This window comes from Arvicola amphibius, chromosome 6 (genome assembly GCF_903992535.2).
Source record: "Arvicola amphibius chromosome 6, mArvAmp1.2, whole genome shotgun sequence".
In the NCBI taxonomy this organism is placed as follows: Eukaryota; Metazoa; Chordata; class Mammalia; order Rodentia; family Cricetidae; genus Arvicola; species Arvicola amphibius.
The window spans coordinates 8,275,887-8,344,451 of NC_052052.2; the positions used below are offsets into that span (position 1 = coordinate 8,275,887).

A 68,565-nucleotide genomic window follows, 5' to 3' on the forward strand; every position below is an offset into this window, starting at 1 on the left:
GTCCAGAGCTGATGACACAGGGTCAGCCCCGGTGCAGAGTGATACATGACCAGTGTCCTTTAGGTCCTGGTCAACATCCCAGCCTTCCCATGGCCTTGGCAGGAGGCCTGATTTGATCCATTGTGTCCCCCAGCAGGTATCGGGCACTGGGAGGTGGCTGTGGGGCACTGAGACAGTGGCCAAGCCGAAAGCTGCTGGGGCCACTTTCTCCCAGCTGCCTTTACAGGGATAGGCGGCGCCAGGGTTCTGAGCTCAGGCTGACTGGTGGCTGTGGGAAAGAGAGGCTGGGGTCATCAGGGGCCAGCTTCTAGGCGAAGCTGTCAGGGAGAATAAGCCAGCCTTTACAGAGCTAAGAATTCCGTTTTAGCAGGGCGGTGATAACACACTCTTAATCCCAGCACTTGGGAGGCAAAGGCAGATGGATCTCTGTGAGTTCGAGGCCAGCCTGGTCTACAGAGTGAGTTCTATGATGATCAGGGCTACAAAGAGAAACCTTATCTCAAAAAACAAAACAAATGGAAGAAAGGAGGGAAGGGAGGGAGGGAGGGAGGGAAGAAGGAAGGAAGAAAGGAAGGAAGGAAGGAAGGAAGGAAGGAAGGAAGGAAGGAAGAGAATTCCGTTCTAGCAAGCATGATGGCACATATTTCAGGATGACTACAAACTATTGACAATCCTCCTGCCTCAGCTTCCTGAGTGGTGGGGTTATAATGGTGAACAACCATGCCTGGCTTGTGTTTAATTGTTTCTGTTTTGTTTTGTTTTACTTTGCTTTGTTTTTAGGAAAAAAAGTGTTTGTGTTTTTTGTTTTGTTTTGAATTGAGTTCCCCACTAGAGGGCCGTGGGCTGGGCCGTCACTTGAGTGCTTGTTTGTGTTGGTGGGGCCGGGCATCAGATCCCCAGGCTCATCCATACTGAGTAAGGGCTCCACCGCTGCTCTGAGTGATCCATCAGTTTCAGCTGGCCAAGGCCTTCCCACTGGGCCCTCTCACAGCAACCCTGTCCCAGTCATGGGTGCTGAGAGTCCCGGAGACTCACCTGCTCCTCTCCCTTAGCTCCTTTTTGCAGGGCATGAAGAAGCGGGTTCTGCAGTACCTCCTGAGGCAGTGGTGCTTGAGGGTCTGGGGTCCGGACCCTCCCTCATGCAGCCTGGAGACCATGTTAGCACTGGAGCCATGGGACAACAGCCTGGGAGGGGAGGCCTGGGCCAGCTGCAGAACATCAAGAGGGTCACTGGAGAAGGTGAGGGACTGGAGTGGGGTGGAGATGGGGGGACCCAGAACTCATCCCTTATCCCCAGCTTCCCAGGGCCCCCACCCTCCTGGAGGCTTCCTGGTGGGTGTCCTGTGGGACAGAAGAGGGACTGTGCCCTCTTCCCTGGCAGGTGCAGGTCCAGCAGACTCAGGGAGCAGTGAGGTGGTACAGGCGTACCCTCCAGAGGCGGTAGGAACCCCTCCCCAGAAAGGGAGAGCCCTGTTGGCCACTGTGCCGTGATGCCATTGCTTCCTGACTGCTCCCCCGCCCCCCCCCCCCCCCCCCACCCTGCCTTGGCCTTCCCAGCAGCAGCCTGTGGAGTCTGCATCTCAGGAGGGGTCCCTGCCCGCATCCCCGTCAGCATGGTCCCCAGAATCAGGGCCATTTCACTTCTCCCGTCCTTCTGCCCTATCCTGCTGTGAGGGCTGGAGCTGGAATGAGACACTGTCATATATTTCTCTCCAGATGCACTCACGGGGCAGGGCTCGAGAAGGGACTGCCTATGTCCCAACACTTGCTTTGTGCCTCTGGCTGTGGGATTTGGGGCAAGTTACTTCTCTGTGTCTCTGCTTCCCTGTCTGTTAAATGAGGACAGTTGCAGCGCTGACTCCAATGGCTGAGCCCTGGACTTGGCACTGGAGGTTGAGGATCCTTTTCTAGCCCTGTCACCTGTCATTGTGTCCTTTGGAAGGGCCCTAGACCCCTCTAATCCCCAGCAACCCATCCTCTCTTTGATTAGAACTTGGAAAAGGACTGCCCGGGATATTCCTGTTGCTGAGGGGAGGATGGAGATGGGAAGAGGGTGAGGCTAGCCCAACAGCTGTGCTTAACGTGAACATTCCCCTTCCTTCCCAGTATTCCAGTATCCTCAGCTGGAGCCACTGGGCCGCAGATCAAGGGCCCCGGAGAGAGCTAGCTGCTCACTGGGCCTGGGATCAGAGCCGCAGGCCTGTGATGGGGCTGTGGCCGCAGCCACCCATGCAGTGATGGGCAAGTGCAGAAGAGGATCCAGGATTGGGGCCAGGGGCTGGCACGAGTGGCCCTGAGCCAAGGAATGGGTGGGGATATCCTGGAAGAGGAAAAGGCCAGTGTCCCTTAGTGACACTCAGAATTCCAGAGCCATCTCAGAGCCCAGGGGTTAGATTGCAGAGGATGCTTAAGGACTGGGTGGTCCTGCGGGAGGGAGACCTGAGACTTGGCTCTTCTGTCTTCTGCTGTGTGGATCTTGTTTGTTTGTTCATTATGTATACAGTGTTCTGCCTGCATGCCTCTTCTGGGCACCAGACCTCCTTACAGATGGTTGTGAGCTATCATGTGGTTGCTGGGAATTGAACTCAGGTCCTCTGGAAGAGCAGCCAGTGCTCTTAATCACTGAGCCATCTCTCCAGCCCCTATAAAGATTTGTTTGTTTATTATGTAAACAGTGTTCTGCCAGCATGTATGTCTGCAGGCCAGAAGAGGGCGCCAGACCTCATTACAGATGGTTGTGAGCCACCATGTTGTTGCTGTGCTGTGTGGATCTTAAGTCTCCTAAGTGCTCTGAGTGTCTGTTCCGCTATCTGTAAAACAGGGATAGTACTGTACATGCTACAGGGGTGACTGGGATCCCATGAGATAGTCCATGGCAAACTCCAGGCTGGAACACCAGCACCCCCCCTTCGTCCCTGTCACCTTTGCTTTGCCTGGCCTCCAGGAGTTGCTGGTGCTCTCAGGGCCATGATGCTAGAAGAAACGGGCTTGCGGCAAGCAGCCTGGGAGAGGAGCCTGCCTGGGAAAGGAAAGGGGATGGCTGGCTTCCCAGGATTCTGGCTCAGCATAAAGGAGGACCTTTCTCTTTGTATTGAGTTTGACCCCAGCCAAGTTATAGTCACATCCCCAGGAGGCCCCTACCCCTTGCTGAGCAACAAATAGCCCCAACACTTGAACATTTTATGTAACTAATTAACTTTAATTCTGGGGATAGAATCCAAGGTCTTGGCATGCTGGGCTAAGGCTCCATCCAGTCCACCCCTGAGCCACGCTCAGAGTCACACTCGCAGCCCCCACATACGGTTTTGTTTTAATTAATGAACTAGTTAATTGGTTGTGCATGTGCCACAGCTCTTGTGTGGACGTCAGAAGACAACTTACAAGAGTCGATTTTCTCCTTCATGTGTGTGATTCCAGGGGATTTACCGCAGGTTTTCGGGTCGGCAGCAAATGCCCTTACCCACTGAGACAGTTTGCTGGCCCCCTGCTTATAGTTTGTTTGTTTGGGGGGTTTTGTAGGGAGTGTTGTTTTCTGTTTTTTTGTTTGTTTGTTTTGGTTTTGGTTTTGTTTCGAGACAGAGTTTCTCTGTACCTTTGAAGCCTGTTCTGGATGAAACTAGCTCTAAACTCACAGAGATCTGCCTGCCTCTGCCTCCTGAGTGCTGGGACTAAAGGCGTGCGCCACCATGCCCAGCTAGCCCTGTTCCTACTTATAATTTTAAGTCACAGACTTAGTATCTCATGGTGTCAGCGTGTCAGCGGGGAGTCCGATGGCTTAAGGGGCCCCTCTGTTTCCTTTTCTCCCACGAGGCTGCAATGAGGGCTCACCCAGGGCTGGAACTACATATGAAAGCTCTGTGGAGGCCAGACACCCACTTCTAAGTTCCCTTGCAGGGGTACCTGGTATCTCCACAGGGCATCTCTGCAGAGCCCTCTCATGCAAGGTGAGTGATCCAAGAGGCAGTGATGTGTGCCCAGCTAGAAACTCCTTTCTCTTTACAATCTAATCCCAGGAATGACTCTCTCTCTTTCGCCATCCCGAATCCATGTGTGTGTGTGTGTGTGTGTGTGTGTGAGTGTGTGTGTGTGTGTGTGTGTGTGTGTGTGTACACATACATACATAGGCCTAGGGCAACCATGTGGAAAGGGAGTTGGTTCTCTCTATTCACCATATGGATCCTGGGAACTGAACTTAGGAATTCAACCTTGGCAGCAGGTAATTTTCCTTACTGAATCAGCTTGCTGGCTCACTGGCAGCCATTTTCAGTGTCCTGTATGGCCCACCAGTTGCAGTAATGAACTGCTAGGTGGGATTTGAGTGTCTTAGAAAGCTGGGGTCCTGACCACTGGGGACAGCTGCTCCTCCAGCTCAATACTTGTCCATCAGGAATTAACGTTAAATTTTATTGTTTTTATAGCAAAACCAGAAATCTACATTTTAAAAAAAGATTTATTTTATTTTAATCATGTATGTACATGCGTGTTTGTGTGAACGTATGCCACGTGCATGCTGGTGTCCTCAGAGACTAGAGGCACTGGATCCCCTGAAGCTGGAATTAGAGGTGGCTGTGAGCCACCTGATGTGGGTGCTGGGAATGGAGCTCTGGTCCTCTGGAAAAGTAATACATGCTCTTTCTGCTGAGACATCTCTCTAGCCCCTGGAAGTCTAGATTTTAAAGTTGTTTATATTATTACTATTATTATTATTTTTGGAGGCAGGGTCTCTTGTGACCAAGATTCATCTTCAGTTTGCTGCGTAGCTGACTGTGAATAACTTTGACCTCTCTGATCCTCCTACATCCACCTTTCAAGAGCTAGGATTACAGTCCTGAAACACCATGCCTGGATTGTGCAATACTGGGGCCAAACCCAGGCTTTCGTACATACAAGACAAAGTGTTCTTCCAATTGGCCTAAACTCCCAACCCTAGATTTTTAAAACTCTGAATTCTTCTAATGCCTAAACATTATCAAAATCTTCAACGAAAAGAAAATGTGAGGCTGGGAATGGCATCCACTGGGGAGTATGTGTTTAGCATGGGTGACATTCTGGGTTCAGTTCCCAGCACCAAGAAAAATGAAACAAAAATCCAAAACAAACAGAAAAAGTGCTTCAACTACCTGAACGTCAAGCCTAGTGACCAAAAGCGGTTTAGCTAGCAGACATGTAGGGCAGAGGGCTGGTTGAGCGGGGTACAGCAGAGAGGCGTGCAGGGTGGGGGTGGGGTCCCTCGTGACTCTTGGTCTGTCTGGCCCCAGGACAGCAGGTTCGCAATGAACTGTATCAGAGGTTGGGGCAAGTCCACCTCCAGGTTCTATAGAAGGCTGTGTTTGGGGCTGACAGCAGGCAGTAGCTTGGACTGGGATGGAGGTGTCTTAGGACATGGGGGCTTTGGGGGCACGGGGAAGGCTCTGTCCTCACCACCTGTGAAAGACAGGGAGGATTCTGACTGGAGGCCTGGGGCTTAGGTGAGGTGGGGACCTGAAGAGAGAGTTGGGCTAAGCCAGAGGTGATGGCCTCTCGTTAATTTGGGGTTGGTGAAAAAACCTCACAGCCTACCTCCTGACCAGACCAGTCTTGTGACTTCACAGGCCAGTAAAGGTGACAGGTGTCTTCCAGCTGTGAAGAGGTCCGGGTCCTCAGTCCTCTTCCAGTGGCCAAACAGGGTAAAATCACATAGCCCAGGCTGCCTCCACTGTGTAGCCAAGGGTAACTTTGAATCTTGATCCTCTTGACTCTGTATCAGAGGTGCTGGGCTTTTGGGCATATGCCACCATGCCTACTTTATTTGGCGCTAGAGATTGAACCCGAGGCTTTGTACATGTTAGGAAAACACTTTGCCAATTGAGTTAGAGCCCCAGCCCTTGGTTTTTCAAGCCCAAGCTAGCCCAGGCTAGCCCCAGAGATTCCCCCTGCTTCAGCACTGAGATAACAGGCATGTCTGCAGGTGTTGCTTTGAATAAACACAACACACAAACAAGAACTGACCTGTGCCCTCCTCCTGCCCCCTTTGCAGCTATTTCCAGGCCTGGTGTGAACGCATGAGGGACGTAGAAGCGTCCCAGGGCCAGCATCAAGGACAAGCCTTCCAGGACGACCTGAGAAGAGGCCTGGGGGCCACACTTGCTAGCTCACAGGAGGCTTGCAGAGCGGGGCCCCTGGCACAGGATGGGTGCGTGGCCCAGGCCTCTGTCCTAGGCTGGAGAAGCTTTCTTCAGCAGTGTGGAACTGACAGACAGCTGAGGAGGGCCCAGGCCCAGCAGTCTTTTGTGGTATGGAGAGTCACCCTGGGGCAGTGCTGTGAGGTCTGGCAACAGGGAGGAAAGAGAGTTCAAGTCCTGACCGCTGTCCAGGTAGCCCTGTGCTGGGTCCTGTGGGTGCACGAGTCCTACTTAGGCCAGATCCACCAAGCTCATGCTGCCCAGCAACTGACAACCAGGTTAGTGCCCAAGGCCCTAGGGCAGCCTCACACTGTTGCTTCCAGGTCAGGTTTTTGTAAGGGTGGGGCATAGTGGGTGGCTGAGTGGTACTTGCTGAGTGTCTGGGTGGCAGGAAGGGTAGAGACATCTTGATCTTTGGCATGGGTCCCAATTGTGTCACTTTCTAGTATGGCCCATCCTTGGAAAAAGCTTCTGACATTAACCGCCTTGCCTTGCAGCCCTGCCAAGTGTGCCCATGTACTCAAGACAGCAAATGGGCAATGCACTGGCAGGGGAGGGGAACAGAATATAAGGTGTTAGTTAGGACTGCCCTCCCTGTCCCTTTAAACAAGATGCTTGCCCCTGATGTGTGTGATAGTCTACCTACTTCTAATACCGTACATGCGTATTTCATGAGTTACCCAGAATAGGGATGGGAAGGGGCCCAGACCTGGGCATTTGCCTTTTGCAGAGCCTTAGAACTCTGGCTTTAATGAACACCTCCTTCTTCTCCAGGGTCCTAGAGGTCTGGATGCAGCTAGCAGTCTGGGGTCATGCCCAGCACACTGATGTCACCCACTGCTGGCAGAGGCTTCTGTGTCTTCTTAGGACATACTGGGTTCAGTGGCGGTCAACTCACTGGAGACAGACCCAGGCACAGGGCATGAGCTTCAGCAGAGGGCATCTCATGCAACTGATGGACACCCCAAACTTTTTGATACAGGTGAGGTGGGCCCAGGAGTGTGTGCACTGTGTGGGGAGTCACTTCCCCAGTCTTAAAATCAGCTGGTTTCTGCCCATGATGGGATTGTGCTTCCAGGGACAAACAGACTTACAGACGCCGCCTGACCAGCTCTGAGTGGCTGACATGGTGGAGGCAGGGCCCATCAGTAAACCTCCTAGTGACTGCCCTGTGCAAATCTGGTTACAAGGGGTCTTTGTCTATTAAGGAAACAGACACTTTTTTTTTTTTTTTTTAGTGTTTGTGGCTGGGCATAGTGGTATGTGACTTCAATCCCAGCATCTAGACAGCAGAGGCAGACAGATCTCTGAGTTGGAAGCCAGCCAGGGATGCAGAGTAAAACTCTATATCTCAAAAAGACAAATAAAAAACCAAATAAAACGGTGTTTGTGGGTCATTGGGGTGGCTAGGCAGGTAAAGGTGCTTGCCATGCCAGTCCAGTGACTTGATTTGATCCTCAGACCTGATGTAAAGGGGGAAGGAGATAATAAAGTCCACTAGTTGTCTTCTGGCCTCCACCATGTGTACCAAGGCACTGCTGTCCCCTCCCACACTCAGTACACACATTAATCTTTGAGAGAACTTGGGGCTTGCGCATGCTCGGCAAGCACATCACCACCAAGCTATATCACCAGACCTTAAATGCAGTCACAGCAGTCTGGGGCTGGAGAGATGGTTCCATGGTAGAGAGCACTAGCTGCTCCTCCAGAGTACCTGAGTTCAGTTCCCAGCACCCACGTCAGGATCTTTTTTTTTTAAGTTTTATTTATTTATTATGTATACAATATTCTGTCTGTGTGTATGCCTGCAGGCCAGAAGAGGGCACCAGACCTCATTACAGATGGTTGTGAGCCACCATGTGGTTGCTGGGAATTGAACTCAGGACCTTAGGAAGAGCAGGCAATGCTCTTAACCGCTGAGCCATCTCTCCAGCCCCCCACGTCAGGATCTTACAACCCTGTGAAGCTCCAGGGCATGTGATGACTCAGTCCCTGCTCTGGTTTGCACTGGCACGTTCACACTTTAAAAAGATGGATATGTGGAGAGAGCAGCAATTTGACTTTATTGGAAGAAATGAAATGTAGCCATTACAGAAATACAGGAGAAAGTAGGGTTTTGTTCTAGTCCTTAGCCCTGACACGATAATGAGAGGCTGTGGCCTAGCAGGAGTGAAGAGGGCATCACAAGTGCCAGGGGCAAGAAACAGCATTGCCCAGCAGACTGGATATATAGCTGAGAGATCCAGCCCACCATCCTGACAGGCCAGACAGTGAGTGATCCTAATGACAACTTGGCATCACCAAGAGTCCTGCTTCAGATTGCTAGAAAGAACTGAATTGACTTTAGAAAGAGTCTAAGGAAATCACTAAAGTGACTTTTGCCTTTTAAACAGAATTGCAATAGTGATGCGGGGTTTCAGAACTCCCAGGTATGGGCCTAAGGCAACAGCAGATCACAGGGTCTCACGCTTCTTTCCTTCTAGATGTTACAGGGCTTTGTAGACCCAGCTTGTATAGTCCGGGCTGCTTCAACTCAGCCTCTTAAGTAGGAATTTCAGGGGAACACTGCCACCCTTTAAAATTATACATACTTTTCTCTCTTCTTGCTGGGTGGTGGTGGTGCATGCCTTTAATACCAGCACTCAGGAGGCAGAGGGAAAGGGGATAGCTATGAGTTTGAGGCCAGCCAGGTCTACAGAGTTTCAGGACAGTCCCATAGAGAAACCTTCTCTCAAAAAACCAAACCAAACCTTCATTCTCCCTTACACTGTCCTCTCATACACTGGGGCGTCTAGAAACAAAGCAGACACTGAGAATGGTAGCCAAGGTCTTGCTCTTTATTGTAGTCGCCCCCCCCACGGCCAGGTAGCCCTTATCTGGCACCGTGTGCAGGTGGTGCGCCATCCTGTGGTGGCAGGCCACATCTCAGAGGCAAGGCTTCAGCTGTATCCTAAGTCAGAAGAGTAACTTAGCTCTCAGGGGTGGCCTGAGCTCTACCACAGGACAGCTACAGCTACTACTGGACCAGCCTTGGCTTAGATGTCTTCAGCAGATGGGAGACAGGCCAGAGGGGGCAGTGCCATCTAAGTACTAGCCAGTTTGCCTCCTCTGGTGGGTCTTGGGACTCCTAGGTGAGAGGGGAGACACCCCACTATGCACACAGATGGGAGTCTGTTCTGGCAGGGGTCAGGCAGGAATCCCTCCTGGTCAGCAGGCTCAAGGCATCTGATCCTTGCTCCCCCGCTGTTCCTCAGACCCACAGCCGCTGGACACCCATTAGACCGAGTGTGCTGCCCAGCCTGGCATGGCAGCCTGGAAGAGGCATACAAAAGACCACATCCTGTGCTCACAGTAAGAAGCTGAGTCCCGGGGTCTCAGACCTCGGCCCTCCCCTGTTCACAGATGTTGGGTGATTCTCTTCTACCCCCATAGCTCCTTGGGCCATCCAACAACCTGGGTACCAACCAAGGCTTATCCTCTCGATGCAATTCTCCTCCCCAGGTGACACAGAGAGGCTTCTCTGCCTAATCTTCCAGTTCTGGCTGCCACTGCCTGCGTGGGCACAGCCTCCTACAGGACTAGGCAAATGCTGCAGCTCTGAGACCAGGGCCCTCCAGGGCCAAGGCGAGGCTCCTCAAAGGTGGCTAGGGCAGAAGCAACTGTGCATGTGACATCATGGAGGAGGGGTGGTCATCTCCGGCCAGTAACTGGGTGACCCCAGAAGGATGGCCCTGGGGACTTGCTTGTAGAGGTTGTGTTGTCCTTGGCCTGCAGGAACAGGCACCTACAGTGTCAGCGGATCCGGGCTTTGCAGCAGGCCAGGTGCCTGGCAAGGGCATGGCAGCGCTGGGTAGATGTTCACTGGGCGGAGCAGCTGTCTCGGACCCTGGTAGGTGGGCTTAGTTCCTCTCCATCCTGCAGAGGCCCTGCAAGCAGCTTCTCTCATTCATCTCATCCCTTGGCCAACTCTAGACAAACCTGTATCTCGCTGTGGTCTCTGGACTAAAGTCAGGAGTCCTTGTCTGCTAACATTGTCAGAGGACGGCCCTCTTGTCACTTCCCTTTCTCCCTGGGGCGGCAGAAGTAGAAGGGCTACAGCTGCCAGGATGGCAAAGAGTCTTTTCTGTCAACTCTCTCTGTAGCTCAGACAGTGGCACCTGGACCAGGCCTGGAGGACATGGCGGAAAAGGGTCCTTCAGCTGCAGGTGGCTCAGCGGCTACTCCAGCAGGAAGAGAGCTGGGTCCTTTCCCAGGTGGCTCTACCTCACCTCGCCTAGCCAGCCTTCCAAACAGTGTTACCTTTGGGCTGAGCCAGGGAGAGGGGAGGGGCTGTCCCTGCTCAGCACCCCAAGGTTTCCTCATTCACTAAGCTGATCCATGGTTACAGTGCACAGTGGTTATTAGAGCCCTTGATTGGTGGCCATAAGCCCAGCCCAGTGTCAGTCACTCAACCTGAGACCAGACTGTTGGTGGCACTGGCTACCCATGCTGGTCCCTGCAGGGCCTGGGTCATTTGCAGGTCACTGGGCACAGCTTCCCAGGCCACAAGTCCAGTCTATCCAGAGCCTGTATGTTTGGGCTGAGATACAGCGACCTCGCTGTGAGGCAGAGGAAAAAGCCTCCGGTTGAGATACACAGAGCATGGCTCAGGAGTCAGTCTGATAGGCCTAGTCAGGCCCTGGAGGGAGCCGAAACACATGTCCTTTCTTGTCCCTCCCTGCTTCCAGGCCTTTGGAAAGTGGTACCGGCGCCTGGTAGCCAGGAGCCCACGAGAAGAACCAGACATAGCAGGTGTGGAGCAGAGCAGGGCCCAGCAGCAGCTGTGCTGTGAGCTACACCCGAGAAACAAACAGAACCAGGCCAGGCCCGCAGCTGGAGGCTCAGCTCCCAGAGCTCTGGGGGCACAATAAAAGAATGTCCCTTGTCCAGGCTGCTCTCACCTGTTGTCATCTGGGTCTAGGGGACAAAGGAAGAGGGAATCCCCTGCTCTAGCTAAGTTGCTCTACGGACAGACTCCTCCCCCTTCCTGACTCAAACAGGACCAGCAGGCCGGGAGCCAGGCCTCAGGGGCAGCTATCTGTGCCTGCCAGTCACTATCCCAGGCAGCGAGGCCTGAGAGCTGACTGGAGAAGAGGGCCAGGGACAGCTTCTAGGCTAGGCCGAACAGAGAAGACGGCAGCTGGCGCGGGTGCCCACTCAGAAGGAGCACAGCTGGGCCCTGCTCAATGAATCGCATCTTATGGGCTTGAGCAGAGAGCACAAGCCTCCTAAATGGGACATCTTAGATCCCGTCAGAGCCTGGCTACTTCCGGCCAGTTTAGCTGTCACTGTCATGTGTGGAAAGATGAGGGGGCTCCAGGAGGCTTAGGGCGCCTGCGCGTCTCTCTCTGTGGAGTGCCTGTTGAGCAGCTCAAATGTGTCTTCCACCACCTGCCATAGGCAGTTGTCCAGCAGGAACTCGTTGTCCACCAGGTTGACCAGGAAATAATTGTCATGGATGTACTGGATGATCATGCGGGATGGGGACTCCTCCTCATACAGTTTGCCCCACTGCTCAATCCACAGGGCAAAGGCCTCATCCTACATGAGGACACAGACACATGTGTGCAGGGTCAACAGGGCTACCACACCCAGGTCCTGGCTCCCGCTGTCTCCCTGAGGGCCACCCAGGGAAGAGCAAGGCAGTACTGCTCCAGCTGGCCCAGAAATAAGTGCTAACTTGTGGCCTCCCAGGCCAAGTTTATAGGTCCTAGGGTATGTGTTTCAGACTACTGTCTGCCCAGGGCTCTCAAGGTAGCCAGGGCACACACCCTCCCACCCACTCACCTTCCAGAACATGAAGCTGATGGGATCCACCACAGTAGGCTGGATGATCTCTCGACCAGGGAAGATGCCCCACGTAACGGCATTGGGCTGCAGCTCGGGGGCATTAGTGATGTTCTTCCCCTGGGAACAGAGGCAGGGCGACTGCAGCCCCACTGCTGGCGACCTCACCCAGCCCGTACTGCCCTCCTGGTCTGTTGCCCTCTACTTAAACCAGAGACCTAGAGGCATCCCGGGCCACTCTTCTCACCCTGATCCCCTCCTGTGCTTATAATCCAGGCTGGCCTTGAACTCAAGATCCTCCAGCGATTAGCTTCCCAGATGCTGGGGTTACAGACATAGCTTCCCAGCTGTGTGCTGCCACAGCTGGCTTTGCTGCTGCTTCTCACCTAGGCCTACAATAGCAGTCCTGCTTCCTCCCTGGGTCACAAGGGCCTCTGACGATGTTCCCTGGTCCTTGCCACCCTCATAGTTGTGTACTATGATCTTTGTAAAAAGAAATGGAGGCAAGCCACTCTGCCACCGGGGAAAAGGCTCCCTTGCTTTTAGGTAGTCTCCAGGCCTCAGGCAGGACATCAGAGCTCCTGGTCCTGGTGCAACACTGCCATGTCCTACTTGCGCTTTCTCCAAGGGCAGTGCAGCCAGAGCCTTGCCTTCTGTCCTTTCCCCAGCATGCCCTTTGCCCTTTGTTTACTCTTTGCCTTAAAAAGATTCAGGCAAGGGTCTGGGGACGTGGCTCAATGAGTAAGAGCACTTGTTGCACAAGCTTAGACACGGTATCATGTGAGCAGCCGGGCATGGCTCTGCGTGTGCCTGCATGGGGTAGAGCGAGGACTGCAGAGGCCGCAGCTGTCAACACAGCTCTAGCTTCAGTGAGAGATGCTGTTTAAAGGGAATAAAGCAATGGTGATAGAGGAAGACACGGGACGTCTTCCTTTGGCCCCCAGGTGAGTGTATGTGCATATGTGTGCGCACACACATACACAATTGCACACAGACTCAGCCCATACAGGATCCCTTCTAGAAACCCTGGGCCTCTCAGGTGTGACAACCCTCCTCAGGATCCTGTAGCATCCCATGTTGAACCTGCCTTTCCTGCCTACACGGACTTGTCATTGCATATATTCATCTACCTCCCAGCCTGGGAGCTCTCTCAGGAGGCCTGCCTCTATCTGGTCCCCTTGGACAGTAAGCCTGGCCTGAGCATCTGGGGACTGTCAGGATAAACGTGGGTCTTCTCAAGCCCTGCCGCCATCTAAGCTGGGTGCTGGCTTACCTGCACGTCAACAATGTGGTAGTTGACCCGGAGCTCATACTTCTTCAGCACCTGCAGAAGGGCCTCCACGGTCTCAGGGGAGGTGAAGAACTCTAAGTAGGCCTGAGGGAGAAGACACCCATCACGTCAAGCCAGGCTCCTTGCCAGCATCTCTGCCTTCTCTCCTCACCCTGCTGCAGGCGACCTCGGCATCTGACTAGATCTGCCTACTCCATCAGCCAGATGCTATCCTCCTCCAAGTGTAGGACCCCATTCATACGAGTGTAGGTCACTGAGGCTCTGGGACTAGAGGTGTCACTGTGGACCAGGATGAACTGTGGAGTCCGGGTGAAATAAGGAAAGAGGCTTCTCTGTCTGGAGTGGTTCCAAGGTACCAGCCATTGGATTAAGGTGTGTGAGGAACTGAAGAGAGCCACTCTGACAAGCTTGGGCTGAGGGAGGAGGCTGGCACAGGCTAGCCTCCCCATCTATTGGGTGACAATGCCACCAAAGGGCCGGGCAAGGCACTTCTGTCTGCAGATGCCTCTTTCCCTTCATTTTCTAGAATGTTCAGAATACTGCAAGGTGGGTATTTTGCCCAGAGGAGGAAGCCAGGTTTGGGGCTGCATCAAGGGAAACAGCAGAGCTGGCATCTAAACCCAGGTCTTCTGAGTCCAAGGCTCAGGCCATGCTGTGGAGTGTCACTTAGGCCTGGCAGGCCTAGCAGGCCTGGGGTTAAAGTGCCGATCTTGTTAGCAGCCAGAGCTCTGAGAGCTGTTTCCTTGTTCTTCCTCCAGGGAGAGCACTTCATATGTTTTGTCCTTAAAACATAAAATGCCCCCTCCTCCATTTTACACAGCGAACTGGTGAACCAGGTGATCTGCTACCTGTTGCAGGGCCCAGGAGGGAAGGCCAGGGCTCCACTGCAGTTTCTGGCCAGGACGAGCAGCATACCTTCTGGAAGACGTAGCCCCCACTGGGGCCCCAGCCCACAACAGGGTCCGAGGATGGCTTCCCATTGATGTTGGGCTGAGAGTTGATGGTGAGGATGCCCAGCCTGTTGACGCGTAGGAGCTCCTCCTTCATCAGACTGGTTTCCGCTGCCAGGGGGTCATCGTTCCAGGGCAGGCAGGTTACCTGCAGGGCAAGGTGAGCTGAACTAGGGCACCCATGAGTCTGGGCCTGGGTTGTTTCGCCCCTGCACAGTCACGGTAGAGACCTAGTCTGTCTCGCCTCCATGGGCTCCTCAGTGGGACTTCTTATCCCTTCCCTCAGCTGAGATGCATATCCATACACGAGGAAACAGCTTAGCTCATGTCCAGCCAAAGGCTAAGACAAGATTGGACCCCATTATCCCGTCCCACCCCACTTACTATATAGCCATGCTGGTTTGGCTCTCCTGAGAGGTAGTGTTCAAAGACTTCGAAGACGCTTTTCTCGCTGGTGAGCTCCTCACCCCACATCTTCAGCAACTCCTCCCTGGGGGACTTACTCTTCAGGTAAAAGAGGTAGTAGTCCTTCAGCTCCCCAAAGGCTGGCGAGGAGGAATTACCCCTGGCAAGAGTGTCGGGGTCAGGGCGCTCTCCTGTGAGTCCCACCCCTAACATCCCCCAGGCACCAGCAGTTTTTAGCAAGGAGTGGCTGTTGCCCTCACCAGCGGCCATTGGGAAACTCGTCCCAGTCCTGTGTACGGTAGATATAGCTTTTTGGTCTGGAGGCCCAGAAGATGGGGCGAACATATTCCTCCCGCCGCTTGGGATTTGCACTGACAGCCCAGGGCAGGGGACGTCTGGAGAGAAGGAAGGGGTAAAAGCCAAGAGATTAAGTGGAGTGAGCTAGAGGAAGTCACCAAGCCTGGTCACTCAGCCTCATTCTGAGCCTCCACTACACGTGGAAGCCCTCTGAGGTGGAGGGTGGAACCCAGTGACCTGCTAGCTGTCACACCGATGCGCCTCCTTGCCACTGTAGGGTCACTTTGCACCATCGCTGCTCTGCCTCCCCTGGAATATTCCTCCAGCTTCCACTTCTCACCTGGGATCCTCAGTCCACATGCCCAGTTGCTTTAGCACCTCCGTGGTGGCCACCTCACGGTTGAGGGTATAGAAGTGGAGGCCCGGCACCAAGCCACTGTCCAACAGCTCCCGGCACAAGTTCACAGCCAGCTCAATTCCATAGTTGCGGATGGCAGCATCGTTATCTTTGATTGGCTCAATTACATCCTTGATCTTCTGTGGTACCTCCAGCTTGGACAGTTTTACAAGCTGCCGAAGGGAGGTGTAGCCCTGTCCAAGACACAAGAGGTGTGGGGCCATCTCTAGCCCGTCTTCCAGCTTATTCCCTTTCTAGTCTCTGGCTAATTAGTTTCATGCAGAGACCTGGGGAAGCCAGGTGGTAATCCGGGGCGATGCTTGGCCTGCCCTGCTTTCTCCCTCCTTTGTAGACTCTGGGAGCTGCCTGCAGCATTCTTGCCATCAGCCAGCCCCTGGGCCCAACACAGTGGTCATTTAACTCAGCTATTCCCAAAGCTCACTGGCCAGTCATCTGCCAAACTTAAGGTTTAAATTACAAATCCCACCTCTAGAACGATGGGATTACAAGTGTATACCATCAGGGTCAGCTTAACCAAAATTTCAAGGACATCTGTCAGTAGGCCAAAGCATAAGCCCTTTATACACCCCATTGTGTCTTAGGGGTGACAACCAAGGTGACCAGATGCAGCGCGTGGACAACGCCTGATGGGCATCGAGCACGACTGAGGAAGGACTTCACACGACCCGGAGCCCCAGCCCTGGCCAGGACAGTGCCCTGGAGTGAGGGACCCAGGCCCTCTGGAGCCTCTCACCTGTATAGGAAAGATCCCGGGCAGGATGGGGCAGGAGATGCCTATTTCTGTGCAGGCCTTCACAAAACTGAAGAAGGTGTCGGCCTCAAAGAAGAGCTGGGTGATGATGAAGTCAGCACCTGCAGATACTTTCTCCTTCAAGTGCTTCAGGTCATCCTCAAAGCTCTTTGCCTCGGGGTGGCCTTTGGGGTAACCTACCAGTAGAGAGAGGAGACTGACCTCAGCCTACCTGCTCGAGGAGTGCCTGGGGCCTGGCACAGTCCACAGCCCAGGCTCTGCATGCATGCCCCCCAGCAGCAGTGTAGACAGCTGGATTGTGGTTGCCCAAACCACGGCTGTTCCACAGAGCCTGTAGATGAGCCTCCAGGAGAGGGGCGGACTATTCCAAATGCGACACTCTCCTGCCTCACTCAGGCAAATTAGACCCACACTTTGTAGCCACAGACCAAATGCCACATTCAATTGTAACACTAACTGGACTGTTTCTAGGGAGCCAGAGAGCCAGACTTAACTCACTGGAGCATTGGACAGAAGGCGTTGGTTCACGTTTTATTTTGTTTTGGCTTAGGGATGGAACCCAACATCTTATGCATGTTAGACAAGCATTCAACTACTGAGCTTCATCTCTAGTTTCTGAGTAACACAGAGGGGGTGACGGGGTTTGTTTCTTTGAGACAGGGTCTCTCTAGGTAGCTACGTAGCTTTAACTGTAGCTTTCACCGCAGATAAAGCTGATCCTGAATTCAAAGAGACTGACTGCCTCTGTACCCAGCCCTAACATTTTTTTTCTAACATTTTTAAAATTTTTTTTAAAAGTATGAAGTTAGGCAATGGCACACCTTTAATCCCAGCACTTGGGAGGCAGAGGCAGGTGAATCTCTGTGAGTTTGAGGCTAGCCTGGTCTACAAAGTGAGTTTCAGGACAGACTCCAAAGCTAGAGAAACCCTGTCTCAAAAATCAAAAAAATAAAAAAGTATGCATGACACTAAAATCCCTCTGAGTCAGGATTCTGAAAGGCTAATGATTCTATTGTGGAAGCTGGTGAGATGGTCCTGTAGTTAAGTTAGAAGCACTGGCTGCCCTTTTAGAGGACCCTCTTCTAGCCTCTGTAGGCACCAGGCATGCACACAGTGCACAGACATACATGCAGGAAGGGCAAACATACATATAATTTAAAAACTCACATTATATGAAGAATAATTTAAGAAAGTGACATTTTGCTTCAAGAAATGAACGGAGGGACTAGAGAGATGGCACAGCAGTTAAGAGCGCTTACTGCTTTTGAAGAGGACCTGGGTTTTCCCCCCAGCACCTCTATCGTGGCTCAAAACCTTCTGACCTCTATGGACACTGCACATATGGTGCACGTACACATAACACTAAACACCATATTAAACAAATATATTTTAAAAACAAACAAAGGACAGACTATAATAACTACTTTCCAGTGTCCAGAAATCATGGAAACAATTCACTTGGTTGCATTCCCTGCTTGCCATCCTCTTCTGAAGGCAGAAGACACATTAGTTTCAATCCCACAAAAAACTTCCTGTAGGGCTGGCAAGATTGCTCAGTGGGTAGAGGCACTTTCAAGCAAGCTTGATGACCTGAGTTCAATCCCCAGATCTCACAATGTAGGAGAGAACAAGTTCCTAAGAGTTGTCCTTTAGCCGGGTGGTAGTGGTGCACACCTTTGGCCCCAGCACTCAGGAGGCAGAGGCAGGTGTATCTCTGTGAGTTTGAGACTAGGTTGGTCTATAGAATGAGTTCCAGGACAGCCAAGGTTACATAGAGAAACTCTGTCTCAAAAAACCAAAACAAAACAAAAAGAAAAAAGAAAAAAAGAAAGAAATCCTGTCTTGGAAAAAACAAAAATCAGTAAACAAAGAAATAAGTAGTTATAAATAAAAAAGAAAAGACAAAAAGGACCCAACAGTTGTCCTTTGTGTATGTCATGTTACATGCATGCCTGTGTATGTTTGTACAGACACATAAACACTCACAAAATAAAGAAGTAAAATATTTTTTTCTCCTACAGTCCGATTACACCAGGGTGTGGGGGATGGGACAATGGGATGACCACGAGCTGAGCATGCAGAAAATGGGGTTCCCAAATTGCACAGAGGTTCTCTAAGCCCACTGGTGGCTTTGTGAACTCTATGACCCCTCCTCTCAATGACCAAACTCACTAGCAGCCTTGCACAGGCAGAGAGGCAGGAAGGCACAGCTTGGAGGCAACCTCAGAGACTGAGAGGCCCTCTGCCTGAGCTCCACCAGGAGCAGAGCTACGTAGAGAGACAGCCTGAACTGAAGCTGTCTGGAAGCCAAGCTGTTTTACTGTGATAAGGACATTTGGTTCTTAGGAAACCAGCCACCAAGGATAGATACAAAAACTATTATTTCAAGACAGAAAGAACCAGGAGGTCAGGCAGCAGAACTTCAGCTTTGAACAAGCTCTCTCTCCAGTGGGAAACCCCAAAGCCACACAGCTGAGCAGTCTGAGCATTGCTGGGGAAATCCATACTTCAAGAAAATTGTCCTGCATGACTTGGGGCTTTGCTCGTTTTGCTATGTTCTTTTCCTTCCATGACCAGCTTGGTAGTTTCAAAGTGTTTTGTTTACTTTTAGTTTTGTGTGTATGTGTGCCATGTGTGTAGGTGCCAGTGGAGACCAGGGCAGAGCACCAGATCCCCTGGAGCTGGAGTTAGGGTGTCTATGAGCCCCAGGGTATGGGCGCTGGGACAGAACTCTGGTTTTCTACTGGAGCAGCAAGCACTCAATCCCTGAACTCTAGCTCCAAATCCGCTCCCTCTTCACCCACCAGTTCCACCACTCTACAACAGGCAAAGCACAGGACCACGTGACAGCTCACCACCACCTCACACCCACAGCTAGTGCATGTCTACGCAGTCCCCAAATAGCTGCATCCAGGCCAGTAGGGACAGTGGCAATCAGGACAGCTGGCAGTGCCTGCTCCCCTGAATTCTTGTGCAGTGTTTCCCAGTCTTAGCCAGCTAGGCAGCCTGCTGAGAGGAGCACATGCAGACACTGTTGCAGGGGGCTGGAGAGAGCCCCAAGTCATGCAGGACAATTTTCTTGAAGCTGCAAACTTTATTTTTAAATTATATTAAGGGCCCATGAGATGGCTCAGTCCGTGAAAGTCTTGCTATCAAGTCTGACCACTTGAGTTTAAATCCTAGAACCGACATGAAAGAGAACTGACTTCTGAGAGCTGGCCTCTTACCTTCCTAGTGTGTACACTCACACACACAGAGTAAATAAAATAAATTTTACTACTTGGTATATTACTCTACAATATAAGCACTCATCTGCTTATTTTCTTGGTACCGGAATGGAACCAGGAACCTTACACACACAAGGCAAGCTCTCCACCAAACTATATAGCTCCAGCTCTGGGCTTCTAAGACAAATTCAGGCTGGCCTTGAACTCCTGTCCTGTCTTCCTCCTCTACCCACCTCCCCATCCCTTAGTGCAAGGATCAGAGCTGAGCCAGTGTGAGCCTCACTTCCTATGAACACAGAGCTAACACAGAACAGTCAGAGCTGGGGGCATCTGGAACTGACACTGTGCACACACAGAAGCAGGACTCATGCATAGGGCAGTGTGTCCATGAGGGCGGCTCCCACAGCAGATGCACAGTGAAAAGTCAGCCTCTGGACCCTGGTACAGAGGGAATAAAGAAGGGCCTCAGTTCCTGACTCCTTTCAGGGCCTAATGAATCCCCTAGCCCTGGAGTACACACACACACACACACACACACACACACACACACACACACACACTCTACCAGTGAGAAGGTGGGGCATGAAAGGCAGAGGAGGGGAAGCGTCAGGAGTGGGAATGGTATGCCTGGCAGCGGAAGCAGGATGCGCACAAGAACGGTACCACTGGGTTCTCCTCTGTGCTCCCCCATCTGTATCTACCCAATCCCCATGTCATGAACGGAATATTGGCTGGCTTCTGCTTATCCTGTCCCGTCTCTGTCCCCACTCACCTGCCACGCAGATGTCAAAGTAGTCGCCAAACTCGCTGCGGATGTGCTTCACCAGGTCTGTGGCGCAGTTGAAGCCGCCTTCCTCTGCTTCCCAGTGGTCACCTACGGGGTCTGTAGGGTTGCTGGAGGTCATGGTCACTGGGTGTTCCCTGACCTCCAGAGAGTCTTCTCATTCCCTCCACCTACCCCTACACTTGGCTGTGGGCTCCTCAAAAACAGAGACTTCCTACTGTGCAAGTCTAGCCTGAACCTGGCAAACAGGAGGTAGAGGGTGGTGGTCAGTTGTCTACTGAGGCCGACTCTGCAGGTGGCCTTGTGGGTGGTGGGATCAGGGGAGGTGTGGCTCTCCACTGAGCCTGGAGTGTCAGGGGCTCTGGTCTGGCCTGATGCCGGCTGTGCTCAGGTCCCTTCTCCCATCTCTCTGCTCTCTCAGAGCTCCTGGATTCTGGTGGGTTTTCTACTCATGGAGTCTTGTGGTGAGGAGAGGCCACAGACCCCTCCCATACATCGGGCTCCCACTTCCCACTGCTGAGCACCCAGGTGCTCCTGGGAAATGCCAGCACAGCACACTATGGCCAGACCAGAAAGGCCAGAGTCTGATGGCATTGTGTAGTGGGGGCAGAGGGTTATCAGGCACCAGCCACATCCCGACTGAACTGGATCCAGGTCAAGAGGTGGAAGCCCATGGTGGACTCATTACCCACAATGCTCACTGATCCTCCTGAAGCAGCGGACCCCTAATGTGTTTATAGTGTACACTTTTCCCAGGGGAAATAAGACCTTTTCTGGGGACAGGAGAAGCCTTCAGGAAAGCAAGAACCCAGAAAGTAGGGGTGCTGGCGCCACACCTCCCCTCAGTGCCATTATGTTCTTCAGGCCGAGCTCCTTGGCTCGGTGCAGATGGCCCGTGATCTCCTCCTGGCGCTGCTGGCAGCAGGTCACGTGCAGGATGGTCTCCAAGCCACAGTAGTTGACTGCTGTGCTGGCGATCATCATGGAGGAGGTCTCCTTGTCTGAGCCAGGGTCTCCAGCGGGGTGCCAGGTAACGTCTAGGAAGAGGGGGCCCCCTGCTGCCATCCGGTCAAACCTGTAGGGGATTTCTTTCTTAAGTTTGGGCTCCTGGGGGAGCAGCAGGCTCACTCATCTTCCCTGGGGTTGGGGGTTGTGGGGGAAGAGCTGGAGCAGCACAAAAGGCAAGCTGCTCTCAGAGCACTGCATCTACTTCCCAGGCGCATCACCTAATAATCGCCTTGAGCCACAGTGACTTCATTCCTAAGATGTGGCAGATAACAGTACCCTCTCCACATCTGTGAAGGTACTGGGTCAGACAGCTGTGCAGCACTCAGAGAAGAGCCTGAGCTCAGTGGTTGGCGGATAACAACGTGTGAACGGCACTTTATGCTTCTCAGAGTGCAAGCACACTCACTGGTTTTGGGTGAGTTTAAGGTCTTGAAAGTTGAGGGTTTGAGATCCTGGCAGGGCAGTAGCAGGCAGAGGGCCTCACTTTAGGAAAGGAAGAGAAAGCAGATACAGCTTTCTCTTGTATTGCAGAGCAAGGTTGGGTTCCTGAACTGGATTCACAAGCCTTCTTAGCTGGGCAGTGGCCTTTAATCCCAGAGGTAGGTGAACCTCTGTGAGTTTGAGGCCAGCTGGTTTACAGAGTAAGTTCCAGTACAGCCAGGGCTGTTGCACAGAAAACTCTGCTTATGTAGGGTTAGGGATCGAACTTAGGGTTTCCTGCAAGCTACACACTCACTTCATCAACTTAGCTACATCCTCCCTACCCACCCCCAGTGACGACAGGGTATCATTATGTAACCCTGGCTGGCCTGCACTCATAGTCATCCTCCTGCCTCTGAGCACCGCTATGCCTGTCTTCCCTTTCTCTCTTTGTGACGCTGGGGACAAAGCCCAGGGGCCTAGCAAAGCACTCTCTGACTTGAAGAAAGGAACTGAAATTCAAAGAGTGCCACCACAAAGCGTGCCTTTCCTGATTTGGAAACACACGCCCTGTGTCCAGCTAGCTCAGCACAATCCCTACGTTGCTATTTGTTGACTTCCTAAGCTCCTTGTGAGCCAGCCCCACGTTCTGCCAAAGAATGTGGCCTGGGAATGAACATTTTTGGCCTGCTGAGGAGTGTGTCCAAACATATCCGATGCTGCCTCAGAGGGACTTTTGCAGACAAGAAGTTGTAAGTTGAAACCAAACTCCCTGTCTCGCCTCTGCTTCTTCCTGCCTCCCCTCTCCAGTGCCTTTTCCTGCCGGGTTAAAGGGCAGCTCATGTTCCCCTCCATAGACCCCCATTACTTATCCTCCTTCCCTACTCACCTTGAGATGAGGTTAACAGCTCCCTCAGCAGTCCGAGGAGGGAAGAACTCCAGGGAGAACCACTTGTCACCAGAGTCCATCCTGCGCCTCATCTTCTCGCGGAGTCTCTCGTGCCGCTCTGGGTCCAGGCTGGGCGTGGAACATCTCGAGCTGTCCTTGGAGCTCTCGCTGCCACTGCTGCTGCCCTCGTTCACCATGGCTGGGTTCCTGCTGTACAGGGTGGGGGCCAGGGGCATCAGGGTGCTGGTCGCCAAACCCCATGTACACCCAACACCTGAGTAGGCAGCTCCAGTGGCGAACGCTGCTTAACACAGGAAGGCAGCCGACAAGGGCGAAGCTCACACAGCTCCTACCCAGAGGCTCCATGCGCTCTGCCCCCCTGCTGTCGTCTGGCTTCTCTGTGTGATGACCTCCCACTAGGCACTGAGCCGCTCTTGGATCCTCCAGCTCAGGAATCCTTGGTGACAGCTACCTGATAGAGGGTGGCACAGAAAGCCTCACACAGCCAGCCTCTGAGGCCCACATTCCTAGGGATGGGTAACAGTGGCCAGCAGGGAGGACCCTGGCTTCGCGATGGTTCATCTCAGTCAGCTTAGACTCCAGTGAGTGGGGAAGGAACCGGGAACCTTTCCTGGAGGGTGTGCACAAGTGGGCGGAGCTGCGACAAAGAGCCCTGAGCTAAAGCTGGGGCCACGCAAAGGGGCGGGAGTAAGGTTTCTAGAGCGGAGAGAAGGCTCAGGCGCAAGTCAAAGAAGCCTGCTGAAGGGTGGGGGGAGGGGAGAATGTGGGCAGGCTGGGACTGCAGGGGTTGGTGATTAGGCCACTGGCCATTCAGGGTCACTGGATTTCCCTCTCCAAAGAAAGAACAGATCACAGCCTGGAACACGGTAGAGGCTGTGAGCAGCATGGCCAGGCAGCCTCATTTCCCGAGTTCACGCTACTCCAAAAAACAATGTTGTGCTGCGAGCTAGAACTTGACTGAAATCACTAAGGCTAGGGATTCGTGTCCAGCTTTGAACAAAGGCTGTTCCTGATGAAGTCAAAAGAATCAGTGACCACAGTGCCACCACATACGCGGTCACAGCAGTCGCAGCCCGGCTGACAGGGCGTAGAGCCACACTGCAGTCTGGTCAGGAAATGACAGACGACTGACAACAAAGCAAACGTGACTGCTGCACAGCAGTGATCTGTGCTGCGGCGACGCGGAGCAACAGAGGAACAGCCAAGCCAGGCTCGTTCCTTTCCAGAAACTTCCACCTCTAAGTCAATGTACCATTTTGAGTCTTAGCCTCAAGAATCAGAAAAAAAATTCATGTCTCCTTCCTCTTCTAAGGCACAGAAGACAGGTTAAGGAGCCAGTTCTAAAAGCTCTGCCCTGGCTTAGTGCCAGTGCTATCCCCTGTGTATTTAGGCCAGTTTTGTTCTGACCTAAAACCGCCAGGTTCTCAGGGAGAGTGAGGAAGAAGGTAACCTTACATGTCAGCTGCAACCTTCCTCCTCATTCTCTTCCACAGCAAACTGCTGGAAGATTTAAGCAGTTCTTTTCTTTTTCTTTTTTTTTTTTTTTTGATTTTCGAGAAAGGGTTTCTCTGTAGCTTTGGAGCCTGTCCTGGAACGAGCTCTTATAGACCAGGCTGGCCTCAAACTCACAGAGATCCACCTGCCTCTGCCTCTGACTTAAGCATTTCTAATTCGTGCCATGTTTCAACTAACAGCCACCAACTACCCTTTAGTTGGCCTCTCACAACACAAGGTTGAGACTGTGGCCTAACAAGTTTGTTTAGCATTCTGCTCTGCTGTTGGTCCCTTACCTGAGACCAGGACCAGGGATCCAGTGCCCAGTAGAGTAGTGACAGCCAGTACTCATTGAGTCCTAATGGCCAGGGCCTCCACACTGGTCTCAAGATGCCCCTCTGCCACCTACTAATCACTTACTGTGCCAAACACAGCCCTACCACTCCCCAAACTGCTGTGGGCACCTGGGCGACAAAGCCAGTGGTCCACCACTCCTCTCCAGATCCTGTCAGGGAGGCAGGGGCAGGAGGATCTCTGTGTGAGTTCAAAGCCAGCCTGATCTACAAGTTTGTTCCACAACAGACTCCAAAGCAACACAAAGAAGCCCTGTCTCGAAAAATCAAAAAAGAAAAAAAGAAACTGGCAGCCAGGCGTGGGAGCGCACACATTAAACCCCAGCTCTCAGGAAGGAGAGGCAAGCGCTGAGTTCAAGGCCAGTCTGGTCTACAGAGAGTTCCAGGACAGTCAGGGCTGCACAGAGAAACCCAGTCTCGAAAAACAAAACAAAACAAAACAAATGACAGACAGAGCTAGACAGAAAGACACTATAGAGCTAGAAGACAGACACTATAGCTGGCAACCAACCACCGTGGCGCTGGGTGGCCTGAGGGACGGGAATGGGGTCACCTGGTCAGTGGGTCACGGGCCTGGACGGGGATGCGAGTCCCAGACGGCTCCGGAGGCCGGATCACTGCCTCAGATCCAGGACTCCTTTAACCTTGGGATACTTTCGTGCAGGTAGGGAGGCTGGGATGACAGTCTCTAGAGGTGCCTTAGGCTGGAGGAGCGACCGGAACCTTTAAGAGGAGAGCGCAGGACGGGCCAGCTCCCAGCTGCCGGCCCACAAGGAGGCGAAGTGACACATTTCTCCAATCGGCGAATTCCTCCGCGGCGTCCCAAGCCTCTGAGCCACTCACCGTCCTGTCAGAACCTTGGCGGTCGCGGCGCCATCTCCCTAGCACATGAGGAGGAGGCGGGGCGCAGCTGCCGGTTGCCAAGGGAAACAGGACAGGAGGTAGGCGGAAGTTCAAAGGCAGCGACAGGAAGTCCCGCCCAAACATGGCCGCGCCCGGCGGTCTCTTGGGAAGCCGGCTTAGTACTGCGTCATGTGACGCGAGCTCTCGCCCCACCCGTCTACAGCCACTCCCTGTCTCCCGTCCCTAAGCTCGAGAGGGCCACGTGACCCTCCCGGGGCCAGTCACGTGAGGCGCAGATCCTGGGTGGGAGGGGGGTTGGCCTAGGGGGTCCGGAGTGCCGGAAAGGAGGAAGATGGCCGGGTGCAGGGGGTCTGTGTGCTGCTGCTGCAGGTGGTGCTGCTGCTGCGGTGAACGCGAGAGCCGCACCCCCGAGGAGCTGGTGAGCGGCGGCGGGGCTGGGGAGGGGGCAGTCGCTACGGGATGACAAGAGGCGTTGCCGGGGGTGGGGCCGAGCCGAACCGCGCGGGCAGGTGGCTGCGGGTGGGGCCCTGGGGACCGCTGCCTCGGCTCTGCGAGCGTCCTGCTTGCTTCGCGTGCTCGAGTCCGAGTTCTTTTCTCATCCTCTCTCTCTGGAGTCTGAGGGAGGATCTCGACCAGCTTGGGATAATGCCGTCCGTGTTTTTCTTTTATTTGCATCGGAAAGGAGTTTTGAATGAAGCAAGCATTTTGAGAATGAGGCCTTTTGCAGGGCTTGATGCTCCTGCAGCTGGTTTAGTTTCTCCAGGCATTTCTTATTCTATCCTCCACTCTTTCTGGGTCACTGATGATCCGGCTTTCCCCTGCAAAGCAACCTGGGAAAACTTGAGTTGTGTTCTCAGAGTTGACACGTTCCCGCTGATTTCATGTTCCGTGTGCTGTCAAATGAAACCCGAACCCGAATTTTGTCCTCACTAAGCTGCCATCAGACACCTTTCAGATGTCCTGAAGGTGAGCACTGTGATTGGGAGAATGTGTCAATCAGTAGACATGTGGAGCTCAGCTAGTGATTAAATACCATCCCAAATGTGTTCCTGAAATTTTGTTCCTCTTTGATGATGGCTCCCGCTGACTTGGACGTTAGTAAGACTTCCCTCCTTCCACCCGTAACCAGTCAAAGGTCTCCATTCTGTGCATCTGTTTTTCTAGACCATCCTTGGGGAGACACAGGAAGAGGAGGATGAGATCCTTCCGAGGAAAGACTACGAGGTGAGGTATTCAGATGCTGTCTTGGGTGACTGAAGTAGTGAGAGGCCTGGCCCCGTCAGACCTCCAGCCAGGGATGCTCTTTGACCTTCTGTCCTCAGGTGTGAGTGGGGCAGAGATAACTGACCTGGAAATGCCACCTAGCAAGTCCATTCCCTTCTTAACCCCCACACAAGGTCTGGTGTTAATGCCTGGATACGGAGTGTGTTTGCCGTTAAACTTTTATCCCAGGGTTGAAGCGCTTTACTGTGAGTGCTCGTGACAGAGTCGTGTTTGCGAGCTGTTAGGTGGCCTTGCTTCTCTTCATTCTGACCTTTTGTTTTGTTTTTTAAGACAGGATTTCCCTGTGTAGCATTGACTGTCCCTGTAGCCCAGGCTGACTTTGAACTCACAGAGATCCACCTGCCTCCTCCTTCCAAAATGCTGGGATTAAAGGATGCGCTACCACTGCCTGGCTCATTCCAACTTTTTTTTTTTTTTAATTTTTGGTTTTTCGAGACAGAGTTTCTCAGCACAACCGCCCTTACTGTCCTGGAACTCCCTCCGTAGACCAGCCTGGCCTCAAACTCACAGAGATCCGCCTGCCTCTGCCTCCCAAATGCTGGGATTAAAGGCGTGCACCACCACCTCAGGACTCAGACCTATCCTTGATTATAGTTTCCAGTTAGCAGGTATGGGACTTTTAAGAGCGTGGGGCCAGTGTTGTGGTGCCTCTTTAGTCCAGCACTGGGCTTGAGAGTCTGAGAGGGGAAGACCCCTTCTGGGAACCCACAAAGGCTGCTTCATCAACCCTGGCCTTACCAAGACTGTCATTCCTATCTGTAACTCACTTGCCTTAGGCTGATAGCCTCCTCATGTGAATTTTATAGGTAAATGTTTTTTCCAGCAAATCTTTAATATTTCCCAATTGACCATCTTCACATATCAGCTGTGGAAAGCATTGTGTATGCAAGAGCAAATCCCTTCTGATACTTAATCAGGAAAGTCTGCTCAGCAAAGGGTCGACTGGAAAACCCTTCTGTTGAAATGTTGGCTATGGTGGCACATTTCTGTAAATCAAAAAAAAAAAAAAAAGACAGAAACTCAAAACTCTCATTTAAAAAATGTGTGTGTCTGTGTGTGTATAAAATTTTTTTTTTAATTTGAGGCAAAGTTTCATATTGCCCAGCTGGCCTCAAACTTTTTATTCATAGCCACAAACAGCAAGACAACCTATACAAAGCTTATTGGAAAAAAGTTGCTAGGGAACAAAAGAAGATAATGGGAGGTTGAATATCATTAAAATATATTATGTAAATGAATGAAAATAATTAAAATACTGATGATTTCAACTGTGGAGCTGAAGGAGATGGGGGGAGTTGTTCATTCCCCAAACCAAAGAACAATATATACAGCAGAAGTAAAAGGTTGGTCCCAGCAGAGCAGAGCAGCCTCTGCTGGACAAGGTCATAGACTCCCCGGTACCTTGTACCAGCTGAGGTTCCCTGGTGTTGCCCTTGCTTCAGTCCCCTCGGCAGCTGACTGAGGTGTTCAGGCACAGGTTGTGCAGTTTATCCAGTAAAGTAGACCCCATTCCAGCTGGGCTTGGTGGCGCACGCCTGTAATCCCAGAGACAGAGGCAGGTGGGTCTCAGTGAGTTGGAGGGCAACCTGATCTACAGAATGAGTTTCAGGACAGCCAAGGCTTTTATACAAAAAAAATCCTGTCTCAAAAAACAAACAACAACGAAACGTAGCTCGTTCCATGTGGTTCTTGGTGTATCTACAGAAGTATACAACAGTCACTCGTCAATTTTAGAACACTTTCTTCATCCCAGAAGGAAACCCATACTCATTAGCAATCACAGAACATCATTCCTCTTGCCCCCAACTGAGCAGCTTCTGTGTTTATTTGGGGGTGGGGAGGAATTACATTTCCTTTTTTTCTTTTAAATTTTAAAATTTATTATTAGGGCCTGGAGAGATGGCTCAGCAGTTAAGAGCACTTTTCCAGGGGTCTTGGGTTCAGTTCCCAGCACTCACATGGCGGCTCACAACGGACTGTAGCTCCAGTTCCAAGGGGATCTGATGTTCCCTTCTGGACTCTGTGGGAAATTGGCATGCATCTGTGGTGCACATATATGCATGCGGGCAAAGCATTCATACATATAAAAAATAAATCTAATGCTATTGCTGAGAGGTGCTTTGTTTGAGGGTCAGATGGCGGTCAGAGAACAGCTTTGTGGAGTCAGTTCTTCCTGTGCTACTCACTGAGCCATCTAGTCAGCTTTTTGTTTGTTTGTTTGTTTGTTTGACTGGTTTTTCAAGATACATTTCTCTGTGTAACAGCCCTGGCTGTCCTGGAACTCAGTCTGTAGACCAGGCTGGCCTCAAACTCACAGACATTTGCCTGCCTCAGCCTCCTGAATGCTGGGATTGAAGGCAAAGGCTTGTGCCACCGCCACCTGGCCAGGTTTTATTTATTTTATTTTATTTTTTTAGACAGGGTCACTCTTTGCAGACCTAGATGGCCTTCCGCCCAGCAATCTATTAATATTAGCACCACACCCAGCTTAAGTAGCCATTAATCTTTCAGCCTCAGTAGTTGGCTTCTTCTGGACAACTGAAACTTGTTTGTGGCGCCCTGATGTGGGACAAAGACCATTCCTTTTCCTCCCTGAAGGGAAATAAACTGGTCACGGCTCGATTAAAAGGAGAAAGGCGGGCCTGGAACTGTGAGCTAGGCACGGCTGAAAATTAGGTAAGATAGCCTTCTCCTCAGAGGATAGGGAAAATGGAGAGGCACCTTCAGAAGAGAGTATTTGATTTTATTTTTTTCAATTGACATTTAAAATAGAGGCATCTCTATTGGATTGCACATGGATTTCAGGTGAGACAGATGACTGAGTTTGAAGAACAGACAAACTTTGTCTGGAACAAAGTTGGAGCTATCTACTAGGTCTTCATCCTGCCTTGTGACTCAGGCTCCATCATCTTCCCCTGTTGGCAGTTCCGGAGAGGGATTCCCAGCATTTGACTGCCTGTGGTGCATCCTGCCCTTCAGTAGACAGAGGCTTCAGAGAAAGTGCTTCCTCTTCCTCTCACCCAACCCTGTCTTGACACCAGATACCTTAAATACCACACACCAAGGAGTTCTCCAGCTGACAGTGACTGACTGTGATGGTAGCAACAGTTGCCACAGGTTGAGGAGTCCACATGACTGCCTCTCTTCAGATGTCCTTTGGAAGTGGTAGGATTCTCAGCACTTGGGAGGCAGAGGCAGGTGGATCTTTGTGTGTTTGAGGCCAGCTTGGTCTACAGAGTGAGTTTCAGAACAGCCAGAGCTACATGGTGAGATCCTGTCTCAAAAAACAGAGAGAGAGAGAGAGAGAGAGAGAGAGAGAGAGAGAGAGAGGTTGTTCCTCTGCCCCAATCTGCTATATTGGTAGAGCCACTCATAGAACTCAGGGAAATGTAGTTTTGATCAACTTGTTTATTAACAAGGGGTATAATAAAAGATATAGACGTACAGGTAGGTAGAGGGTGTGCAGGTGAGGTGTGAGGAGTTTTCATTCTCTCTCCTGGGGAGAGCCACCCTTCGAGCATCCTCGTGTGACATAGGTTGACTGATGGCATCCTTGGTGAGCAGCTTAGTCTTCAGCTCTTCTCCCGGAGGTCAGTGGTTAGAAATGAAACTTTCTCTCTCTTCTTTCTTTTTTCTTTTTGAGATACAGTGTCACAGAGCCTAGGAATATATCTCAGAGGGAGAATACTTTTCTAGCATGAGCAAAGTCCTGGTTTGATCCCAGTACAACAAAAGGAGGAGGAAAGATAGGGAGAAAAACAGAAAGCAGACCAAGAATAGGTCTTGCCATGTAGCCCAGGCTGGCCTTAAACTGTTCTGAGTGCTGTATTGCAGGTGTGTACCTGTATGAAAGTTGAACTTTGTAATCGTATCTCAGTCTCTGTGGTGGCCAGCCACATCCTGGTTTTCTTTAGGGGCACAGCTCTTAGCCCAGTCATTGCAGTAGCATCCAGAAGGTACTCTTGACACACTGGAGACCCAAGGGTCTGAAGACCACTTTTGCATTTCACTGTAGCATGAAAAGAGACTGGTACATTGCAACATCTTAATTTTCCTGTTTGTTCCTAGAAAGTAGTTACTCTAATAGACTTTCTTAGAGTGTGTGTGGTAGTTTGAATGTAATTGACCCCCATAAGCTCATAGGGAATGTCACTACTGGGAGGTATGACTTTGTGGAGTAGGTCTGGCCTTGTTGGAGTAAGCGTGTCACTGTAGAGGTAGGCTTTGAGGTCTCCTATGCTCAAGCCATGCTAAGTGTCTCAGACTACTTCCTGTTGCCTGTAAGATATAGGACTCTAACCTGCTTCTCCAGCACCATGTCTGCCTGCATGCCACCATGTCCCAGCATGATGATAATGAACTGAACCTCTGAACTATAAGTGAGCCACCCCAATTAAATGTTTTCCTTTATAAGAGTTGTGGTCATGGTGTCTCTTCACAGCAAGAGAAGCCCTAAGACAGTTTGTATATGTGTTTGTAAGTCTGTATATACATTTAGTCTCTCCTGAATGAATCCACTTTCCTTGCAGATTTTCTTCTTGTGTTGTTCTTGTTTTTTAATCAGAAAAGGATTACTTTATAAAGATTTTGTTAATGTGTGTAGGTAGGCACACACGAATGCAGGTGCCTGCTGAGTCCAGAAGAGGGTGTCAAGTCCCCTAGAACTGGAGTGACTAGCAGTTGTGAGCCACTAAACTGATGCTGAGAACTAAACTGGAGTCTTCTGGAAGAGCAGCCAGTGCACTGAACAGCTGAGGCATCTCTCTGAGTCCCAGTGATCTTATTTGATATAAAACCCAATCGGCCCAGAGTTTACAAGATAGAATGATTGAGTGGCACGTGTAAAGTCCTGGACTCCATCCCAGCACTGCACAAACCAGGCATGGTGATGCACACCTGTCATCCCAGCCCTTGGCAGATAGAGGCAGGAGGAGCAGAAGTTCAGGGTCATCCTTGGCCGCATAGTAAGTCTGAGGCCATCCTGAGCTGCACGAGATCCTGTCTTAAGAGGAAAAAAAGCACACACCAAAAGAGAATTTCTCTACCCAGATGTGAATGTCTAAAACCCTCCTTTGAGATGTTTTCCCATTCCGTATGCCTAATTCTGTTAAATCAAAATACGGTTGTGTCATATACATTTTAGATTTGTTTTCATGGTGCTGAATAACCAACCTCTCTATGTACCTCCCTAGGCTACATCCCTGGCCCTTGGTTATACATTTTATTCTGCATCTTGCTTTTTTGTTCGGTTTTTTTGAGAGGGTCTCACTATATAGCCCAAACTAGAGTAGAACTCACAATATAAACCAGGCTGGCTTTGAACTCAGGCCTGCCTCTGTCTCTCAAGTGTTGGGATTAAATACATGTGCCACCACACCCATTTTTTCTTGCGTTAAAGAAAAAAATTTTAAATTATATATAGAGAGCTGGAGAATTGGCTCAGTGGTTGTTCTTACAGAAGGCATGAGTTCTGTTCTCAGCATCCTCATGATGGTTCACAACCATTTGAAACTCTGGTTCCAGGGGATGCAACACTTCTGACATCTAAAGACACCAGGCCTGTGCATGGGTACAACACACACATACATATACATACATGTATGTATATCTATGTATATATGCACAGGCAAAATACTCATACATAAAGTAAATCTAAAATTTTACATAAAAATAAAAGTTATATGTATATGTATAGATTTGTGTACGTAGAGTAGTGTCAGCTAAGGGTGTTGTGAGCTGCTGATGTAGATGCTGGGAGTTGACCTCAGGTCCTCAAGAGCAGCAAGTGCTCTTAACTGCTGAGCCATCTCTCCAGCTTCTACACCTTGTCTTTTTTAAAAATCACTTCTTTTCCCCTTAATGAGTCTGAACATTTTCCATATCTGGTGATAAAGACTTTGTTTTAATGGTTTGATTGCTACCAATCTTGAGATGTATAATAATTGATTGACTAGTCATCTGTTGTTACTCTATAACTTATAAAAAAGGAATTTGTGTGTGTGTGGTGGGGGGTGTCTCGCTTGCCTTTAATCCCAGCACTTGGGAGACAGAGATAGGCAGAGCTCTGTGAGTTCAAGGCCAGTCTGGTCTATAAAGGGAATTCCAGGACAGGCTCCAAAGCTACAGAGAAACCCTGTCTCAAAACACAAAACAAACAACAAAAAAAAAGGAATTTGGACTTGCTCCCAGCAGTCACGGATGGATTAAATTATTACACATCACTTCTTTATTTGACTAACCTAGAACTCGTGCCTGGGAGTAAGGCCACAGGCCAATGTCCAGCTTGCTTATTAGCTGATGTGGCAGTGGAGGTGGTTAAGGGGAGGGGAGCGCATAGGCTGGACTTTTTCTTTGTTGACAGACTGCCGCTTCTCTTGCGGTACCTAGAAATGAAATCATCCTTCCCTCAGGATGTCGCTCAGGCGCATGTGTGCATGGTCTGAGATGTCTGGTCTCTGGAGCATGGCTGAAGGAATGCTGCCTTAGGTGTAGAAATTGGAGGAGCTAGGCTGAAGCTTGGCCTCTTCTGACATAACTGAGAGGTTGCTTTAAAGAGAGCCCATCTGGGTCTGCCTGTGGCTACCCTTGTTTTCATGGAAGCCACCTATAAAGAGAATTAGAATTAGTTGGTCTGGGTTAACTTGGTTCTGGTTAATTGGTTAGTTTGTTCACACTTAAGGAATAAGTTGGACAAGCCAACTGGTGCTAGCTGAAGATTTTTAACTGTTTTGTAGAAACAGGAAAGTCTGTCTTTTTCTTTTTCCCAGTGCTGGGATGGCACACGGCCTCATGTCCCCTACTCCACCACTGGGCATGACCTCCCAGGCCCTAGAGCTGTGCCACTGCAAGCTTTCTCCGGAGCGTGAGGTGCTCCCCAGAAGCAGTGTGCTGGGTCTCGTTGTACATGTGCCTCACCTGGGGATCCCAGTCACGCGGAGATCCTGCCGCCTGCCACAGGGGCAGAGCCTGCGTTTCCACTGAGCCCTCCCTGGCACTGCAGATGCTGCAGGGGGAAAGTGGAGCTTTTCTAGTGTTAGGTTATGTTGATTCTTCGTGTGTGCCATTATCACTCTGTAATTTCAGAGTCTGGACTATGACCGCTGCATCAATGACCCTTACCTGGAGGTGTTGGAGACCATGGATAATAAGGTGAGCCCACAGCTCTTGGTCTCTTAGGTGGAGAGGTCTTCACAGCTTCTTTTCTGTCCTCCTGGGCCCAGTAAGTGTCCTTTCTCTTTCTTCTTTGTCTTCTCGTGAAAGGGGCGTTTAAATGCCTAGACCCCGCTGAGAGCAGGAAAAGGCTCCTGCTGCCAGGCCTGACAACCTGCATTTGATCCCCAGGACCCAGATGGTCACACACACACACACACACACACACACAGTGGTGGCACTTGTGTGTCCCACCCATATATCCAAAATCCCTAGACTTCCTCTTGCCATCCAGTGTTCCTCCAGTTAGTATACGCAGTCACTGTGAGGCACCTGAGGTTGTCTTTCCTCACCAAGCTTGCTGTCTCTTTAGATTTAGTCTGGAGTTGGTTAGCCAAGATGCATCCTTTTCCGGTCACTAATGGACCCATTCGTTTCCCTTGTGAACAGAAGGCGCGAAGATACGAGGCAGTGAAATGGATGGTGGTGTTTGCCATTGGCGTCTGCACTGGGCTGGTGAGCTGTGAGATGTGGGGAGATAGCAAGCTGGGCGGGTTGGGGGATCGGAGGGAAAGCCTTGTCTGGTGAATAATACCCTTGTCACTGTGACATCTGTAGCATCAGGACAATTGTCACCCTGGTGGACTGCCTTTCCTTTTTCCTTGTTCTTTTGAAGATTAATTTTCCTTCTGGTTTTTCACATTACTTTTGCTTTGGGCTACAAAAGTGAGTCACAGGCGCCGGGCTATGAAAGCACTCAAGGCTTGCTTGGTCAGAGCTTATTGTCGATGATATGATTATAGAGCATGACCCGACCTGGCTAAGTGAGGCAGTGGCAGGTAGCACATAGCAGATAGAGCCCAGTGGATGCTGAGGTCACACTGTCCTGCTCACATTGTGCTGGCCGTGGTAGGTGAAGGGGACGACAGGATGAACAGGGCTCCTGGATTCCCCAGGTTCACAGATAGATCACAGACGGGGAAAGCTGGGCATATCACCAAGATAATGGTAGCAGTTAGGTCTGGGGCCATGACTGTGGACTTAAAACATCACTAAAACCAAAGAAGAGAAGCTGGGAAAGTCAGCATCCAGCGGGAAGACACACGCCAAGTCTGTCAGGAAAACGGCAGAGGGGCTCAGCCTTGTCACTGCCTTTCTCAGGTCTGGCTTAGCTCTCCATGGCACACCCGGGTAATGGATACATGCTTCATGTCACACAGTCTTAAGGGACAACCAGCTTCCAGTCACGTGGTACCCATGAGATTTGTACTGTTGTGAATTCACACGGACCATCTAGTGGCAGCAACAGTCGGGAGGCCTGTTTGCTAATATTCTAAGGGTATCATGGGGGATGGAATTGGGTTGGTTTAATTGTTTTATATAATTTCAGTGTGCATGATGGGGGTGGGGACTATGAACAAAAGCATCTGTCTTGTGTATTTCTAGTTGTGGCATCTTTTGCATGCAGATGTTAGTTTTTCCTGTGACTGTCCTAGGCTTTTGACTGCCTCATCAATATCCTCATCCCCGTAGGTGCTAAGAAAGCAGCCTCCTCTAGTCTGTAGCAGCTGCAGCCCTAGCCCTTCCCTCACCCTTTGATCTGTCTCCACTTTCTGCTTCTAGGCATTAGCTGTAGTTAGGGCAGAGTTTAAGCAAGAAGCCTTTGATCCCCGCTCTCCCACATTAGAAGGTTCCTGGGCCTCCCTTAAACTGTGCAGTGGAACAGTAGCATATAGGTTTTCAGGTAGCCAGCGTTGATACTGATTCTCAGTCAAAATAATGACTTAGAAAATAAGAATACCAAACCACCTATGCCCAAGTAAATGGCCTTTAAGTAGCATTCGAAGTGATATTCTTGTCCAGCTAGACACCACTGAAGACACTGTGGCTATTTTTTTTTTAATCCTCTCAACATTGCTGAGTGGCTGGCTCCCCGCGTGACTCTTCCCATCCTTTCTGTGTCTTCTTTTACTCTGTTCCTCTTCCTCTTTTCTTTGGCGAGGCAGTGGGGCCGGACTGGGGCAGATCTGGGACTAGCAGAGAGCTCACCCCCTGCTGCTGGTGCGTTGAGCAACTGCTGGGAGTGCAGCGAGGGAAGGTGAGGCTCTTACCAGAGCGGTAAAGACTGACTGACTCTTCCTCTTCACAGGTGGGTCTCTTTGTGGACTTCTCTGTGCGACTCTTCACCCAGCTCAAGTTCGGAGTGGTTCAAACCTGTATCCTTTCCACGGCTCCACTGTTTCAGGCCCTTGGCTTCCTGAGACTCACTTTAACAGTGAATGTGGTATTTGAAAGACTGTTAGCTATTCAGCCAAGAGGTTTTTAATTCTCACTAAAGGACAGGACAGGAGAGCATGGCCTTATTAAAACAGAATTTCATGATACAGCCTAGGTTGTCCTGGAACTTGTTATGTAGACCAGGATGGCCTCAAACTCTTAGATCCACCTGCCTCTGTCTCTGCCATTGCCTCTGCCTTCCTGGTGCTGGAATTAAAGGTGTGCACTACCATGTCCCGCTTAGGAAAGGAAGACTTTAGTTAGTGTATTGATGTTCTAGGTGGGTAAGACATAAATGCCCAGAGAAGTCTTTGCTCCCAAGGCCATGTATGCATTCAGTGTTCTAATCAGAATTCCCGAAAATTCTTCACAGAACTCAGCCCTGCTCTTTTCACAGCTGTCTGAAAGAATAAAGGGCCAAGGTCATTGAGTTAGTTTGAATAACAAGCAGGCCTGATCCTACTACCAGCAGGACAACAGAGCTCAACAAGAAGTTGCCTGTTGGTACAGGAACACCAGCTAGAGAAGCAGAGCGCAGCCCACACATGTTGAAGTGTAGAGTCAAGGTTAGCAGTGGGGAAGGCCTGGATGCTCAGTAAAGGATGCTGGGCCTTGGTAGTCGTTGTCCACATGGAAGATTGCAGATCCCTGTTCATAAAGCTAAATTCCAGATAGTTTGAGGCAGTGTTGTCTTCTAGTTTAATTCTTTTTGAAACAGGGTCTTTTGTAGCCCAGGCTGGCCTCAAACTCATTGTATGGCAGAGGCTGGCTTGAAACTCCTGATAGACCTGCCTCAGCCTCCCTAATTCTGGGATTATGTTACAGGTCTGCACCACCTCTCCTGGTTTTGGGTTGGAGATGTAAAAGAGCAAAGCAAGAGACTTAATTGATGGCAGGTGTAAGTTCTTAAAACTTGAGAGGCACAGGTCGGAGACAAAGACCTCATCTTCCTTGATCTTAAAGCTTGACCACATTAGAGTAAATACTCTATTTAACTTAAAGTAAATACTCGATCTGTGAATCTAATAAGAAACTCCCAAACAACAAGAAAATGCTGTAGATCAAGGGAAACCCAAGTTCACAGCCTGGGGTAGGTTTTCCCTGCATTAAGAAGCAGAGCTAAGCCTGTTGGTGTGCATTGTAATCTTAGCTACTAGGGAGGCTGAGGCAGGAGCTGTGCAAGTTCAAGGCCAGCCTGGGCTACAAAGCAAACCCCAGGCCAGCCTGGGCAATGTAGACCATGTCTCAAAATGTAAAGCAGAACATAGGGCTAGGGATTTAACAGTGGGAGAGCTCTTGTGTCTAACATAGACAGAGCTTTCTTTCTTTTCTTTTTTTTTTTTTTTTTGTTGTTGTTTTTTTGTTTTTTTCTTTTTCGAGACAAGGTTTCTCTGTAGCTTTGGCGCCTGTCCTGGAACTAGCTCTTCTAGACCAGGCTGGCCTTGAACTCACAGAGATCCACCTGCCTCTGCCTCCTGAGTGCTGGGATTAAAGGTGTGCGCCACCACCACCCGGCTTAGAGCCTTCTTTTCAGTCCCTGGTACACACAAGAGAGACAGGCGGACAGTTCCTCTCCACACATCTAGAAGAATGCCTACATCGTATCAGAACAAAATCAAACCCCCCGAGGAGTGTCCAGAGGAAGACATGAAAGCCAGAAAACTGGCAAGGATCAGGAGCTTTGGCATCCCTTTGTTGTGGCTTTTAAATCCCTTCTCCGATGTGGACTTTAGATTCATTAAAGACAGCTTTCGTGACAGCAGAAGTTTGCGTCACCAAATGAGAGAAGGAGAAATTATGGTTCATTCATGCAACTGTAATTGTATGCGGAAGTTAAACTAAACAAGCCACAGCTGTGTGTACCAACATGGCTAATTCTCAGGCAGTGTCGCACTGAGAGACGCTGTGTGATGGGACAGTGGAGAGCTGTGGGGACATGAGGCACTCAGCAAGTGGGGCACGGTAGTTTCAGGATAGCAGCGTCCTGAGTGGGAGGGAGGAAGAGGAAGCTTTGAGGGGGATAGCTTTACTTTTAGTGATAGCCAAAGCTGTAGAGGGTGTCATGTTGAGGTTTGTTCAAGTTGGGCTTGGGGGCGGGTTGGTCACTTGTTTAATGTTTGGAATAGGGAATTCTATAATCTTAAAGTTTTTAATTTATTTTGTGTATGGGGTCGGGTGTATACATGGTCCTGTGTATGGTGGTCAGAGGACAACTTGTCATCTCAGGAACATGTGTGTCTCGGATCAAACACAGGCCGTCAGGCCCAGCAGCAAGCACCTTTACCCAGAGGGCTGTTTGACCAGCCCCTAAAGTGGCTCTTGTTAGTTAGTTTGTTTTGGGACAGGGTCTTATTTAACCCTTACTGGCCTGGAATGTGCCTGTGTAGACCAGCGGACCTTGGACTCATGAAATCCACCGGCCTCTGCTTGGAGTAAAGATATGCTGCACCCAGCTAAAGTGGTTGTTATAGGGGCTGGACAGATGGTCCAGCACTCAGGAACACTCGCTGCTCTTCCAGAGGACCAGAGTTTCGTGCCCAGTACCCATAACCTCACAACCACCTCACAAGCTCACTATCACCTGTAAGTCCAGCTCCCAGGATCCAACACCTTCTTCTGGCCTCTTTGGGCACCTGCACACAAGTGCATATACACCTATTTTAACACACCTACACACATGCGCGCGCACGTGCACACACACATACACACACACACAAATAAATGTTTAAAAGTTGTATGTGGGGCACAGGGAGGTGTGCACTGAGCAGCTGTCTGGCTGCCCAGCTTCCATGGGCACGTGTCCGAGAGCCTTTTCCTTGACCCAGCCTCTGTAGCGGTGGAGGAGTGCAGTCAGAAAGGCTGCCTTGCCCTGTCCCTCCTTGAACTCCTGGGTTTTAACTTGACCTTTGTCTTCCTGGCGAGCCTTCTCGTCCTGATAGAGGTGAGGTGGTTTGGAAATTGACTATGAGCATTATATGTACTTTTGTTGCTGTTGTTTTGGAGACATGGTTTCTCTGTGTAGCCCTGCTGTCCCGAAACTCACTCTGTAGACCAGGCTGGCTGGATCTGTGCACTTAATGTTCTTCAGCCACATGCTGGCAAACAAGCTGGCTTGTAGATTTTTGCAGAAATTTACTATTGTTCCCCTGGAGGTCTTTCTAGAAGTAAAGCCTCTGGTGCTTGGTGAGATGAATGAGGAATGCATGGATGGTAAAGTTGCTTTTCCTCCTCCTCATCCTGAAATCCCCTGGAGAGCGGTTTACCAGTGTGTGGATCAGAATCTGGGGAGTGGTTCTGCAGTTTTGTTGAAAGGTCCCACGTGGTTAGATCCACATGCAGGAAGCTGTTAGAACGCTGAGGCAGAGGTCAGGCTGCAGTTGAACATCTGGCTGAACAAGTCCTCAGGAGTGGGTGCTGAGAAGGATGACGGTGGGTGTCCCTGCTTAGTTTCCTGGCTTGTTGGGTGTAAGCAGCAGAGTGGGTTTTTCATTCGTTTGTGTGTTTCCTTCCCCGACAGCCAGTGGCAGCGGGTTCTGGAATCCCTGAGATCAAGTGCTATCTGAATGGCGTGAAGGTGCCAGGAATCGTCCGGCTCCGGACCCTGCTCTGCAAAGTCTTTGGGGTGCTGTTCAGTGTGGCTGGAGGTGAGGAGAGGCTTTCTACTCTTGCCATCTTGTGCATTGATTAGATGTGGGCTCATAGCTGCTCCTCACCCGGTACCTGTACTTACTGTGTGTGTTAGTTGTTTGTCTCTGTGACCCAATACATGACAGAAGCAACTCAAGGGAGGAGGGGCTGGTTTTGATCAGTTTCAGAAGGATTTCAGTCCATCATATCTGGAAAGACATGGGCAGTTCATGATAGAGGGAGTATGTTGTGGGCATCAGGAAGCAGGAGCCAGGCTGGATTAAGCTTTGAAGGGCCACCTTGAAGTATAACTAGACATTTCTCTCCTGCCTGCTAGTTCCTGAGCGTTCGTATTATAAATGCTTGGCTGATGGCTCAGGCTTATTACAAGCTAGCTCTTACATTTAAATTAACCCATTTCTGTTAGTCTAAGTAATGCCAGAAGTCTCTCAAGAAGCCAGAATTATTTTACCTTTCTTTTTCTTTCCTTCCTTCCAATGTTGAATACCTAGAAACTGAACATTTACTCCTCAAGAGGCCAGTCTGGATGCCAAGTGTTTGGTGAACTTATTGTTACATTTACACCTACCAAACCTCAATTTCACTGCCATTTATTTGTATTTTTAGCTTTGGTCTTTGATCATTTATAGAAGTCTGCCAAAATATTTGTTTATGGTTTCTTCCTGAAAATTTTCTTTTATTTACTGAAGCTGTTCTGTCTTTTAATTGCTCTTTGGAGGGGTTTCCCCAGTGCTTACAGGGAGCAAGTGTATCAAATTTGACACTGCAGCCTTCAAGAGGCCCCTAAGGCATTTCCTGATAGCAAAGGGCTACCTTCCTGTCCCTTGTGGGTCTGCATTCGTTAGTCCAGTGCCCACCTTTGCACACTTCAGAAGGCCAGGCCTTCTGCTTGACTTATCTCTGGAAGAAAACATTTCTAGGAATGCCTTGCATGTAGTCCCTTTTTGGGTGGCCTGGCTTATCATAATTAAAGCATCTAACCTTTTGATTTTCTTAAAAATTTTAGACACCACTTCTCATAACCAAGTATCACCATATGTGTGAGATCCAGTATCAGCTGTGTTTCTAATACATTCATCTGTTCATGTTGATCTCACCTTTAAAGGCCCAATCAACCCTTTGCATCCTGATTTACCATTTTCAGAAGCCAAAGATTCAATTAATATTTGTCTAACTTCTGAATTTGATATCATTTCTCTTTACAGCAAAAGTCAATCTTTTTTACAAAAAAAACCAACAACAACAACAAAAAACAATGATGGCATCTCTTGGGCCTTGATAATTTTAGTAAATGGCTCAGTTCTCTTTCCTGATTCTTCAGCCCTGCCACAAGCATCCAAAGCTGCTCTACAGCATAGGGTCAAGGTGTAATCATCAAATGTAATCCGTAATCATCAAATGTAATCTGTCTTTGCAAATCTGTCTTTGACCCGCACCAAGAAGCTGTTCCTGGGAATCATCAACACATCAACCTCCAACCCCACTTCATTGTTCTATGACCCTAGCTTTCTCTCCCCTCCATGTTTTTCATTGTAACTGAGGACCAGCTTCCAATATTGCTGTAGCTGAATCTTTCTAGTCTTTCCAGATTATTCCCAGGTGTCTCACCAGATCTGCTGAGGATGACAGGGAAGTGTGAGGCTGGCTGTCGCTGAGCCTCATGGCTGGTCCCCAGCCTGGCCGAGGGCAGCTGTAGTGCTCCAGTGTCTGTGCTGAGAGTGTGGCCGTGGCCGCTGCAGTAAAAGCCAAGCGGGTGGCGAGGCAGCCAACCTGGTGTGGCAGTGGCCCGAGGAGGGGTTCAGGGGAAGCCCATAACCCACAAGGAGAGGGAAACAGTTACCTGAAAAGCAGACCTGGGGATGGGAGGAAAAAGTCTGTGTGGCAGGAAGCGAGGGCACGGGCACCTGAATGATAGGTCAGCCAGTGGTGGGCGGCTAACTCCAGCAGCATTTGGGTCCCAGCCACCTATGGCATTTGGGGTCAGGGATGAGCAGCAACTGGAGGCTGCTATATAGAGAGGATGCAGTGGGAAACCCCGAAACTTTTGAGGCGTGCCTGGGGGAAGGGAGGGAAAGCCAGCCATGGCAGCAACTGCAAAGCTGGCAGTGAACAGCTGCCTCATGAGCTTGTGCTCCGTGTTGGGTGCCAGAGAAGTGTTTACTCCCCCGCCATGCCCCCAAGACAAGAGTTTCTCTATGTAGCCCTGGCTGTCCTGGAGCTTGCTTTGTAAACCAGGCTAGTCTCGAACTTTCTGAGATCCACCTGCCTCTGCTTCATAAATTCTGGGATTAAAGGCATGTGTTACCACCGCCTGGCTTTAATTATTCTTTATCAATAAAAACCCAGGAATCATTTATTGGGATATGAACCTGAATGATCTGAGAAGCAATGGAGAAGTGAGCCAGAGACCTCCTCTGTCTCTTTCCTTGATCCAAAAGGGGCCAACAATCTTCCTAAACCCATCCCTACTGCTTCTTACATCTCTATATGTTCTCAGTCATCCAAAACCTCTATGGCTAATACTGGTCAGCAAGTAGCTGACTCCACCTTCTGGTTCAAGGTAAACTTTTGGGCAGTCTCAGGAGTGTCAGAGTGCAATCAAAATATCTCACATCAAGCCGGGCGGCGGTGGTGCACGCCTTTAATCCCAGCACTCGGGAGGCAGAGGCAGGCGGATCTCTGTGAGTTCGATTTGAGCCCAGCTGGATTTACATAGCAGGTTCCAGGCCAGCCATGGCCACATAGTAAGATGTACTTCAAAACCAACAGTTAGCAGATAGAGGGTTCTGGCAGAACACTTGCCCAGGACACCATCAGTAAATAGTGAAGGAGTCAACGGGTAGGGTGGGCCTCACCCGCAGACTGTGGTTTCCTGGCACTGGAATTTAAAGATAAGAACTATTATCCTTTGTTTGAAGGGAATTTGACTTATCCCTGGTGTGTGGCTCAGAGGTGGAGCTTGGAGTAAACAACAGCAAAATGATAACCTTAGATGTTGGCCTTGAGGAGTTTACCCATCTTGTTTTTTGAGACAAGATCTCTTCAGTGACCTGGAACTTTCCAGTTAGGCTAAGCTAGGCTTGCTGACCAGGGAGCCCTGGGGGTCCTGCCTCTAGTGCCCCAGTGCTGGAGGCCAGATGCACTCTGTTGTTTCTGGGTTCTTAGGTTCTTATGCTTGTACAGGAAGAGTACTTCACTGACTGAACTGTCTCCTCCCTGGCTCTGCTTTTACCTTAGAGTCAGTCATATGCTTGCCTGTGTTTTCTTGTTTCTGAGAGGAAGGTTTACATAGCAAAGTCCAGGCCAGAGGCCCTCTGCTGACTGTGCCCTTCCTTTCTCCCCATTCCCAGGGCTCTTCGTGGGCAAGGAAGGCCCCATGATCCACAGTGGTGCTGTGGTAGGAGCTGGCCTCCCTCAGGTAAGGATTGGTGGGTCAGGGTATGCATCCCTCAGAATGGACCTCCTGGGTAAGCCCAGCAGGAACATGTCGCCTTTTGGAGTTGAGGTGAAAACTGTGTGGCCTGTCCCAGCAAAGCACCTGTTTCTCCTCAAACTATAGCAATGCTGCCCCGGGTCTGGGGACAGAAGCAGGAAGGAAAGGAAGAACTGAGTGGGCTGACTGGTGGGTTGACACGCTACAAGTGTGTGTGGCTAGAAGAGTGGACTGACACCGTCTCGGTCACCTTTTTCGTTCCACACAGTGATGCAACACTAGTCAGGGCCAGGCAGGTGTCACCTGTGCACTGGACTGTGGGTCCCAGTTCTTTCTTCCCTGTAGTTACGTAACTGATTAGTCCCCTAAGTATAGATGAGGAGGTTGAAGGGCTAGCTCAGGACTCAATATCTCCTTTGAAAAATTAGGTTCATTGATTGATTGGTTGATAGGGTCTCACTAGGTATTTAGACTGGCTTTGAACTCAAGACCCTCCTGCTCAGCCTCCTACTTGTAGGCCCTCACACCTGGTCAAAGCTCATGTTTGTAAGGGCCTTTTAGATACCTGGGCTTTTGTCTGAGAAGTCTTAGTCTCTTGAGGACCATTGCTTGTGGACCCTTTTGCTCCCTGCTCCAAGAAAGAGACTTAACTGGAGGGAGAGCTGTGGGGGAAGGACAAAGGCCCTTCGCTCCAGGGCCCATCTGTCATCTTGTTTGCTGTCTTGCTCAAGTACCAGGTCTCTCAGAAAGGAAGTGGAAAGAGGCCAAACATGGCTTGGGGGCCTGTGTGAGAATCTAGGTCGCCAGTGTCATTCCCTGAAAGAGCTAGTGCCATCATATGCAGCAGGTCTAGGTCCCTCCCAGCCCCCAGCTCTGCTGTCCCCCTTTTCCTGACTTGATGACAGTGCACAGGGCATTCCTGACGCTCCCACACCCTAGGTAACTTCCTTGTATTGCAGCTTCCTCTTGCAGCACTCCTGTGCAGTTGTGCAGACACACAGGCCTCCCTGGGGACCACACCTGTGCAGTTGTGCAGACCCACGGGCCTCCCTGGGGACCATGGGTTCCTGTGCTCTGCCCTCTTGGTCTCTCTGACTTTGTTTCCCCCATTTCAGTTTCAGAGCATCTCCTTACGGAAGATCCAGCTCAACTTCCCCTACTTTCGCAGTGACAGGTAAGCTCTGGGAGGCACAGCACACCCTCAAGCCATGCTAGCCTGGTTCACTGTGACTCCTGGCTCACTGTGACTCAAAAAGGAAGGACTCTGCTTTTCTCCTGAGAATGAGAAACCAAAGGACCATGCTCAGGCAAAGATGATGGCCCAAGACTGAAAACCCAGCCCGGGAAGGGCACCCGTCAGATAGACTCCGTAGCCCTGTGGGTCTGTGTGTCGCTGTCCTGCCCTGCTTCCCTCGTAGCATTATGGAACACCTTCATTTTTATATTCCCACGAGGCATGCCCGTTCTCACAGGGCTCTGCCTTTGGTGGAGAAACGTGGTTCAGTAGCATCCATTGGATGTCCCATCCTCTTCCCTGAACCAGGAGCCCTTTCCGTGTTCCTAAAGTCGTTCAGGTCAGGGAGCTCCTGGTCTCAGGTGAAGAGGTTAGCCTTGAGGGCATGGGATGAATGTTTTGACTAACAAGTCCCTGGGGTGAAAGACTTACTCTCCACTCGGTTTTGAAGGTTTTAGTGTCCTTCATCTTGTGGCTTGGGGTGGTTATGCCCCAATACCCTTTTGGTATATTCCAATTGACCTAACTTTCGACTAGACTCCTGTTTCTCAGACTCCACCACCTTCCAGCAGTGCTTCAGGGTTAAGGCCTTGAACAGTTTCTCACCTTCAAGCTCAAGCCTGTGGGAAGTGTTTGGCTCACAGGCAGCTGTGACTGTCTGCCCAGGACCTTGTTCTTTTGTGATTCTGACATGGGCTGTGGGGGAGAAGGTTCATGGGTAAAGACGTTTTCTGAAGGCTCTTTCTAAAATAAACAGGCATGTTCTCTCCCCCTCCCCTCCTCTTCCTCATAGAGACAAGCGGGACTTTGTATCAGCGGGGGCAGCTGCTGGAGTTGCTGCAGCTTTTGGGGCCCCTATAGGGGGCACCTTGTTCAGTCTGGAGGAGGGCTCGTCCTTCTGGAATCAGGGGCTCACGTGGAAAGTGGTAAGGAGCCTGTCTGTGGACGCAAGCACGAGTCCAGAGTGTACCTGGACATCACTTGGCGCATGTAACTGTGGTTTTGTTGGAGCTGGCAGGCTGACTCTGTGGACTTCCTCTCATAGTAGCCACAGCCTCCAAACAGTGGGCTTTTGTGCTCTTGCTGCGAGCCCACCCCGCCCCCAACTGTACACTGCATGCCAGACAGCTGCTATTCTGTCTTTGTGAACTTCTGCCGTGAGAATGTGCAAGTCTCTGTTGGGAAGGGAGGAAGGGCAGGATTGTGACTTGATCTTGTCCCCTGTTGTGGCCTCTTTCCTCTTGGGCGTAGGGCCTGTTCTGTAGGGAGCGCTCAGCATCAGACGGTAGATTGATGGTTCACAAAGATCTCTGCCCTTTGAGGGGAGTGATGGGTTTTAAAGAGACTCCCTGGCTGGCAAGATGTCTCAGTGGGTAGAGACACTTGCTGCTGCACCGGGCCGGTGTTGGGACTCCCATAGTGGAAGGAGAGGGCTGACTGCCGCATACACAGTATGTGTAAGGTGACTGTCAGGAGAGAGGGTGATGTCACCGGTGTTCTTGCTCTTTGTTCCCCGTCCTCTAGCTCTTCTGTTCCATGTCTGCCGCCTTCACCCTCAACTTCTTCCGTTCTGGGATTCAGTTTGGAAGCTGGGGCTCTTTCCAGCTGCCTGGATTGCTGAACTTTGGTGAATTTAAGGTATGACTTATCCTTCCTCCCAGGATGCTTTACGTGACCCATAAAAATTGCTCTTGAGTAAACATCAGAAGGGTAGGTGGCCCCTGGAATGGCTGTCATTCCCGCACGTAATTGCTCCCATGAGCAGTGTGCCCGGGCAGCCTGAACCCGCAGCAGGGAAGCGAGGCATTCTGCTCTTGTTCCTGTCTCTGTTCCTCTCCCTTCCTGTTCTCATGGCCACTCTGGTTTTTCTTTCTCCCTCCCTTCCCCCTTCTCTCAGTGCTCTGACTCTGATAAAAAATGTCACCTCTGGACAGCTATGGATTTGGGTTTCTTCGTCGTGATGGGGGTCATTGGGGGCCTGCTGGGAGCCACATTCAACTGTCTGAACAAGAGGCTTGCAAAGTACCGTATGCGCAACGTGCACCCGAAACCTAAGCTCGTCAGGTACCTACAGTGAGCCCCTTGTGGGCAGGCCATCTCTCCCAAGGAAGATGGTCCTGTGAACAGTCCGGGCTTCTCACACCCATTTCGGTTTCTCCTCCCAGACTAAGCCTATAAACAGGCTCATAAATACACCCCATATGCCCTATGAAGGCCAGAGAAGCTGCGGCCGAGTTTACATCTGAGTTACTGGGTGACTCACCCTCTTCTGACCTGCTGCTAACACATGATTAGGAGGGTCAGCAAGTCCCGCTGTGGACCTGTCTGCCGTGGGTCGCCCTTGCCCTGGACTTAGAGAAGAGAAGCCATTTAGCTCCTTAGAGAGAAATGATGTGTTGCAACAGCTCCCTGCTTCCGCTGCCTGCCCTTTATTGTAGCTAGCTAGATGGAGCAAGTCTGGAGTGAATTCTGGATGCATGTGCCCTCACCAGGGCTGCCAGGCCTGCCCTATTGGGAGAGGGGTGTTGGGGCAGATAGGGTGGTTGTACGTACTCAAGCCTAGACATCTTTTGATTGAATTGTGACAGCTGTGCTCTGCTTTCCAGAGTCTTAGAGAGCCTCCTGGTGTCCCTGGTGACCACTGTGGTGGTGTTTGTGGCCTCCATGGTGTTAGGAGAATGCCGACAGTTGTCTTCTGCGAGTCAAACCGGTAATGGCTCGTTCCAGCTACAGGTAACCCCAGCAAACTTGGTGCCTTTATCCTCATCCAGAAATGTGCGTCTCTTTAGACTCACTGAATGTGCCGTGGTCCTTTAACTGGGAGGATGTGCACAATTACTTTGTCTTTTCTACATTGTCAAAAATTCTAGCTGCTCTATAGGGAACCATACTCGTGGGAAGCATGCTCAGTAGCTATTCACTTCTACAGACCCCTTTCCGCCTGTCCCTCTTTAGGCCTGCAGGAACAAACTGGCCTAGGGCCACGACACCCACCACCTCGCCTCGGTGACATGAGAGTCACTTGTGGGGTGATGCTGACACCTCCTTCCCGGCATCTGGCTCTTGCATGGCTGCTTTCCTTGGCGTCTGTTCCACTCTGCACTTGTCCTTTGCCATCTTCAGGAGGTCATGGGAGTGCACGCTACTTACGTGTTTTGGTCCCTGTGATGATCCAGGAGGCAGCATGTGGCCTGGTCACCAAGGCGGAAGCTGCTGAACAGTCTGTGAACTCTTTCTTTTTGTTTCTAAGTCGCAGCCCAGAGCTCTCGGAGCCCCCGGGAGCCTGTCTGGGAAGGCTGACTCTTCAGTCCCAGGAAGCAGTCTGTGAAGCCCTGGGATGTTTTAGATGAGAGGCCAGTGATAGGCAAGGCTCTCATCTGGCCCTGGCAGCAGCACCCAGGCAAAGGGTGACCTTTCAGATGCCTGGGACGAAAGGTACCACACAGGCTTTGTGTGATTGGCAGTGTAGAGGAAGTGTGCTGACACCCAGTTGTTCCCAAGGCCATTTCATTTATGAGACCAAGCTTCTCAAAATGTATTTTGTTATAGAATGCTAATAATAATACAAATAAAAGAGGTTCTGTGCTCAAGTGAGAACTGAAACCAGAAGCGGGTGGCTGTCCTAGAATGAAGTGGCTTTCTTGGCTGGAGGACTCCTGGGCCCGTGGCGGTTCAGCAGGCGCTAGCATAGCTCGTGCGCTCCGTGTCTCGGTCTCCACGTGTCCCAACAGCACTCTCGCCTTTATTCTTCGCTGTGCTGGCTGGTGATAGTGTCCCCATTTTTCAGGTGAGAAAACAGAGGCAAAAAGTGAGATCTTGACCAAGATCCCTCAGCTGGTAACATACAGCATGAAGGGGAAGGTATTATTTTATTTTATAGATGAGGAAAAGCTAAGTTTCCAAAGTAAAAGACCTCCCCAGGGTCTTTAGAGAGCGGCAAAGTTAGTGTTGAAGCAATCTGGTCTTGCGGTCTGTTCTCTGCTGGCCGGCAGGTGGTCTCTCAGCAGTGCAGATGATCTCAGGCCTTTTCCAGAGAACCTCTGGGACTGGCATCCCTCCAGACATGGTCTGGGAAACCCTGAGTGTGTCAGTTAAAGTCATAGCCAAAAGTGTCCACTGTTCCCCTCCACTCACGTCTCTCTGCCAACCAACAGGGGGCGCTGTCCTGCCTCCTAGTACAGTCCACATCCTGCTGTATTGCTTGGCTGGGTTCACCTGCTGGGATTATAGACACCATTCTCCAGTGTTACAGTGTTTACATGTGGCATCTCTGCAGCATCATTAGTGGAGTAGAATTCGGGTGATCCTGTATCCTTAATGTCTATATCCACAGGGACAGCAGTGGGGTGAAGCCCAGCCACTGCTCAGCACCAACCAGAAATCAGGACTGTCCGTCTGCAGATGCCCAGCCTCTGCTCCTAAGTCAGGTGGCACTAGAGTGCCATGCTGACACAGGGTGTCAAGAGTGTGAAGCCTGCGAAATTAGGAAAGAGTCTTTTCTTCCTTGTTTGGTTGTGTTCTCTTAGTGGGACTGGAGGGAAGGTGGCCAGGATCATGGTGTTGCTGCCAGGCCGCATGTTGCGGTTGGTTTCTTTTGCAGAAAATCCAGAATAAAGCTTTTTTTTTCTTTATTTGAAACCAAAGTTGGGGCTTTAAGTCAAGTGATGACCTGGCCAACCACTTTTCTCTAATCTGCATCAACACCCCACAGTCCCTGGGGCACTCATTCTGAGCTCTTAGCTGTCACTTCAGAATCTGCACTAAGGAGGAAACCAAGTCTGTGGTGACCCCTGATGTAGTTATTATGCTTAGTGGCACGTATGGATGAGGCCGAGGAGGTGGCTGAGCGGGTCAGGCACTTGCCATACAAGTTCAGATCCCCATGACCCATAGAAAAGCTGTATGCGGCGGCTGGTGTGTGTAATGCTAGTGCTGCTCCAGCAAGTTGGGAGGTGCGGACAGGAAGTGGGGGCCATCTTGCATGTGCAGCGCAGAATAAGAGACCCCAGCTCAATGTCATGTGACCTCTACATGTGTGCTATAGCAGTTGTACACCTACATTCACACAGACACAGACATACACAAATACTTTTTAAAAGGTGTTGTTGGGCAGTAGTGGCGCAAGTCTTTAACCCCAGCACTCGGGGGCCAGCCTGGTCTACACACTGAGTTCTAAGACAGCCAGGACTACACATAGAAACCCTGCCTCAAAAGAAAAAGTGTGGATGAGCAAGGCCTTCCCCCTCACCCTGCTTGTTTCACCCCACGTTCAGAGTACGTGGGCCCAGCCTCGCAGTAGCCATCCAGCGTCCATGCATAGATGGGTACCTACCTCCTCCAGCTAGACCCCAGTTCTCCTCGTTGGTAGAGCTGTCCAGCCACCATGTGGTTGCTGGGAATTGAACTCAACCTCTGGAAGAGCAGCTTGTGCTCTTAGCCTCTGAGCCATCTCTCCAGCCCGACATCTTGACTTCTTAGGAGATGGCACTGAAGACTTGCATGTCCCGGTCAGGTGCCTTTTATTGACTTTTTGATCCCCCTCTTTAGGCCACATCAGAAGATGTGAATTCTACCATCAAGACATTTTTCTGTCCCAATGATACCTACAACGACATGGCCACACTCTTCTTCAACTCCCAGGAGTCTGCCATCCTGCAGCTCTTCCATCAGGACGGTGAGTGTGGGTATCAGCTCCCGTGCAGGGCTTTCCTCTGTAATGGCAGCCCAGTGTTGGATGGTGTGACTAGGCTGGGGTGCAGAGGACCTGGGGGGACCCACTGCAGTCTTCTGGGCCTGTGCAGGCATCTGCTAGTGTGACTCGGTCTGCTCTACCCTGTAGGGACTTTCAGCCCCATCACCTTGGCCTTGTTCTTCACCCTCTATTTCCTGCTGGCATGCTGGACTTTCGGCGCTTCCGTCCCCAGCGGCCTCTTCGTGCCTTCCCTGCTGTGTGGAGCAGCTTTTGGACGTTTAGTTGCCAACATCCTGAAAAGGTAGTGTGGTAATGTGTGTATGTGTGCCCACATTTACAAGTGTGGTCCCACACCACCAGTGTGAGTCTAAGCCTGGTTCTGTTTTTCTCTTCACCAGCTACATTGGACTGGGCCACATCTATTCTGGGACCTTTGCCCTAATTGGTGCGGCAGCTTTCTTGGGTGGGGTGGTGAGAATGACCATCAGTCTCACAGTCATCCTGATCGAGTCTACCAATGAGATCACATATGGGCTTCCCATTATGATCACTCTGATGGTGAGCACTTCTCCCAGCTGCTGGCGGGCTGAGGACCAGGCTCAGCTCAAGGGCTGTCTACAGGAGTCTGCTTTGTGTTCCAGGTGGCCAAGTGGACGGGGGACTTTTTCAATAAGGGCATTTATGACATCCACGTGGGCCTGCGCGGCGTGCCTCTTCTGGAGTGGGAGACAGAGGTGGAGATGGACAAGTAAGAGCTGGCCACTTCATCTGTCTTTGCACCAGAGTCTCTAAGCTCAGGGCTACAGAGCCTCCCACGGTGGGAAACGGTAGCTCACCTTGCTCAGATTAGAAGAAGGCACATTCATGTACCTGTGTCTTTGGGTTGCTTTGAGCAGCTTGAATTGGCTAGGAGTCTGGAGAGCAGGCTGGAGAGTAACGTGGTGGGACCTGGAGGCAAGGCTGCTTTGTGAGTTTTTGGCTTCTTAGTGTCCTGGCCAAGTAAATTGTGAGAATAGGATCAAGCTTTTACTTGGCTAGATGTTCACACTGAGACCGTACAAAGTCCTGGCATTGACACCAGCCTACCCACACACCCAACCAAGCGCCACGATGTCTCGACTGGGATGTCCACAGGTGTTTCCGACCTCTTCTCTGGGTATCGGGCAGGCCTAATGAGCTAATGCAGGTCAGCAGCCTTTCCTGCAGCAAGCATTTTCAGCATTATGAGCCTGTCAGCCCCACAGTGCTGTCACTACAACCATGGGCTCTGGCTTGTCGTCCTGGTCTAAACAAGGACTCCAGAATTGTCCTGTAACTTTCAAGATAATTAGATACTAGCAGTGATATGTGGCATGTGATGTGGCGTTTCAAGGAGTGGCTGACCAACCCTTGGGAAAGCTGAAAGGCTTCGTGGAGAGGTAACAGTGGCCCCGTAACATGACACAGTGGGGAGCAGTATAGTAGGCATGGTGGTGGAAATTTGAGGAACTGCTGAGGATGGTTCAGAAGACAGGCCCCAGTGACCCAGGTGGAGATGGAGAAGCAGCATTGCCCAGTCCAGCCTGTCCCCAGTGGTGGTGTCTCTTTGAGGCTGTTACAGCTTCCTCCTGTGCAGGCTGAGAGCCAGTGACATCATGGAGCCCAACCTGACATACGTCTACCCACACACGCGCATCCAGTCTCTGGTGAGCATCCTGCGCACCACTGTCCATCACGCCTTCCCAGTGGTCACGGAGAACCGGGGCAATGAGAAGGAGTTCATGAAGGGCAACCAGCTCATCAGCAACAACATTAAGTTCAAGGTAAAAAAAAAAAAGGCTCTAAAGGGAAGGCCAGTGAGGAAGGACCATCTGGCCTAACACTCATACTGCGTAATACTGCCTCTGAAGCTGTGGTGGACGCGCGGACTCTGTCAATCTAGGGAAAGTCTGCAGCACCCTCCTGTGTGACCCAGTAGGCAGCAGGAAGCAGGTGGGTGGGCCCCTTTTTTAAAGTCAGCAGACTTGGTGTTAATTATTTACCATATGCAAGCATCCAGGAGGGTTCTAGAGTTGCTGACACAAATGGACTCTGACCTACTTAGGAAAATGGGGGCCTAGGCAGGAGGATCCTTGAGAGCTCCAGGCTAGCCTGGGCTACCTAGAGAAACCTGTCTCAATAAACCCCAGGCAGAATGAGAAAGAAATTGACTAGGAGCTGTAGACCTAGCTCTGGGCACTAGGGATGCAGATACTGGCCTCATGCCATTCGGGTACCAAGAGGACTGGGCACTGGCTGGTCTCTGCCCTTGGGTAGCTTCAGCTCACAGCCCAGGCCCATCGCCTCATGTAGACTGTGTAGCCTTCGTTGCCTTTGCTGTCTTTGGAAAGGGCAGACACAACACATTGACAGTCCCTCCAAGAGGCCGCAAGAGAAAAGTTGTTTTCCCTCTGCAGGATTGAGGGGCGCCTCTCCAAATGAGAGAAGCTGGGCTCTTAGGCCAGCAAAACCATGAGGTTGGGCACAGTAGATAACTTTGCATCACTGTGACAAAATGTGTGGCAGAAATCCACTAGAAAGGCCAGGCGGTGGTGGCACATGCCTGTGATCCCAGCACTCAGGAGGCGGAGGCAGGCAGATCTTTGTGAGTTTGAGGCCAGCCTGGTCTACAGAGTGAGTTCCCGAACAATCAGGTCTACACAGAGAAACCCTGTCTCAAAAAAACAAAACAATAAATAAATAAACCACTTCAAAGGACTTTTGAGATGTCTGTCTGTCAGGGCCAGGAAGATGTGCAGGAGGGATAGCAGCAGCATGGTGGGGAGGAAGCAGACAGACGAGTACAGGAAAGGGCCAGGACAAGATATGGCCCCGAGAACCAGACAGACATGCATGCTCATACTTCCCCAGCCAGACCCCAGCTTCTCTTCTTCATCCGTCTGTGAGGTCAAAGCCCTCGGGGTCTGGTCCTGTGGAAACAGACACCCATAGGCTGCTTCCACACCACTACACCCTGGTCAGACTGACCGTCAAGATCAGCTGACACACCTGGGCAGAGTTGGGGCTGTAGTGCAGTGGCAGAGGCTTCCCTGTCAGCTTTGTATTCAATCCAAGGACTGGCTGACCTGCACCTGTCAGGTCTGAGAGGCTTGCTGAGCTCCGTGGAAAGTGCTCTTTCCACATCATAGCCCCATGGGTGCTCCTGTGTTTGTGTGCCCAGCACCGCCATCCCTCTCCTGTGAGGACTCATTGTCTTCATACCCCATCCATAGAAATCCAGTATCCTCACTCGTGCCGGTGAGCAGCGCAAGCGGGGCCAGTCCATGAAGTCCTACCCTTCCAGCGAGCTTCGAAATGTGTGCGATGAGCATGTGGCCTCGGAGGAGCCCGCAGAGAAGGAGGATCTGCTGCAGCAGATGCTGGAGAGGAGGTGAGGGCCTCGCACTCTGCAGCCTCGGGGTGAAGCACCCTGCACCCAATGGGTGGGAGTGAGCCCTTGAGCTTGCTGGAGATGATGGGAAGGAGACGAGGCTGTGGCAGAAGTGACTGACCCTGCGGAGGGATACGAGGCAGCGTCTGGTTTTTGTGTAACAGATACACTCCCTACCCCAACCTATACCCTGACCAGTCCCCGAGTGAAGACTGGACCATGGAGGAGCGCTTCCGCCCGCTGACCTTCCACGGCCTCGTCTTGCGCTCGCAGCTCGTCACCCTGCTTGTCCGAGGAGTGTGTTATTCCGAAAGCCAGTCTGTAAGTCTGGGCCCTGGTGCCCTGCAAGGCAGGAAGGTGACGGGCAGGCCCTGTTTGTTGTTCAGGGAGAGGTGGTCTGTGTGAGCCCCCAGGTGAGAGGGAGGTGAGAACTAGTTGACTCTGTTGTCCCTCTTTCCTAGTGGAAGACGGACTCCTCCTCCCGCCAGCTCCGCTGTAGCCACCTTCTCTCTTTCATTTGGTTTTTAGGGTGTCCCCATGGCACCCAAGTCCATACCCCTCACACCTTCTTTGCAGCAGGAGGCTGAGCAAGTCCCCCAGAGCCCTGGCTTCCAGAGTGACTCTCCTGATGTTGGGAGTTGGGGTTTCGACCATGTAGCCACCTGAGCCCCTCTATGGTCCGCTAAGCCTACAGAAGAGCTGTTACCCTGGTGCAGGGGCCTGGGTGGAGTGTGGGTGACCAGCCTGGTTGGCATAGGTAGAGAAAACCATGGGGAACTTAGAGATAAGGCAGTTTGAGTGGCGACAGAGCTTGGGTGCTGAAGTACTTTGCCTGGCTACTAAAGCAGATAGATTCTGGGGCTCCCCGCAGTGGAGCCAGCTATGAGCCAGTGAAGGTGCAGAGTGGAGTTAGGGAGCAGGGCCACTGAGGACGACAATAGCCAGCCGGCACTGTGGCTCCTGTGCTGTCCTGTGAGCCCTCGCACTGACCTCCCTGCCCTGTAACAACAGCCGTGAGATCGAGGGGTGGTGATTGCACCCCCTGGGACCTACTGTAGCCGCTGCGTCCAACTGCCATCAGCCTGGTAGCTTGAAGCAGGATTTATCTTAGTTCAAGACCATAAGTACCAGGTTGAGAGCGTGTGGCGCAGCTCTCTGAAGGCGTTAGGAGAGGGGCCTTCCCGGCCTCCTCCAGTCCCTGTGGTGCTGCAAACACTTCAGTTTGATTTCTGTGCATGCGCGGGCTTCCCTCTTCCTCTCCCTCTTCCTCTCCCTCTTCCTCTCCCTCTTCCTCTCCCTCTTCCTCTTCCTCTCCCCATTCTGTAGGGACACCTGATGCTGGAATTCACCCTAGTCCAGCGTGAGCTCATTGTAAGCACATGGGCAGAAACTGTTTCCAGTAAAGACAGCTGATAGGTTTACAGGTTGTCTCTGTCTGTGGGGACGCATCTCAGCCCACAACCCCATTAGCAGTTTTCTCATCTGTTAGGACCTGCTTTGCTGTCAGGCTGTCTCTGTCCTTAGCACCCGCTGTGGCCCCTGTACTGTCTGCCCCCGAGTGGCTTGTTACTGTTAGTAGTTGTTAGTGTTGGAAGACACTAGCTAGCAGAACTGGGGAGGGACTGTCAGAGTGACCCTCCTGGCGGCTGCTGTGTTGCAAGGCTGCTGTGTGTCTTGGTTGGAATTGCAGAGTGCCAGCCAGCCACGCCTTTCTTATGCGGAGATGGCCGAGGACTACCCGCGGTATCCGGACATACATGACCTGGATCTCACATTGCTGAATCCCCGGATGATTGTGGTGAGGAGGGCTGTCCTCGGTCGGGGCTGTCCCACGTGCTATGCCCATGCTTATCCCAGGCTGTGGGTGATTCTTGCTTTCTCTTCTGCAGGATGTCACCCCATATATGAACCCTTCACCATTCACTGTCTCCCCCAACACCCATGTTTCCCAAGTTTTCAACCTGTTTAGAACCATGGGCCTGCGCCACCTGCCTGTGGTGAATGCGGTGGGAGAGGTGAGTGATCTGGGTGGAGACCAGTGTCCCTGGCTGCCTCTGCTCTGTCCACCCACCCTGTCTCTTCCCGTTTACTTGTCTGTTGCATCAGTCCAGCAGGGGGCGCCCTGCGATCTACCCTCCATCCTCCATTGCCTGCTCTTGTCTCTGCTCAAGGGCTTCTTACCTCCCCCTAGTCTGTTCCTTGCTCCTACCTCTTCTGGGAATCGTTAGCATTAATAGAATTTAAGGCGAAATTCTCAGAGGGTTTTAAAAAGTAGCACACCCAGTGATTATTCTCGCGGGCTTTTCCATTATTTCTCTTCTGAGTTAATTGTATTTGTGGTATATGTGAGCACAGCTTTGTGGAGCTGGTTCTCTCCTTCCACCATCAGTGGGCTGGGAATCGAACTCTGGTCACCAGGCTTGCATGGTGAGTGTATTTTCCCTCTGAGTCAGCTTGTCAGCTCAACTTTTTTTTCTTTTCTAAAAAATTTATTTATTTATTATGTTTACAGTGTTCTGCCTGCTTGTATGCCTGCAGGCCAGAAGAGGACACCAGATCTCATTATAGATGGTTGTGAGCCACCACATAGTTGCTGGGAATTAAACTCAGTACCTCTGGAAGAGCAGCCAGTGCTCTTAACCTCTGAGCCATCTCTCTAGTCCCCAAGTTAATTTTTTTTATTACATAGCTATTGTTACATTATCATACTATATTGTAACAAAATAAGAAAACAAAAATAAGCCCCACCCCCTGCCCTGCTGCCCTGTCACCTTCCCTGTGCGCGGGTTCTCTGTGCCTAGAGGTAACTCACTGAGGGTTTTCTGTAGCTGCTCGTCTCTGCTGCCTGTTGTTTTGTCTTAGGCATGCTAGGCAGTTACTCTACCATTGAGCTACAGTGCTCCACCCACCTGTCCGACAGTCAGGCCTCATGTCCTCCTCTTCCAGTTGAGTTTCAGTACATGTCACCAGAATGACCCTGTAAGGAAGTGGTGCCTCTTTATGGGACCGCCTGCCTTCTCTCCATCCTTCCCTTCCGTCCCATGCTGGCCTTGAATTTGAGGCAGTTCTCTTGACTCAGCCTGTTCCACCAGGCGTGGCATGTGCCCTGGTTAAGGATATATGCCAGCCAGTTTTATGTCAACTTGAGGAAAGCTAGAATCATTTGGAAACAGGGACTCTGAATTGAGAAAATGCCTCCATAATAATGGTCTGTAGGCAAAACCATAGTGCATTTTATTAGTGGTTGATGTGAGAAGGCCCAGCCCATTGTAGATGGTGTCATCCCTGGGCTAGTGGTCCTGGGTGCTATCACAGAACAGGCTGAGTGAGTCAGAAGGAGCAAGCCAGTGAAGAGCAATCCTCATGTTCTCTGCATCAGTTTCTGCCTCCAAGTCCCTACCCTGTGTGACTTCTGTCTTGACTCTGCTCAGTGACGGACTATAATGATGTAGCTAAAATAAACTTTTCCTCCCCAATTTGGCCATGGTGTTCTGTTACAGCAATAGAAACCCTAAGACAGGACATGGCATACCTTGGGGTTCAGCTCAGCGATAGTGTGCCTAGAATTATTCATAAACAAGTATACAAAATAAAACATGGCTAGTTCTGCCAGGCATTGTAGCACACACCTGTAATCCCTGCACAGCACATAGGAAGATGGTAAGTTCAAATCAGCCTGGGCTATGTTGTAAATGAAACTGTCTCCACCCAAGCAAAAACAATAGGAGGAGGTCTGGACCACACATAGATCTGTGCTGAGAGAAAGCAGGTGGCCCTTCCAAAGGGGTGGGGTCCCCTCTTAGTCACCCCTTCTTTCTCTGCTCCCACTTCACTCCCCTTGCAGGGCCTCACTGGTTCCTTTCATGCAGCTCTGAGAGTAGGAAGTCTGTGCCATGGACACACTAACCCTGTCCTGCCCCAGTTCTCTTTCTGTGTCTACATCCTGGGGTACATCGACAGAGACCGTTCTTTTCACGCATGTCCTTACATGGGTTGAACGCTCTGGTGACTCGGGTGTTTTCTCCTTCCCTAGATTGTGGGGATCATCACTCGACACAACTTGACGTATGAGTTCCTACAGGCCCGGCTTCGGCAGCATTACCAGACCCTCTGACAGTTGAGCCCGGCTGCCACCAGCCCACTCTCCCAGAGATGCCTCTGCAGGTGGCCCTGTTCACACACTGGCCCCCACAGCCGGCATGAAGGCTCCTGGTCACTCACTTGCCTGGAGTCCTGGAAGATTGGGGTCTGAGGTTTCAGTGATGTGTTGAGCAGAAAGTTGGAGTTTTACTAACTTCTCAGCAAGAATTTTCTGTTTCTCCGTCCCCAGACTCCCATGGAGAGACATCAGGGAGAAGTCAAGCTGGGTCCTGGGTAGGCACTTGGTGCTTCTCTGTTGCTGTTTCTCGGAGAACCCAGCTGTTGCCCAGACCCTTCTAGGAAGGGTGGGCAGAGGCAAACATCGGGGGTGTTATTTGCATATCATGTTCATTCATTACTGAGTTCAGGAATTGGGCCTGAGAACGGTTCCCCATATTCAGGGAAGCATAGGATCAAGCCCGGGACCTCAGATCCACTAGAGCTCTCTGCCTCTCCTTTGGCCTTTCTTCTCATTCTGTTTCCTGGGAGTGGGCATGTGCTCTGCGCTCGCCCTGTCGCTTGGTCTCCTTAGAATCAGTTCTGATCAGACTCATGAAGCACTAAAACCCTAGCTAACAACCTTTGAACCGTTAAATCCCACCATGGGGACCGCGCCTTCTCCCCTCGCTGTAGGCATTCAGTAGTCCCAGCACCAGTTACACCAGGTCTTCAGTACCGTGCTCTCCGCCCACTCTCAGTCCATTCCTCCCCCAAACACCTACTTTCCAAGCCTTCGTCTCTGTCTTTCTGGTAGTGCATCCCCAGCTGTGTCTTAGACTCATTCCCAAAGTTAACCAGAATTGAGGAACCCCCTTGACAGAACCGCTACTCCAAGCCCTATTGGATTTGGAATGGCTCTACAAGCTGGCAAACAGGCAGCCCTGAGCCAGGGCCAATCAAAGGCATGGCCTTAGGAGGAAGCTGGTGGCTCCTCTCTTGGTCACTGCTCACTCCCGGCTTCCCATGCCACTCCCTGCTCAGCCCTCTTCCTGAGGACTTGGAGAGGAGCTTTTGCAGCTGCTGGACTCAGGGCTGGGGGGGTGGATGCTCTTGCCCCTTGTGCCTCACGGCTGCTGGTCCTGTCTGGGTGGTACCTCAGGGAACATCTGGATGGGGACATCAGAACTCACTTTCCTGTACCCTAGGGCCCCTGTGGTGGCTGTCCTTGGATACCAGGGGACTTTCATTTGCATTAGATACTGTTTTTTCTCTTTTTTGATTTTTTGAGACATGGTTCCTCTGTGTAGTCCTGGCTATCTGGAACTCGCTCTGTAGACCAGGCTGACCTCAAACTTAAGAGATCCACCTGCCTCTGCCTCCTGAGTGCTGGGATTATAGGTGTGCACTACCACTACCTGGTACATTAAGATACTTTTTAAATCATGGAAGTTGCTGGAGGGCATTTGTGCCAGGGTATGGCTTCTAGCACCAGGGTCTCTGGGCCTGGCAGTCTTCTGATCAACATATGAGGAATTGTTCCATGACCTCAGCCGGGGCTTACATTGGGTCTTGTCGTCTGATTGTGACCCTGGCCCTCCGTATTCCTCATTTACTTACCTTTTTACCAGAACAAATCTGTTTTCCAGATTCTGGCCTGTGAGGTGGGGGTAGGGATTGAAACTAGTTGGGAAAATAGCCCTTCTAAGCAGGGTTGTGTCTGGCCAGCTGCCAGCTTCATTTTACAGCTGACTTGAATGTCTGCCCTGCTGTAATCCTCCATCGGGAAGGAAACCAGTTGCCCACACCAAGATAAAAGCTTTACACACCACAGAATCATCTTCCCAGCCTGTGGGTTTGCAGAATAGCAGCCTGCAAAGGACCTGAGTCCACAACTTGCCTCCGAGGCAGCCCTGGTGACCTACTGCATTCTGTCCATCCTCTGTGTGTGATGAGTCACCGCCAGTGTAGCCCAGAATAGACGGTGTGATACGTCTACCCTGGAGCTGGAGCCCATGCCCCTTTGCCCCTCTAGGACACTTAGCCCCTGTGTCCCTCCCCACAACCTGCCTATCCAGAAAAGCCCAAAGACAACTGCTTCTCCACCCGTGAACTAGAGCTGTAAGCCTTGGACCCCCTCCCCCACAGCTGCCCCTTGGAACCAGTGGTACAGTATCTCACCTGCCACAGTTCAGTGGCTCCCCAGTGCCACAGCACCTAGTCACAACAGCTCCACGAGGGACCCCTGAGGGACTGCCTGAGGTTGGCTTGAGGCAGTTTTCCTGCCTTCTGCACCTGGGCATTGTGTGGCTCTCTGGTCCTGCTGTGGGAGTTTGGTGTTGTATGAGTTGTCTGCATGTGACCTTGGTTAAGCAGTTCCAGCTGGAATGGACGTTAGCTTGATTCAGCCAGCCGCGTGACAGTTTGATGCAGACCTTGGTGACAAGAAAGCTTCCGGAAAAGCCAGCCCCACAGTGTTGACACGCAGTGTTGCCCTGGCTCTGAAGAACCTCAGTGATTGTCCAGTTGCAGCTTCTGCCTTTCTGTTTGCACTGTTTATATGGTGATATTAGCTGGGTCCACTGTGGAGATGAACTGTATCTTTTTTAATTTGTAAAACTCTATTTTTATTTGACCCTTTGGAAGGAGGAAGTTCTGTGGTAACTTTACGAAGTCAGAATAAAATGTCTGCACCTTCTCCATAGACCTTGTCTCCACCATGCTCTTTCTTCCTATGCTTTCGTTTTCCCTTCCCCTTTCAGGTAGGGAAGAGTTAGGGTGCTGGAAGGCAATCTCTGTGAGACAGAGCCTGTGTAGCCCAGGCTAGCCACAGACTCGCTGTCACGAAGGACGACCTGAGCTGTCCTCTACTTTCCAAGTGTGGGATTAGGGACATGTGCCATCATGCCCAGCCAGAAGGTAATCTGCTGGCCCCACACTGTAACTTCCTGTCCCCGTACCTGTCAAGGCTCTTCCCCGGCACCTGGCACTGCTGTGGTTTGACTCACCTGTGAACACTGGCCCTTTGCTCTGTCGGTCTTCTCTCGATGCCAGCGCGCCAGGGCAAGAGCCTATAGTCTGTTCTCACTGCCTGTTTTAGGACTCAGCCCACATCCTGGAGCCTGACAGCAGCTGGAAGAGGGGAAGCCCTCACCCCTCTCGTGTGTGTGTGTGTGTGTGTGTGTGTGTGTGTGTGTGTATGTCCATATACACGTACACATGCGCATGTTCCCACATCCAGTGTCTGGCTGTGCTGCCATGCCTCCAGTCACAGACAGCTCCCGTCAGCGCCCTCCTGCCTTTGCTTTCTCCAGGTCCTAGGGACACTTTGTACCTATGTGTTCCTTTGTGTCCCTTCCACTCAGTGGCAGCCCTGTGTTACCGTAACACTGGAGGGCACCCCCAGCATCCCATTCCTTTCCCCTAGTACTGGGACTCCCAAGTGCAGGCTGATGCTTTCTCCTGTCTCACACTGGTCCTTGTAAGTTGTTCCCCACCGACTGTTTCTTGTTGGTTGGTTTTGTTGTTTTTCATCTACTGATTGGAGATCCAGATAAGAGGGGTTTTGTTTTTTTAATTCTGTTTACTTGTTTGGTTAGTTGATTTTTCTGAGATGGTGTTTCTTTGTGTAACAGCCCTGGCTGTCCTGGAACTCAATTTGTAGACCAGGCTGGCCTTGAATTCAGATACCTGCCTACCCACCTCCAGAGTGCTGGGATTAAAAGTGTGCACCACCGAGCCGGGCCCAGATCATTTTGGTTGGGAGTGGTTGAAGTTCTTCCTTACCCTGCAGCTCCTCACTGTTTGCTTCTGGCCTCACCCCTGCCTCCCCCCACACGTGTGCACTTACTACTTGGCTTCCTCTCCCCATTTCTGTACAATGTGCCCAGTATGGATTGGGACACAAGCACACGGGCATACACACAGCAGACTATTGGAGTCCTATTGGAGTTAGAAGGTGAACCTGTGATGCCACTTGTTTCCTGGGACTTCAGGGAAGAAGCAGTGTCCCCACTTAGCCTTGAATGGGTGGGATGCAGGGAGCACCGGAGGGTGGCATTCTGGGTTGGAGGTGAGTGTGTGGGTGAAGGGGGTATCGGTGTGGGAATCTGAGGTGTGTTCCTGGGGAAACGGGTGAGAAAATAACAGTCCTCCCTTGTTGAAAAGAAACCTGGTGTCCTGTCCTAGTGCAGCCAGGCAGAGGCAAGCAGAGCGCCCTGAGTTCGAGGCCAGCCAAGGCTACATAGACCAAAAATGAGTAAATTAATAAACTGTCTCCTGGTGGCTCTCACCAGGAGTGCAGTGTACAATCCAAGCGCCACAGTCCCTGAGTTTGATCTCTGGCACTAATGGACACAGATGATGGGTAGAGATGCCCCGGAGTGGTAGTTCACAAAGCATTTGAACCTGTAACCCGTCCTTCACTGCGCTCAGCTGTGCAACCTGCCCTCCACTCAACTCTCACTGGAACTGAAAGTGTAGTTCATGGGCCTGCGGCAGCTCGTGCTCAGGGAAGATCTGAGCCGTCCCTGGTCCTTCAGTGCTCCCTAAAACCACCCAGGCTGCAACCAAAAAGTGAGATGGGTGCAAGAGAAAAGTGTCCCCTGCGCACAAGTGTCATCAGAAAAGTGTCCCCTGCGCACAAGTGTCATCAGAAAAGTGTCCCCTGCGCACAAGTGTCATCAGAAAAGTGTCCCCTGCGCACAAGTGTCATCAGAAAAGTGTCCCCTGCGCACAAGTGTCATCAGAAAAGTGTCCCCTGCGCACAAGTGTCATCAGAAAAGTGTCCCCTGCGCACAAGTGTCATCAGAAAAGTGTCCCCTGTGCACAAGTGTCATCAGAAAAAGGCGAGTGTGTGTTCTTTTTCAGGAATTGAAAATAAATGACCTTCAGTCTGAGCGGCCTTTTCTGCCTCCCGTGACTGAGGCTAGAGTGAGCGGCCGAGCACAGTGAGCACTGTGTCTTGAGGTCCCCCTCCCCACTCACCAAGAAGAGTCAGGGAGGGAGACATGACAGGACAGGGTAGGGGGAAAACCAGGGACTGAGGACAGACGTGAAAGAAAGCACCCAGACCTCGGCTTCTGTCCTTGGTGCTGAAGTTTATTCAAAAAAAAATTTTTTTTCAGCTGCTTTCCCGAAAGGGGTGAGGCTCTACCTTAATATGCAGGGTGGGAGGGGGGAGGCCCCCCTGGAACCATTGATCTACATTTAGCATCAGTCGTGAAGGATGAAGACAGGAAGCAGCCGCTCCAGCAGGGTGCTTGCCACACCTCAGTGACAATGAGACCAAGCTGCGTGACACACTGCAGGGGCTTAGGGTCTTCTGCACTCTGCCCCAGCGAGTGAATCTGACTGGTTTTTTCTCTCTGGCTGTTATCTTCGGTACTACAAAGAGAAAAATATGTTGGTCTGATGATCTGGCTTTACCATGCCAAACCGTTCAGCTTGACAGTGACGAGCTATTTCCCACTAGCCACAGTCCAGCCCAATGGTCCTCTGTCATAAACTGGCAAACAAGTCTTAGTCCATTCTGTTTAAATCTGCCAGGCTCCTACAGCTGTGGGAAGAACACTAGCTGCTGGTCAGTCGGCAATGCAAGGGCGCTTAGCCTTGTGTTCTGATTTCCCGGCTGGTGGCTCAGCAACTGTAGCAGCTGTGGTATTGTCTCAAAACTTCTGGAGCATCCACCATAGTGGGGCAGAACTCTCAGAAGGAATCAACACTGGCTCTGGTCTCTCGACTACCAGAGATGCTCCCCGCTAGTATCCCTTGGCAAGGTTTGAGCCTTAGCAAGACCATAGTTTACTGACCCCACCCGACCCCCATCTCATCTCCAGCCACAGCTCCTCTTACCCGGAAGCTGTTGCATCCTAGTCCGCTCTGGGCTCCAATCCTGTCGATCCTACCCCCGAAGCAGCTGGACCTCCGTAGGCTCCGAGGGGCAGCAAGCAGAGCCCTCAGTTTGCTTTTCAAGAGAGCAGCTCTATCGGAGGGGTCCCAGGGACTGCGCCCAAGGGTACTCCCATCTCTCTGAGGTGGGTTGACCTCCCCAGTCCAGGGAGGTATCTCAGGGAGAGAGCTAAGCGCTGCCCCTGCTTCATCGTTCTGCTCACTCGGGGTCTGTGGGGGCACAACCTCATCTTCTAATGGCATCTTCTCTTCCAGACGGTCTAGCAGGTTCTTTGCAAAGGAATAAAACAAACACAGGGAATGTCTCAGAGGAATGGACTTGGTACCAAAGAGACCCAGTCTGTGCCCCACTTCCTGACCCTACCTTGAAATCCATCAGATCTGTGTTGGATACTGCACTGTACACAGGGTTTGCTCCAATATGGCCTGGAAGCCAAAAGGCAAGGAAGAGGAAGAAGCCCATGGTGATGGAGAAGGAGCCCATGCTGCCGTGGGTTGCACGATCTGATGCTTGTCGCCTCTGCTCACTCCTCTCCGGGTTCTCTCTCTCAGCCTTTGCCCGTCACTGTCTCCCAGCTGCCCAGTGCCTCCCGTTTTTATAGCCCCCCAGCTCTCTGAGAACGCAGAGAGGCTGGAACCCTCCCCATTCTGTCACTTGCAGCGATAAAGCGATGGAGAGTGAGGAGCTAGCAGAAGATGCCCTTTTAAAGTTATCAGTTCAGCAGAGCCGGTCACAGCCCCTTCGCCTTGAGCAGTTCAATGTCCCCCCACCCCCGGACCCTCGGCTGCAAGAGCCACATTCTTGCTGATTTGCCTCAAGAGGCCCCCACTTCAAAGGTGTGAGAAGAGCAGAAAGAGTCCTTGGTTATCTTCCCGTGCGCGCGCCTCAGGATTCTTTCTCCCTGGCAACAGGACCCATGCAGGGAAGCAGAGGGTGACGGCTGGCCTGCACCCAGCTCTCCCTGCTTGCAGCTCAGCTGTCAGGGGCTCCAAATAAGGGCGGGAGGGGAGGACATGACAGGCAGCTGGGATGCCAGTGAGAGGGCTAGGGAGTACACATGCTGGAGCTAGCTTCACACCTGATTCATTGGCCTCGTGGGTGGACCTCTGGCCCCAGACAGCCCTCCCCCACCCTAGATGTCCCTGCGAGCAGTCAGGTGAAAGAGTGGTTTTATTTTAGAGTCTGAAGTCAGCTAGGAAGCCAACATGATACAGGCCCCAAGAATGCAGCTGGAAGTGTAAACACCAAGGGATGTCAGAAGAGCTTGCTTCCTCTGAAGCTCATTGCTCCTGTCTCCCGAGACTGCGTCCAAGGTGCAAGGGGACAGACAGGCTCGAAGGATGCCACCACTTTTCTTTCTCGGCCTCGCTGGTTTCAAAAGCTCTGGCTCGGAGTGTGAGGTGTATAATGGTTCCATCGTCAGGGGGAAATAGAGGGGGTGGGTGGAAAGGTGAAGGGATCGAAGGGGCATACACAGTTCTCCATAATGTCCTTCACGACCTCTGAGGCCAAGGAAGTGAGCCATGAAGGCCTTGATTCTTCTGGCCTCCTCGGGAGCGTGAATAGGCGGTCTTTGTTGCTCTCTCTGCTTCAGTGTTACCACAATTCAACACTGTGCATGTTTTGTGTCTGACAAGCACGTGTGTTTTCTGCTACTCTCTCCTTTCTGACTGCCTAGGAGCAACAGCACATCTGAGTTCTATCCCCACATGTTCCAGTCCACTCCTGGCATTCATGTATTGGATGGCTGTCTTCAGACTGGCTAGTTCCATCCCCAGCCATGCCAACCCTGTGTCTGTGGCCACCATAGCTGGGTGTGTGTGTGGTGAATTGTCTAAGCCAGAAGAAAGAGCGAGTGAGCCCTTTGAGAAAGCTGGAGGTTGTAGACTGCCAATTTGGGTTGGCCAATCTCTATTTGAAATTTGAAATCAGTGCAAGCCTACATAGGAGCTGAGTCCAAACTGTCGCCTCTGGATGAGCCCCTGGGATGTGCTCACTGCTTAATTGTGTGGCTGTGAATTATTATTAGCAAAGAGGACTCAGCAAGCATCCCTACTGGGGGGACTCAGGCTCCTTGCTGTGTGCATCACATGACCCATCTCCTGGAAATGCCCTGTGAATCGGGCGAAGACTTGAGGAGCAGCTGTGGCAGGTGACCTCTGAGGACTGTTGTCGCTTTCCTGTCCTGTGCCACATCTGAAATTCATAGGTGGCCCTAGGAGAGCTGAAGTTCCGACCAGTTCTGCCCATCTTCTTTGGTTAAAGTCATTTTCCAGAGTGGAACTGGAGAGGACATGAGTATCATCCTCTGGCTTTCTGTGTTCTCGGTTCCATTAAGGGGCAGGGATGAAGGATGCTCTGAGTGCTCTCCATACCTCTGTGCCACCATATTCCACACTGTGTGTGCTCTGTCTGTCAGGCGGAGGAGCCCAGCACTCACTTGACCCAATCCTTAAGCCTTTGATTTGAGCCCCAAATGGAAGGCAACTCAATGCAACATTTCTTCCCATATTTCTGGCTCTACTCCACTTTGGGGTATCCAGAAGCCAGCCAGCCTTAGTTCTAGGAACGATAAAAAGAAAAGAAATGTGGGGGGGCTGGGACAAGAGAGATGCTTGGTTGTGCAATTGTGAGGACCTAAAGCTGAATCCTCAGCTATTCAGAGCTGAGCACGGCTACCTGCACCTGTACCCCCAGTGCTGAGAGATGGAGACATGGGGCTCCCTGGAACTTACTGGCTACCAGCCTAGCCAAGAAAACAGCAACAACAAAAACAAAATCCCAACTTTGGGTTCAGTGAGAGACCCTGACTTATGGCAGTGGTTCTCAGCATTCTTAATACTGTGACCCTTTAATACAGTTTCTCATGTTGTGGTGACCCTAACCATAAAATTTTTTCATTACAGTCAGGCATGGTGGCGCACGCCTCTAATCCCAGCACTTGGGAGGCAGAGACAGATGGATCTTTGAGTTCCAGGCCAGCCTGGCCTACAGAGGAGGTTCCAGGACAGTCAGGGCTACACAGAGAAACCCTGTCTCCAAAAAATTATTTCATTGCTGTCCTAACTGTAATTTTACTACTGTTATGAATTGTAATGTAAGTATCTGATGTGCAGGATATCTGGTCTGTGACTTCTGTGAAAGGGTTGTTCCACCCCGAGGTGCCGTGACCCACAGGCTGAGAACCGCTGCCTTATGGACTATGACAGAGTTTTAGAACAGGGCACTTCATGTCCTCCTCTGGCCTCCCCTGTACTTTAGGGATGGCTGTTGCTAACAAGGAATCGATGCTTTTTTTTTTTTTTTTTTTTTTTAGATTTATTTATTTATTATGTATACAACATTCAACGTATGCCCGCACACCAGAGGAGGGCACCAGATCTCAGTACAGATGGTTGTGAGCCACCATGTGGTTGCTGGGAATTGAACTCAGGACCTCTGGGAGAGCAGTCAGTGCTCTTAACCTCTGAGCCATCTCTCCAGCCCCGGAATCGATGCTTTTGCTGGCCTTTGTGGTACACACCTGTGATACCAGCACCTTGAGGCTGAGATGGCAGGGTCGGGAGCTCAAGGCCGTCATCAGCTACATACCAAGTTCAAGGCCAGCCTAGGCTATATGAGACCCTGTCTCCAAAACAACAAGACCAGGGCTAGAGTGGTATCTCAGTCAGTGAAATGCCTGCTTTGAATGTGTGAGGACTTGAGTTTGGGTCCCAGCACCCACATAAAAGCCACACTCACTGAGACCTTATCTCAAACATTAAAGCAGGTAAATGTGCCTGCCACACAGGCCTGGCCACCTGAGTGTGGTCCCTGGAGACCACGTAAAGGTGGAAGGAGAGAACTCTGTTCATGAGTTGTCCTCTGACCTTGACTCAAGCATCGTGGTATGCACACACACATGTACACGAAAGTTATTTTATTCTGTGACAGGGTCTCATTATGTAGCCCTGGTTAGCCTGAAACGCTCTATGTAGACCAGGTTGGACCTGAACCCACAGAGATCTACCTGCCTACCTTGGCCTCCCAAGTACTGGAATTAAAGGTACACACCCCCACCACCAGTTGGACATCATGGCACGTACCTTTAAACCCAGCACTCAAGAGGCAGAGGCAGGTGGATCTCTGTGTGTTCAAGGCCAGCCTGGTCTATATAGTGAGTTCTAGGACAGCCAGAGATATATAGTGAGACCCTGTCTCAAATATACCAAAAGAATAAAAGGAAGGAAGGAAGAAGAAAAGGGGGAAGGGTATGCACCACCATGCCCAGGTACAGTAATAATTAAAAATACATAACATTGCCAGTAATCAAGTCAACCTCTGCCCACCACCCACATGTGCACATACAGACACACAAAGGAAGGAAGGAAGGGGGCTGTTGAGATGGCTCAGTGGTTAAGAACACTTACTGCTCTTCCAGAGGTCCTGAGATCAATTCCCAGCAACCACATGGTGGATCACAATGATTTATAATGGGATCTGATGCCCGCTTCTGTCATGCAGACATACATGCAAGTAGAGCACACATGTACATAAAATAAAAAAATCTTTTTTTAAAAAGAAAGAGGCTTATCCTGTGTTTATAAAGGAAAGAAAGGAAGGCAGGCAGGCAGGCAATATTTCATTTCTTTGTTAGAATATTCAGGTAACTAGAAGTTGGCAGTGGGGACAGGTTCCCAAGGCAGGAGTTGACTTGGGACAACTTTATAGTATTACTACTTCCATGAAGCAAGAGTTAGCGGGGAGGAAATGGATAGCGATCTAGTTCACCATGGTTACATAACAAGCCTTTGCATGAAGGAGCAGAGTCTGCTCTGCGGGGCTGCATGGCTGTGGTTTAGTACTCCCACAGCTGCAACGAATGGAGATACTGACTCAGGCTGCTGTCAGTGCAAGCCTGCTAGAGGAATGTCTCTTCTCAAACTCTGGCCTGTGGCCTTTGAGGCCTCAGGTCCTTGCTGTCCTCTGGCAGTGACCTGGAGGCATCAGCTCCCTCTTCCCTGGGCCTCTCTGTCCAGAAGCAATGGGGTCCCTTAGAGTCAAGCAAGAGAGAGAAACGATGGGAGAGGGAAGAGTCATGGAAGACACAGCTCCTTTGTAGCCTCCTGTTAGAAGTGGCATCTGTCACCTTGTGCTGTGTTCCATTGACATCTCTAGGCCCTGCCTGGGGTCTACGGGAAGAGGAAAGTCTGAGTCTCAGGAGGTGAAGGGTCCTGGGGAAGGGGTGCACCTCAGGGAAAAAGAAGGAAGAATAAATGTCCAATAACATGTGACCCGGGTGGCCACAGCCTT

General features: G+C 51.1%; 3 protein-coding genes across 10 annotated transcripts; 1 reads left to right on the forward strand and 2 right to left on the reverse strand.

Annotated features, from left to right (window-relative positions):
- Positions 1 to 8,977: 8,977 nt before the first annotated feature.
- On the reverse strand, positions 8,978 to 25,182 carry Mthfr (methylenetetrahydrofolate reductase). Of its 7 annotated transcripts, none has more exons than XM_038335093.2 (12): positions 24,849 to 25,182; positions 22,428 to 22,634; positions 20,947 to 21,185; positions 20,099 to 20,209; positions 16,082 to 16,275; positions 15,271 to 15,521; positions 14,894 to 15,028; positions 14,613 to 14,793; positions 14,194 to 14,376; positions 13,261 to 13,362; positions 11,988 to 12,107; positions 8,978 to 11,741 (listed from the first exon to the last, which is right to left on the reverse strand). In XM_038335093.2, exons 2-12 carry the CDS (start codon positions 22,622 to 22,624, stop codon positions 11,526 to 11,528), a joined length of 1,929 nt encoding a protein of 642 aa, XP_038191021.1. In that variant the 5' UTR covers positions 22,625 to 22,634; positions 24,849 to 25,182; the 3' UTR covers positions 8,978 to 11,525. The 7 variants fall into 7 exon arrangements, with proteins under 7 accessions (XP_038191021.1, XP_038191022.1, XP_038191025.1 ...); XM_038335094.2 differs by having other exon boundaries at positions 22,428 to 22,637; XM_038335097.2 differs by having other exon boundaries at positions 25,139 to 25,173.
- Positions 25,183 to 25,435: 253 nt separating this feature from the next.
- On the forward strand, positions 25,436 to 60,066 carry Clcn6 (chloride voltage-gated channel 6). Of its 2 annotated transcripts, XM_038334478.2 has the most exons (23): positions 25,436 to 25,577; positions 26,324 to 26,383; positions 33,527 to 33,592; positions 34,043 to 34,108; positions 35,742 to 35,808; positions 38,704 to 38,810; positions 39,387 to 39,513; positions 42,868 to 42,935; positions 44,066 to 44,124; positions 44,978 to 45,110; positions 45,709 to 45,822; positions 46,082 to 46,248; positions 46,791 to 46,917; positions 49,732 to 49,858; positions 50,024 to 50,177; positions 50,275 to 50,434; positions 50,518 to 50,624; positions 51,492 to 51,678; positions 53,128 to 53,285; positions 53,450 to 53,606; positions 54,976 to 55,083; positions 55,175 to 55,300; positions 57,319 to 60,066. In XM_038334478.2, exons 1-23 carry the CDS (start codon positions 25,491 to 25,493, stop codon positions 57,397 to 57,399), a joined length of 2,613 nt encoding a protein of 870 aa, XP_038190406.1. In that variant the 5' UTR covers positions 25,436 to 25,490; the 3' UTR covers positions 57,400 to 60,066. The 2 variants fall into 2 exon arrangements, 1 of the variants encoding a protein (XP_038190406.1); XR_005285887.1 differs by lacking the exons at positions 55,175 to 55,300; positions 57,319 to 60,066 and having other exon boundaries at positions 53,484 to 53,606.
- A 3,098-nt stretch (positions 60,067 to 63,164) lies between these two features.
- Nppa (natriuretic peptide A) lies at positions 63,165 to 63,756 on the reverse strand. The gene is made up of 2 exons (XM_038334351.1): positions 63,637 to 63,756; positions 63,165 to 63,542 (listed from the first exon to the last, which is right to left on the reverse strand). Exons 1-2 carry the CDS (start codon positions 63,754 to 63,756, stop codon positions 63,165 to 63,167), a joined length of 498 nt encoding a protein of 165 aa, XP_038190279.1.
- Positions 63,757 to 68,565: the final 4,809 nt, after the last annotated feature.

Bases quoted from the DNA above. Each gene is read 5' to 3' on its own strand.
- Mthfr (XM_038335091.2), bottom strand. From the start codon at position 23,009: ATGAACCATCGCGAAGCCAGGGTCCTCCCTGCTGGCCACTGTTACCCA. The intron at 16,276-20,098 runs GTGAGTGGGGAC...CTCTACTGGTAG, and splicing joins CTTTGACATCTGCGTGGCAG to GTTACCCCAAAGGCCACCCC. The intron at 14,377-14,612 runs GTAAGTGGGGTG...CTTGCCCTGCAG, and splicing joins CAAACCAGCATGGCTATATA to GTAACCTGCCTGCCCTGGAA.
- Clcn6 (XM_038334478.2), top strand. From the start codon at position 25,491: ATGGCCGGGTGCAGGGGGTCTGTGTGCTGCTGCTGCAGGTGGTGCTGC. The intron at 45,111-45,708 runs GTAAGGAGCCTG...CCCGTCCTCTAG, and splicing joins AGGGGCTCACGTGGAAAGTG to CTCTTCTGTTCCATGTCTGC. The intron at 55,084-55,174 runs GTGAGGAGGGCT...TCTCTTCTGCAG, and splicing joins TGAATCCCCGGATGATTGTG to GATGTCACCCCATATATGAA.
- Nppa (XM_038334351.1), bottom strand. From the start codon at position 63,756: ATGGGCTCCTTCTCCATCACCATGGGCTTCTTCCTCTTCCTTGCCTTT. The intron at 63,543-63,636 runs GTAGGGTCAGGA...TCCTTTGCAAAG, and splicing joins CAGATCTGATGGATTTCAAG to AACCTGCTAGACCGTCTGGA.